Genomic DNA, 68,752 nt, shown 5'->3' on the forward strand with positions numbered 1-68,752 from the left:
GAGCCTCGGGGAAACCTTGCACAGGTGAAGTTAACTTGGAGCAAATATAGAGGAGAGCTCTAAAAGATGGAAGTGAAGCTGATACTGTGGCATAGTGTGTTAAGCCACCATCTGCAGTGCCAGCATTTCCATATGGACGCCAGTTCGTGTCCTGGCTGCTCCATTTCCTCTCCAGCTCCCCATTAATCGCCTGGGAAAGCTGCAGAGGATGACCCCAGTGCTTGGTGCCCTGCACCCATGTGGGAGACCTGGATGGAGTTCCAGGCTCCTGACTTTGGGCTGCCTCCACCTTAGCTGTTGCAGGGAGTAAATGAACACATGGAAGATTTCTCTATATATAACTCCATGTTTCGAACAAAGAAGGCAAGCAAAAGAGAGAAGCAAAGGGAGAAAGAAGAGACAGAAATGCACATATATAGAAAGCAACAGCCATGGGAGGACTGAGCAGCAGGGAGGAGGGGGCCTATAGAGAAGGATGGAGAGAACCGGACAGGAGGGAGGCGGGCCCTGCCCTGACCTGGAGTCCTTGGGCAGGGTGCCGCTGAAGAGATTTAAATCCATTCGTGAGAACCTGAGGGAGAAGGGCCTGCTGAAGGACTTTCTGAAGACCCACAAGCATGACCCCGCTCTCAAGTACCGCTTCGATGACTTCAGTGTCACCTACGAGCCCATGGACTACCTCGACGTGAGTCCTTCCCCTCCTGCGGCCAGCCCCTGCTCTGTCCTCAGAGTCTGAGGCCATGGTGCCCTCTCCTCCCAGCAGCCCCTTCTCACTGCCTGCAGGAGACTGGGCAGAGCATGGGCAGGGGCCTGTGCTGGGGTTGCCCAGCCGGGTGCTCAGCGGAGACTTGGACCCGGCCTCTCTGGAGTTAACAACCTGCTCCCCTCCATTCCTCCCCCAGGCTTCCTATTTTGGCGAGATCAGCATCGGAACTCCACCCCAGGACTTCCTGGTCCTCTTTGATACTGGCTCCTCCAACCTGTGGGTGCCCTCTGTGTACTGCCAGAGCGAGGCGTGCAGTGAGTCGTGGGCAGGGTTGGGCATGAGGGACGGCTGGGGGGAGTGGGGACTTGTGCTGTGGGGAGCAGGGACTGGCCTACAGCAGGTTGCTCCTTCCTTTGCTCTGTTCAGTAAGACTGTCCATTGGTTTATGCCAGCGCTGTCTCGTCCAAGTCCATTGCATGCCACCCAGCACTCTTGTGCTCATACTGGGCAATCTCCACTCAGTTCCATTGCATATAATTCTAGAACTTTCCATCCCTGTGTATACCACATCTTCTAAGCTCTCACTGAGTGTGTCTAAGGGACATGGCTTGACCAGTGGTGGTCTGCGAGATGGTTCACATTCACTTGGGCCTTGGGGTTGGGGTCTGGTATACCTTGGTTCAAGGCACCCCTCACTGGCCAGCCCCCTATGCTAACTCAGGATCCTGGTATGATCAATTTCCTGTGGGGTGGTGGTTGGGGGAACACAGGGTATGTATGCCCTGGACGCCCTGCCAGTCCATCTTCTGAGGAAGAGCCCATTTGTGCCATCTATGTGCCCTGCACTCTGCCAAGGGACAGAGTCTTAGGAGCCCTCAAGGGGGCTAAAAGTCCTAGGAGCCTGGTAGTGGTAGCCAGAGTCCTAGGGGCCTTCGGGGCCAAGGCCAGCCCCAGTCCCAGGGACCTCCCATGCCTGGAATTTCACTTGGCCACCAGGGGATCCCTGCCACCAGGGATGTGAGCCCAGGCTGTGTGTTGGGGGAGATCCTTGCTGGGCAGCCCTTACCACCTGGCTGTTCCCCGCAGCCACCCACAGCCGCTTCAACCCCAGCAAGTCCTCCACCTACTACACGGATGGGCAGACTTTCTCCCTGGAGTATGGCAGTGGCAGCCTCACTGGCTTCTTCGGCTATGATACCTTCACTGTGAGTGGCTCTTGGTGGGCTGGGCTGTGAGCTGGCTGGGCAAGAGCCTGGGAAACAGGGTCCAGGATGCTGGAGAAGGGGATAGGAAGTCAGTCCCACAGGGGCTCAGGAGGGCTAGCGTGTGTTAAGCTCTGGGGTCACCACAATGAGTAGGGTGCCCATGGTCCTTTCCCTCAGGAAACCTATAGGGTGGGGGGTCTGGAAGAGAGGGAGATGAGGGTTGGGGAGTGGGCTGCTACAGGCAGGGAAGGCCTCCAGGGGGAGGAGGAGGTGGTGGAGGTAGCAGCTTTTGCAAGACCTGTCCAAAATTGGGGGCAGGAGCCCAGGTGAAGAGAGCCCAGCGGCAGCCGGCCTCCCCTCCTTTGTGACCCCACCCAGATCCAGAGTATCAAGGTCTCCAACCAGGAGTTTGGCCTGAGTGAGACCGAGCCGGGCACCAACTTCCTCTACGCGGACTTCGACGGCATCCTGGGACTGGCCTACCCCGCACTCTCTGTGGGTGACGCCACCACAGCCATGCAGGGCATGCTGCAGGATGGCGCCATCAGCAGTGACGTCTTCAGCTTTTACCTAGGCAGGTGAGCAGCTGCCACCCCCACTTCCCACTGCACCTGCAGCCAGGGACAGCGAGAGCTCAGTGCCGGCCACTGGGGGGTTCTCTAGCTGCCGTCTGCCCTCCCCACAAGCCACACCTGGACTGTAAGACTTCCCTCCCTGGCTGCTGCGTGCCCCTCCCCTCTCACCTGTACTGTCCCCAGCCCACTGCCACTTTCCTGCGCATTTCTCTCCCTTCCTTCCACTTGAACTTGATTCCACCTTGCTTGTTACACCTGATTCTTAGCTCCTCTTGCCTTCATCCCTCTCACCCAAGACTTGGGCCAGCCCCTTTCCTTCTAAGTGGTTCATGGCCCCTGTCTCTGTACCCACTGTGGCTTCATCTTTGATCTATTGTTCAGGCCTGGTCCTGAAGCCTACAATGGGGTGGTTATCTCTCCCAGCAAGCACACTGGAGCACAGTCACTTGGGGCCTATGGACCTCATTTCTCCACCTCCCCCACCTCTCCATCAGAATTAGCCATGCACCTGTCAAAGATAGAGCTAATCTCTGTGGCGCCATCCCTTGGAGCTGAGGTTGCTCTCCTCCCTGATGGTGCTGATCCACTCTGCCTCTATTGACCAGCCTCTGGGCTTGTACACTGCAGGAGCTTGTGCCAGTGCCACCCCCAGTCCCTCCCTCCTCCCCCCATGGACTGTCTGTCTTTCTCTCTCTTCCCCCCAGGCCCTAGCTCTCTCCCTTCCCTGGGTGAGACTCCTGTGGCACAAAGTAAAAGGCAGATGCCAATAGGGCTGCACAGGAACCTGAGGGCAAAGATGGGGAGCCCCCAGTCAGAGGGAGGCCCTGCCCTTGGGGAGGCCCAGGTCTGGACCCAGGAGAGGAGCTGTTCCCACTCCCTTAGCGGGGACATCCCCTCCCTGACTCACCCGTCCCTGTCTCCTGCAGCCAACAGGGCACGGACGGAGGTGCGCTCATCCTTGGGGGCGTGGACAGCAGCTTGTACACAGGGGACATCTACTGGGCCTCTGTCACCCGGGAGCTGTATTGGCAGATTGGCGTTGAAGAGTAAGTCTGTTGTGGGCTCTAGAGACATGGCACTTTGGCGAGAGAGATTTAGGACACCCCAGATCACACACACACCTGGGCACTGCTAGGGGCACAGTGAGAATGTTCAAGGCTTCCCTTGCAAAGCCCAGCTCAGCCTGGAGACAAGGGCTGGGGTGGGGATAAGGCAGGGCGGGACAGGACACTGGGGACCCTGTAGTCTCACCCCATGGCATACAGATTAGAAATGGGTCCTTACAAGGAAGCAGTGGCCTTGGCTTTCAGAGTTTCTAGAAACTTCCTTGAAAGTTGTTAAGTCCTGTGGCTACTTAGGTTGCCTTAGGTAGAGGTATAGCAGAGAGGAGTGGTGGGGCTCAACTCCACACGGTCAAGTGCACCAAAGATTCTGATGCTGCTGCTGCCTGTCCCTCTACCTGCCACTGCCCTAGCAGGTGCTAAGCCTGGGTTCTTGTGTCTGTTCAGGTTTCTCATTGGCGGTGAGGCCTCTGGTTGGTGTTCTGAGGGCTGCCAAGCCATCGTGGACACAGGCACGTCTCTGCTCACTGTGCCCCAGGCGTACCTGAGTGACCTGGTGGAGGCCACAGGCGCTGAGGAGGACGAGTATGGAGAGGTGAGCCTAGGGGGACTGCCCCCTCCCCTCCCCAGCATCACGGCAACTCCTGGGAAATACACACAGAGCCTTGACCTTGGTCTCTATGTCTCTGATGGTGAGACTTGGGACAGTCAGTCACCTGTGCTGAGGGGTTGGATGAGGCTACTGTCAGGTAAGAGCTACTAGTGAGTTGCAGCCACTCAGGGTGCTGGGCTTTGGGGTCAGGGTAGGTTAAGTGGAGCGTAGGGCTAAGCAAGTAACAAGAGAGCATGCTTGCAGTCATGTTGCTCAAACCTCCACGGAGCCAGGATGCCTTGAGCCCTCTCTGCTTTAAGCCTGGCAGAGGATTTACTCCTGAACCCATTCTCACTGATTTTGGGGAACTACTGTGCTGCGAGCCTACAGGTCTGTGTGCTTTTGGAGGATACCTGCAGAGAAAGGGTGGGGACCGCATTTCTCAGAGGGAGCAGGTGGGTACAGGAACATGTCTGGGGTGGGGAGTGCCTCAGGTCTCCCCAGATTCCCTTTGTGTAACACTGGAGCTCTCTCCATAACACCCCTTCTTGGAGCTGCACTTCAGTCCAAAAGCAGGCTTGGGGCTGAGGTCTGATGTGAGCTAGCTGAGTGGCACGTGGAAGTGGGGGACGGTCCCTGTTGACCTTGTTCCTTCTGCAGTATTTTGTGGACTGTGACAGTGTTGACAGCCTGCCCACCTTGACCTTCATTATCAACGGCGTGGAGTTCCCTCTGCCCCCCTCCACCTACATCCTCAGTGTGAGTCTTGGTCCCCACCACGAGGGCATTGGGGGTGTGTGGCAGGAAGGGGTGGGGCGCCACGGACACTCCTCCTCCTTTCTTTGGGTCATTTCCTGAGCCCCTAAACCCTGATTTATTTTCCCCATGGGGTGACACCAGGCAACAAGGCTGTAGCATCTCTATCTGCTATTGGTGTTTCTAGGGTCAAGGGGCACCAGGCCATAGGGCCATCTCTAGCCCTGGACACTTAACCTGCATTCTCCTACTTATCTGGCAGAGTGTCCCACGTGGGAGACTATTGCTTCTGCCTTATAAATGAGGTCCAGGAACAGACTCCAGGCTGCTCAGGGTGGAGCTAAGGGGCTAATTTTCAGCTGGTTCTTGGTTCTAGATCTGCTCGTGGGAGCAAAGCTTCCCATCTTAGGGAGAAGATACCCTGCAGCCTGAATTTGTCTCCCCCAGCCAGTTCTCCTGCCAGCCCCTGTCCTGGTGACGCAGTTGGCCTGGAAGCTCTTAGGGGTAGATACCGACCATGACTTGACTCATTTACAGTGGGGAAGGGCCCCACGCCCCTGCCAGGAGCTCAGAGCCAAGCTGTGTGCCCAGGTCACACCTGTGCAAATGAACAAATATTCCCTCTCTGTGTTGAGCAGACAGACGGCCAATGCATGCTGGGACTCGAGGCCACCTACGTGTCCTCCCAGGATGGCGAGCCACTGTGGATCCTCGGAGATGTCTTCCTCAGGGCCTACTACTCCGTCTTCGACATGGCCAACAACAGGGTGGGCTTCGCTGCCCTCGCCTAACCCGGCGGCCCTGGGCGTCACTGCTGCTTCCCTTGCTCCCCTCAGCCCCTGCTCTCTTTGAGATTCCTCTGTGGGTTTATAGCCTTCCTTCTTGGGTCTTTCTCTGGACCTCCTACAACAATAAACAGCTCCCCTCCATGTTGTTGTACAGCCTGCTGTTTCTGGAAAGGAGTTGTGGCCCAAGGGTGCAGCTGGGAAGAGTTCTCCCCACCCTGTGTATGTATATGATGGAGCTGCTAAGGGCACCAGAGCCCGAGCCAGGGCTTGGTTGGGGTAGGCGAGGGCTGTGCCTCCCTTGGAGTCTGTTCATGGTGAGGGCATGGGATGGTACCCTGCTTTGCCACCTGAAATGCTGTGCCAGCTCAGCTAGCTAAGCTGCTGCAATTTTGCAGTCTCGGGACTGGGTGCATGTCCACATGGGGTGATTGCAACCCTCCCTGCCCTCCACCAATCCTTCACGGCTCAGATCCGGGTGTCCATCTTGGCTTCTGTAGATCCAGTTTGCACTAGAAACTTCTGGGGCTATGCACACTTGCAGCAGCTATGAGGTCCTTGAGGGAGGGTGCTGCCAGAGGTGGGCTCAGGAAAGTTCCAGAAGCTGGGGCGGCACCAGCCTGCCTGGTTTCCCTATCTTCGGGATGGCTGTGTCCCGGGGGGACTTATGGGTGAAGCAGAGAGGGCTTCTGACCTGAGGACAAGAAGGAGAGCTAGTTACAGGGAAATCACAGTGAGTGTTTGCTTTAGCCAAGCCAGCCAAGTTCTTCGTTTGGACTTCATCCCACTCTCCCCAGGGTCCTAGCCAAGGGTCAGAAACCTGGGATTACAGGCGTGGGGATGGGGGAGGGGAGAAGGGGGAAGCAGAGGAAGATGACTGCAATGAACTTCTAACAGGGGGAGGTGGCACAGCGGTCAGAACCTGCTGGCAACAGGTGGTGGTGGCGGTGGGACCCAGGCCACCTCTGGTCAGTGCAGGAGAACCCCATGAGACAGAGGTCCCCTGGGCTGGTCACCCCAAAACACAGGCCGACCCCAAACTTTCCCCTTACGCTCAAGGGGTAGGGATTAAAAAGGCACGATTCGGATCCTGCACCTGCTCCACTCCAAACCTAGAGGGAAGTAAGTTTGCAAACTCAGTTTTATGGCAATGTTCTGTCAGGGACCCTATGTTTTCTCAAGACTCCTGGAAAGAACTTGCTTTCAAAGTTCAAACAGGCCACTGGACATAAGGTAGCGAGTCCTGGTTCGGAAAGTCACAGACTGAGAGCAGAAAGAAAGCTTGCAAAGGGGCCAGAGTTCTAAATGACACCGTAAATCCCTACCAGACACGGACTGCAAATCCCGGCGTGCCTGGCGGGTCCGAGGCCAGGACTACGTTTCCCAAAGGGCACCGTGGCAGGGCGGCGGGGCGGGGCGGGGCGGGGCGAGCCACGGGGCTGGGGGGCGGGTGCTGCCCTCTGCCGGGCGCGGCGGGAAGTGGGCGCGGAGTGACAGCCGGAGCCCGGGCGCCGGGCGAGGGGGCTCGGTGACAGCGGAGGCCGCGGCGGCGGGCGGGACGCAGGGAGCCGCGGCGGGGCCGACAGCGGCTGCAAGGGTGGCCCGGGGGACCCCCCTGGCGGCGCGGAGCCGGAGGAGCCGGGGAGTGGGCGGCGTGCGCAGCTCGCGGGCCGGGCACCCCAACTTGGGACAAGTTGCCGGAACCGCGGGGCTCGGGCGCCGGACGGACTGACCTTCAGAGTGAGGTGAGCGGGGCTGGGGTGGGGGGGTGGCACGGGGTACGCCGAGGGCTGGGGCCCCAGATCCAGGCGCCGCGGCCCCCTTCTCGCGGGTCCCGGAGGCAGGTGGGAGGTGAGGGTGTGGGTTGGGAAGGGAGCGGGACAGTGCGCGCCGCCACCCACCCCTCCAGCCCGGCCCGCGGCCCGCGGCCCTCCCACCCCTGGCGCCCTGCGCATGGCCCTAGCGTCGCCGCCCGCCGCTTCGGGGGGCCCTTGCACCCCTCCCTCCGACCCGGGCCAGGGGCGGCTGCTCCGCGCCCTTATGTAACCTCACGGGAGGGGCGGGCGAGCGGGCTCGGGCCTTGCCGGCCAGCCGCGAAAATCAGAGCGAGCAGCGTGGGAGTGAACTTGCAAGAAGTTTGAGGGACACCTAGGCCCTGCACCCACCCCTCCTCCGGACGCGGCCGGGCGGCGGGTGCGGGGGAAGGGTCCGAGGCCGGGAGGCGTGCGGGGGCCGAGGCCGGCCGGGCAGGGCCCAGCCCTGATGGTGGGGGGAGTGGGAGGACCGGGACGGCGCCACGCCCCAGGGCCGGGCTGCTGGGGGGGCGGCGGGCGTTTCTCTTGGCGACCCGGTGCGCCAAGGCCCTGGGCAGTGTCTTCCCTCCTGGCATAATTCCACGACCCTCTGCCCTGCCCGCTGAGCCCTGAGAGGCCACCGGCAGCCAGTACCCCAACCTCCTCCCCACCACCACCACTTTCCATACCCTGGAAGGCACATCATCCCCCTGTCCCACCTCCTCCCTTCCCCTGGCTGCCCGGATCCTCGGGATCGGCGTGCCCGCACCGTTCCCCGGACCCCACTGGTCATCCCTGCCCGACGGGAGCGGGCAGTGACGGCCGCGGACCCCTCCCCTCGCTTCCCTCCCGGCGCGGGGCCCCGGGTTTCACGCACGGCTGCCCCGAGCCGCTCTGGGCTGCGCGAGCAGGTTCGCGCCGCAGCCGCCTGGCTCACCCCGGCCTCGCGCCGAGGTGGAAAGGGAGGGCGCCCGGGCGGGGCTCGTCCGCGCCCGCCCTCCCCGCGGCGCCTGCCCGACCCCCGCCGCAGCCCGGCGTCAGCCCCTCGGCTGTGGGTGCTGGGGAGGGCTCGGCTCGGACAGTTCTGCGCAAAACTTGAGCGCTGCTGTTGGGCTTAGCGCTGACTGGCTGTCTGGCCGGGGAAGTGTCGGTTAGTTTCCATTCCCATCGCTAGCAAGTGTGTGCTTCGTGGGAGCAGAGGAGGGGACACCTCAGGTCCAAGGCCCGCCCTGGCTGAGATCCTGCTGGCCCAGACCCGGCGATCCCGGACAGCAGCCGGGGGTGAGATGGGGTCTGGTCTCCGATTTCCTGCAGGGAGCCCAGATGCGGTTGCTTTCAGGCCTGACTTCTGCAGCTCAAGCCCCGCCTGGGAGGAGGGGGTGTGCCAATCTCTGTATCCCCATTCCTGCCCGCGGGGAGCCTCTAGTTATCTTCTTCGGAAGCTACAGGAGAGAAGGATGGGCTACCTCTGGAGCCCAGCTTGGTGTGATGGTGTGGTTTTTACCTTGCCTCAGTTTCCTCTGTCCTGAAGGAAAATCGCAGATCCAGCCAGCCCTTCCTTGGGAACCCAGGGCTGGAGAGTTTGGGGGTGGCTCCAGGCTCATCTCCTCTGGCTGGGAGCCAGGTCTGCTTACCCGTTGTAGCCTGCTGCAGCCACTGTCCTCTTCGTGCCTCAGAATGGAAACCTGTGCCTTGGGGGGCGTGGGTATGTCGTGTCTCATGGAAGGGGTGCAGGGAATGGGGCAGGTGCCAGGGAAAGCCAACTGAGCTTTGGAGGGCCAACGGTCCAGTGACTCAAGAGCCGGAGAGGTTGGCTGCAGGGGCCTGGTGGAGGAGGGTTTCTGGCTAGCTGGGGGTCCAGTGCCCGCAGCCCCTGCCAGTCAGCCCCGCCTCTCAGGAGTGGGGGCAGTAGGCGGGTGGGGCCGTCCTTTCAGGCCCTGGCTCAGGCCCCTAGGCTCTGTTTATGGCTGTAATTGCATCATTAGCCAGAGTTTATAGAGTTACTTAGCACCTGCCCCCACAGGGACCAGCCAGCCACCCCCTGCCGGCTATCTTCCTTTTCAAAACTGCCAGATGGGGCTTCCCCAACTCCAGCAGAGAGGCAGGAAAGCCTTTGTCCTGGGGTTAGAGGGCAGGCCTTCCGTACTGGGGAATGGAGGGGGGCCTTGGGGATGCCCTGGAGATGACCATGGAAGTGGGCTTGACCTCAGGGTCCTCATCCCTGGATGCAGTGAATGTGCATGTGTGTCTGGTGTGTGCATGGCAGGGAGGTGAAAATGCCTGCCCTGTCCAGCCTGTGTGAGTGAGGATGCACACAGTCCTCGGGCGGGGGGTGCAGTTGTGTGTGTGGGTCTGAGCAGTCGGGTCTGGGTCGGCGTGCAAGTTCGACGTATGTCTGAGCATGGCTGGGAGGGTGCACCATTGACTGTGTTACCTCACAGGATTCTCATCTCTTCCTGCTGCCCTAGAAGCCTATCGTAATAATAGCTGCCAGCATTTGTTGTGGTTACTCTTTAGAGTGAGGGACTGTTTTTCCATCAATACAGATTTGGAGAAGCTAAAGCAGGTGGTTTGAAATCACACTGCCTGCAAGTGGCAGGCTTTGGATTCTAACAGAAGCCCTCCTGCCCTCCAAAGGCCCTGTTGTCAATCCCAGAAAACCACTTCTGGGATTTCCAGTATTCCCTGCTTTGAACGAGGCCGGAACTGGCTGAGGCCCAGCTCCGGGCCCACACCTGTGTCCTGGCTTCTCTGCTGAGGTGCTGCCAAGGGTGACCAAATCCTTCCCACCCACCCCGGAGTAGGGCTGGCTGAAGCTGTCCCAGTGGCCAGGGGAGGTAACAAGTTAGGACAAGGTTTCCTTCTGTGTCTCTTTGGAAACTCAGATGCCCCTGGGAGGGCAGCAGGCATCCCCAACTAGCACAAAGCCCAACTTTGTGCGGTGAACTTACATACCTGTTCTGTAGGATATGGAGAGGAGGTTGTGGGATTCCCAGATGACGATGGGACAGCAGCACGAGGCCCAAGGGCATGGCCGGGGTGTTGACTCTGTGCACCTTCAGTCTCTCTCCCTGTGAGTCCCCTCCACTGCAAGCCTTGTACCCATCTCTGCCCAGGGCACCAGCATGGGGGAGGGTGCAGGTCTCAGGGTCTCCTGTGGAAGTTCATGGAGTTTGGAGCTGCGCTTTAGCTAAAGGGTGGACTTGGTGGAACAACCTGGTCCTGGGGAAGAAGGGTTCTCTCGGGGATGTCTACAGAGCTATGTCCTGGGTGTTTGGGACAGTGTGAGCTGGTCCAAGGGTTGAGAAGAGCCTGCGCTCTGGGGCTGGGCCATCTGGCTTGGAGTCCAGCTCTGTACCTGCTATTGTGGGGCCTCAGGGTGGCTCAGTTGCCAAAAGAGACAGTGAGGCCTGTAAGAGCACCTAGCGTATAGTACTGCACTGGGGGCTACTCCTGAAGTGCATGGAAAGTGTGGGTGTGAAGCAATGATGCATGGATTTCAACTTTTTTTGGCACCAAAATAAACCTGTCTTAATACCACTTCTCTGCAGCCTTTCTGAAGTACTGCTGTATGTGGATGTGTGATGCACACACAGTACTGCGATAGCAAATAATTAACTTATAACTCATTTTTCTTGTTAAAAATATATTTATCTGCAAGGCACAGGTAGAAAGAGAGAGAGAGAGATCTTCCACCTGCTGGTTCACTCCACAACAGCCAGGGCTGGATAAGGTCAAAGTCAGGAGCCAAGAATCCCAACTGGATGTCCCATGTGTGTGGCAGGAGTCCAAGCCCTTGAGCCATCATGCACTGTATCCCAGGGTGCATTAGCATTGAGCTGGATCAGAAGTGGAACAGCCAGACTCGAACCAGGCACTGCAGTGTAGTATGGCAAGTGTCCCAAGTGGTGGTTGAACGTGCTGCACAACACGTCCATCTTGCAAGTAGCATCTTAACTGCTAGGCCCAATACCCAGTGCCTGGCTGTTTATTTCTCATTTTCAGATGAGGCAATAGAGGCATGGGGAGTTCCAGAGAAAGGATCAAGATGTGTGGGTTTCAGACAGGCCTTCCCACGTGCCTTGCATGTTCAGATGCTACACCTCATGGGAAGCTTCGCACATGCAGAGCCACAGTCCCTGCCACCCTCTGTTGTACCCTGTCAGCCTAGGCTCTTCATTCAACAGGATACTCAAGGGCATTGGGCAATACCTGAAGCATCTCTCCCCTCCACCTGCCTTGTCCATTGCACTCCCTTGGGTACCCTTTGGCCTGGTCCCATATTGCCCACTCCCGACTATGGCTCACCTGTGTCCTTCTGCTGTCTGCCCCTCCTCTACTCTGCAGCAGTGACACAGAGCCCCTGGGCTGTGATGTCCCTGAGGACAGAGATAAAATCCCAGGGACAGGGTAAGGTCTGAGACTTATGGTACTCGCAGGAATTGCTCTGTGGGGCAGTGGATAAGATCAGAGGGTGGCCAAGTTGGGCAGCAGCAACAGGCCAACACATCAGCAGCTTTCTTGGGGACAGGTTGCCTGGTTGGCTGTGCCACCTACCACAGAGGTCTTGAAGTGCAGTGCAAGGCCTTGGGGAATGATTCAGGGGTCCCCATAGGGTGTCTGGAAACCAACATTGCCCCCTGCCATTCACTGTGGGTACTGGAGCCTTTGCCCAGCATGCCCTCTCCTGCTCCTCCCTGTGGCCACATCTCAGCCCCTGCTGAGGCCCGTGTTCCCAGGAGGCCAGGGTACTGGGTCATCTTGCTGTAGCACTGATTGGGTGTTACCAGCACCTGGGGAGCTCTTACAAAAACTGCTTCAAGAATCTGTGGGCAGGGCAGCATACCTGGGCATCAATGGCTTAAAAAAAAAAAAAAAGATGATTCCAGGGCTTTCTCTAGGGCAGCAGTTCTCACATTTGGCCATGCATCGTCACTCTGGCTCCCTGGACACCTGCTTCAGTCAATGAGATCTAGGCTTTGAATTTCTGGGCTGCTCTTAGGTGACACCCAGACCCTGGGAACGTAGTGGGGAACCTCTGTGCAGTTGCTTCACAGCTCCCCAAGAATGAGCTCTCTTTTTTCTTTTTTGCATTTTGTTTAGAGATTTATTGCTTTGAAAGGCAGAGTACAGAGAGAGGGCTCAATCTTCCGTCCGCTGGTTTACTCCTTAAATGACCGTCATGACCAGAGCTGAACCAGGTGTCAGGAGATTTCTCCAGGTCTCTCCCACATGGGTGCACTTAGGCCATCTTCTACTGTTTTCTCAGGCACATTAATAGGGAGCTGGATGGGAAATGGAGCAGCTGAGACTCGAAGTGCCACTCACATGGATGCCAGCCTCACAGCTGTATGGCTTAAAGTACAACACCACGATACCAGCCCCCAAGGACAACTTCTGAGACCTTTTATGAAGCTTTCAGCCCCACCCCACTCCCCAGCCCTTTGTCCTCCTTCCCCCATTCTGTCCTCACCTCAGGTTAAACCATAGTCATTAAGCTTTGTGGGTTTTGGTTCTGCTCTCTCGGAGCAGGAGTTTAACAAATCTGTATGGTCGGATAAAAGCAGGGTAAGGGGTGGGCAAAGTGTTGGAGCTAGTGGGATCCATTAGAGTGCCAGGTAGGGCTTGGGGCTGCTGCAAAGATGCTGGGAGTTAAAGTAACATTGAAGAGAGTGAAGAGAGCTATGCCTTATGCCCGGTCCTCCTCCCAGCACTGTTTGAATTGTGTTTTCTATAAACAGTAAGCAGTGGACACGCGTGCGCGCACACACGTTGTATTTTCCTGGCCCAAATTAGAGATACTGGAGGTAGTTTGGTATCTTCATCATTAGCTAAGAGGTTCTGGGCCTTGAGGGCAACAGAGTATGGGGAGAGCTTAGGGGCTTGCCCCTGGGGTCATTGTGGGTAGACGTGACTTTGGAAGTGTTGGGATGAAGGCTGGGAGAACACAGGAGAGGCAAGACAGGTTCTCCCGCCTGTGGGGTACAGTAGGGAAGGTCTACGTTTGGAGTCAGCCAGTTGATAGACAAAAGACTGGACCTGCCTAGGCCTGGTACCCTGTTTTGTCCCACGTTGCATCCCCAGCACCTTAAAAAAAAAAAAAAAAAAAAAAAAAAAAGCTCGTGTGTCATGGCTGTGTGGGAAACCCTAGTGCCATGAAGGAGTAGACATGACTTGAGCCCCCATCAAATGTCTACAGGTGTTTTGCCTACAGCCTGTCCCAGGCAGGTGCCTCACCGTCTGATACGCAGGGACTTGGTCCAGAGCTGGCAAGGTCATGTACTCTCTGCCTCCACCCTGCTCCCTCCTTGCCCACCCACCTCCCAACTCTCAGAGTTCCAGGACCAGCACCTCCCTACCCCGGAACTCAAACTTATGCCTCTCCCCCACAGATACCTAGCAGCACTGCCCCCAACCCCCAGTTCTTGCAGTGGGTCTGTGGGGCTGGGCTCCTGTTTGTTTGCCAAGGGAAGTCACAGTCTGTTCTGTGCTTTGTTTATAACCTGTCCAGGCACAGCACCTGTTCAGCCCCTTACAGGCACTGAGAGGTGTGGAGTCGCCAGGAGGGGACACACTACACCCACGTATCCCCCACCAACTCTCCTCTTCCCTCCTGCCTCTAGCCAGGTGCGCTCTCAGCCAGCTGTCCCAGTGATGCTGGCTGGCTTTGTCTTGGGATCCATATTGTCCAGGAGACAACCTGTGGTTTCAGTTTTGTTCACAGCTGCCGGCGGACAGTGAACACCTGGCGGGTACCCCAGTGCTGGCCTGACTGGAACAAGAACATGGCTGCTCCCTAGGCAGGATAGCTGAGGAAGGTGGATGACAGAAGGTAGTGCCCAGGGACACAGCACAGGCCGAGTCAGCAGGCCTGACCCTTGGTTATGCCCAACTTTCTTGCTTGGGCCTTCTGCCAGCTCAGGGACCTTGAAGGAGTGCGGATAAGGTCCTCAGCCCCTCCCACCATCTCCGGGGTTCTGGGAAGGGCAGCTCTGTTCCTCTCCAGTTCCTGTCTCTCTCCTGTGGCTGGAAGCCTTCCTTGGGGAACCTGCAGGAGCCCTTACACACTGTTCATTAGCCCCAAGACTGGGCCTGGAAGCTGGGCCAGTGCATTGGTGCCCCCTGGCTTCTAGAACCTTCTCTTTCCACCTGCTCTTTCCTTTGATGCCTCTGCCTTCCTGAAACCTTCTGACCCCCTGGCCAGTTCCACAGTCTCTGTGACAGGGACCCTGCATGGTAGTGTGTCTCTTCAGCTCTCTGTATTTCCCTCCTCCTTTTGGTTATGTTGAGGGGTGGAGGGATGATGCCTGTCCCCAGAGGGGACCTCTAGGTCCTGTCCTCTGGGGTCCGGAGGAATGGCTCAGGGTGGGAGGAGGCAGGTGCCCAGCCTCATTTTAGCCCTGAGCTTTGGCCAGGAAGGGAAATGTAATAGTTGGGGCACCTGGTGGGTGGGAGATAGAGAAGGCTGTAGTGGCTCCTCTGGGGGGAGGGGTGGCCCTCCACAGTCAGCCCCTGCCACCCCTAATCCTGTAGAGCTGTGACTGACTGGCTTCTCCTCCAGTTTTTGAGCCTAATTAGGATGTTTTACAGAACCAGGTGTAGAGAGAAGGTATTGGGGACTTCTATTGGTACCTATTCTGTTTTACCCTTGTTTCATCGCCAAATATAGCATGCTTGCTGAAAATGAGCAAGCACCCATGTATTAATGTGTGAATGGGCTTTGAAGAGTTTTGGGGAAGACGAAGATCCTAAAAAGAATAGGTGGATTTCAGAATTTTCTGCATCAGCATACCCTCACCTTTAAATTCCATTTTCTGTGAGCTTCTTGGAGCGCTCTCAGAGTAGGTGATTATCAAAGCGAACCCCTAAGGGAACCAGCTCCCAGATGAAGAAACAGAATGCTGTGCCCCTAAAACTATCCAGTCCCGATCTTCTCTGAGAGCTCCATGCTTCTTCTTGGTGTGGGACCCCCTGCTGCTTTGCTGAGCCAGCAGTATAGCTCTGACTTTGAATTTAATACAGATGCAGTGACACCAGATGTGTTCATGTCAGTGACATATTTTTCCCATTCAGCAGCTTACAAGGAACTTCAAAATGTTAATGGGAAATGGAATGAAAAGATAAGCTTAGGGGCTAGCATTTGCCCTAATGGCTGAAACACTGTGTGGAGCACCCACATCCTATATTGGAGTGCCTGGGTTCGAGTCCCTGTTCTGCTTCTGATTCCTGACCTTCCCGCTACCCCCACCCCTGTGTCATTGCACATTCTGCAAGGTAGCAGGCAATGGCCAAAGTGATTGGGTCCCTGCCACCTACATAGAAGACACAGATGGAATTCCTGGCTCCTGGTTGGGCCTTGGCCAACCCCCAGTGCTCTGAGTATCTGGGGAGTGAATCAGCAGGTGGAAGATCTCACTCTCCTCTTTTTTACCTGTCTAGTTGATAAAAAGACAAGGAAATAGCATTTTTAAAAAGAGATCCAAATTTATTGTGGTGCAAAAAATTACAATCCATACAGAAGAGGGACATGGCAATTTTCCATGGAAATAATTTGCATTGTGAAAAAAAAAGTGCATGGATTTAAAAAAAATGCTCCCCCAAACAAAGGTATGTCTTAGTTCTGTTTTCCAACCCCCCCTTCAAAGTCCTTGTGTTGTAGGGTTTTTTTTGACCTTGAATACGGCAGCAACCTCAATTCTTGTCTCGCAGGAAAGAAGAATTTTCATGCGGACACAGTTTAGTTTTTTTTTTTTAAAGATTTTATTATTTTTATTACAAAGTCAGATATACAGAGAGGAAGAGAGACAGAGAGGAAGATCTTCCGTCCAATGAGTCACTCCCCAAGTGAGCTGCAACGGGCCGGTGCGCGCCAATCCAATGCCGGGAACTAGGAACCTCTTCCAGGTCTTCCATGCGGGTGCAGGGTCCCAAGGCTTTGGGCCGTCCTCAACTGCTTTCCCAGGCCACAAGCAGGGAGCTGGATGGGAAGTGGAGCTGCCGGGATTAGAACCGGCGCCCATATGGGATCCCGGGGCGTTCAAGGTGAGGACTTTAGCCGCTAGGCCACGCCACTGGGCCCGACACAGTTTAGTTTTAAAGCAAGATTTATTAGAAAAGTTTAGAAAGGAGACTCCCATCCTAGTGACGGGAGGGGACTCTGAGATAGAAAGGACCCTTACCCCCTGCCATATGGCAGGAGGAAAAACAAAAAGACCCGTTTCAATGGTGGAGAAAGCATCTTTTAAACGTTCCCCTCAAAGATGTTTCTCCATAAACAAAGAAAATTTCTGGTTTCCATGGTATCTGGCCTTGGGACAAAAGGCCAGAAAGGTGTCACTGGCCAACTTCTTTGGTCCCTTTCTAATGATGAAGAGGCCAGTCTGAAGCCCTCCCCCTTGACAATGGCTGGCGACAGAATCGGGCTGAGGCTTCAGGTGGGGAATAGATATGTTTATGTTGCCCTTGTCTCTTGGGGAAGTATGTTCCTGAGAAGTTAAGATATGCACTTGTCTTGGGAGAGACATGCTCTGGTGAATCCAAGACATGGTGGGGAAAATACCCCTTTATATTTGAGAAAAAAATGACCCAGAATACCCTAACTGCCTACTACCCAGTCTAACTCCTCTCGCACTGGTACTTGCAGCATTTATGTGTATTGAATGTGGTGGCATGTTTGTGTTCAGTGTCACTTGGGGACATTGGCATTGCTTTCCTCTGCTGGCTGCACACACTGCTGTAAGAGTATCTGTGTGTGTACTTCCTGCGGCGTTGTGGCACATGCTTCTCCAGAATATGCAGAAGCTGGCATGAGCTTGCCAGCGTACAGAGTGTGCAGTGCTTCCTTCAGCTTCAGTTAACAAGGTGCATGCCCATGCTCACGTAGTCTGTCCTAATGGCGCATGCTGCTCCACTTCTGGGCCAAAGTTGGGTGATGTTGGACTGTCTGTTCATGTCAGCCATGTTGGGTGTGAGTGAAGCTTTCCTCATGGGTGTCATTCACATTTTCTTTCTCCTCTGTTTTAGAAATCTGTTTTTGTATGTTTGCCGACATGCATAATACAGTTATGTGTGGGTATATATGAACCGTTTGTTGAAAAGATTTATTTATTTAAAATTTCTAATTTGAAAATCAAAGTTACTCACAGAGAAGAGGAGAGAGCACGCAGTAACATCTGCTGGTTCACTCTCCAAATGACCACAATGGCCAGAGCTGAGCCAATTCAAAGCCCAGCCAGAAGTTTCTTTCTGGATTTCCCACATGGGTGCAGGGGCCCAAGGTGCTGAACCATCTTCCACTCCTTTCTCAAGCTATAAGCAGAGAGCTGGATTGGAAATGGAGTAGTTGAGACTGGAACCAGAAGTCACTACAATTGAGGCTTAACTTATTACATCATGGCGCCAGCCCCTACGTGAGCAACTCCTGAGGGTGCTCAGAATTTGGAGCTGACAGCTGCGTATGAGAGATTATGCTCAGTTAGAATGCTAGAGAGGATGCTGGTGTGTGACTGTGGGTGGGAGGGGTCTTACTTGGTCTTGAGGGGAGACCACGGGTGGCAGTGCCTACCAAAGGGCAAGTCTTCCCGGAGGGTACTGAGCCCACAAAGTACTCAGCAGCCTTCAGCTCTCCCGCCCACACATCTGGCAGGACAGGAAGGAAGTCTCCAGGCCTGAGCCTTAGTCGGAGACACCCTTCACCCAGAGCTCTAGATTCTGGGCAGTAGTTCTCAAGGAAGGAGGGGAGATCCAGGGCACGTTGACCAGAGGTGTGCATCTTCAGGTGCACAGGGGAGCTCCCCTCTGCCCCAGGCCCTGCTCCACCCCCCCCACTAGTCAGTTGGCCCTGAGGGTCTATGGTGAGGAGGTCACAGCTTTGATTTAGGGAGGAAATGAGGACACAGATTTGAAGTCAGCTTGCTGCCCAGCCCCGCGGAGGTGATGTGAGTGCTTTCAGCTGCTGTCTTCTCATCTGGACAGTGAGGGTGGCACAGGTGCCTGGCCCTTCCCTTCGCGGAGCTGTATTCGGGATGGGGAGCTGCTGGATGCACAGGCGTTTGAGGGAGCAGTTCTTCAAGAGACTCGTGGTTGCTCTGTTCTGGGGGAGGCAGGGCTTGTGGGTGGCGGCCCTGCCCTGGCCTGACAGTGCTCCCTGCACCCCAAACTGGAAGCATCAGATGACTAGTGACTCCTGCTGTCCTCCAGGGAGCTGGGGGGGGAACTTTCCTAGGCTCCAGCATTTTGATGAGGGCTGCAGAAATGTGGTGCTCTCTGGAAACCTTGGGGCCCAGGCAAGAAAAAAAAAAAAGCAAAACCAGCCATTTCTGACTTTGAGCTTAACTGGACAGGAGTCCAAGGTTGTGGAGGATGATAAAAAGTGTTTATCTGAGGCCCCTTTGTAGGTTTCAGGCAGAGAGGGCAGAGGCCATCATAGAAGGCTCTGTTTGCCCGGGCCAGCCCCCTTCTCCCTCTTGGTTCCTAGGGCTCATAGTTGGGCCTGAGTCTGGGAGGATCCCCTCAGGCCTCACTGACCTCCCTGTTTAAGGCCCTTCTTACCCAGCAGCCAGGCGTCCCTTGGCTGCCTAAGGGAAGGCTGCCATGAGCTCTGGTGTGGGCTCTGCGACACTGGCTGCACAGCTTCCCTCAAGTAGAAAGTGTGGTGGCCCAGCCCTCCTCCGAGCCTTGTGGGATGATGTTGGGTCTCAGGGTCTCTTTCAAGGGGTGGGGGCTAAAGTAGGCCTGCAAATTGGGGGACCTGTAGGCCTTGGAAGATCCAAAGCTGTGGTGACAGGCGAGCGGCTGACCAGGACAGTGGGGACCAGGACCTTCTCTGGGAGGAGGCGTGGGCTAGGGTCCATGCTGGTCCTCCCTGGTGGGCTTCATGCCTTGCTGTCCCCTGCCCCCCTCGTTCCCACCCCACCCCCTGCTATGCTGCCAGGGACCCTAAGAGGCCAGACTGTGCTGGGTGAGCCCACCCACCCCTCTGGGAGAGGTGAGATTGGAGCTAGGGGGATGGAGACAGGCTTGTGGGTGGGAGCAGGGCCTCTGGGGAGCATGGTTCCCTCTGTGCTGTGAGTAATCTGGCCCCACATTCGTAGCTCCCTGGGGATTGCACAACTTCCTCTCGGGGCCACCAGAGGTGCAGGGGGCTGGGTGAGAAGCGACACAGGGGAAATGAGGAAACTGGGGCTGGCGCTGGGGTGGAGGCACAGCACTTGGGTGCCGGCGCCTGGAGGAGCTGATCAATTCAGGGGGCCTCCTACTAGGGGTCTGCCGCTGTCAGGGATGTGCGGCCCTGTGTACAAGCGCTGATGTGTGTGCTGTCTTCGGGGAGTGGGTGAGTGGTCCAGCTTCTGGGAAGGGGACACATGAAGCAGAACAGGGCCAGAGCCGGGGTGGGTTGGGAGGGAGTTGGGGGCATGGGAGAAGCAGGGACCCTGTCCAGATTCCAGGAGGAGTGTGAGATGTTGGGAAGTCAAAAGTTGGCCAGACTGTTTTGAGATTCTGATGGGAGGGCCATGGGTGTAAAGTGCTTATCATGGGCAAATTCCCGGACACTCTGTGTCTGCCTGGTTTGAATGCCAGCTCTGTCACTTTGCAGTTCCTTGAATTCCAGGTGACTTGGTTGCTTTATCTGTAAAATGAGGTTATAGTGCCCACCTCTGGGATTCATTCTGACGTGTCACAGATAGCTGTGAGTGAAACCTGGTACCTGCTTGAAGAAGCACCCTGGACAGGCCACCACTCCCCCCGATGTGCAGTGGCTCTGTGCGCAGATGGCTTGTGAGGGTTATGCTTCATGGTGGGGACTGAGGGGACACTGGGACTGTGTACAAACACTGCAGTTACTACACCTTGCTCCACGGCAGGTGCAGCTCCAACTCCTTAGCCCGCATATGCCCCTGGGACCCTCACGGTCATACTGTGAGCCGGCTAGTGTCCCCATTCTATGGAGGGGAAACATGGAGGCTTGAATGGCTCATCTTAGGACAGTGATGTTGGTGAGGAAGGATAGATGTTTCACTCAGCCCTCTGGCGACCCCTGCATCCCTGACCCTGCCCTTTTCTGGGTTAAGTGGGAGGTGAGTAGATTGAAGGAGGCGGTAAAGCTTGCCATGATGGATAGGAAGGGCCACCTGGCCGGCTGTGGAGCTGTCTCTTCAAGTCAGTCTTCAAACAAGCATCAACAGGTAAGAGTGAATTTAATATGGAGAGTGACTTTTAGTTTTCATATTACTGATTTTTCACTTTGAAAGGTGCGTGCACACACACACAAAAAGTAGAAAGATAACACGTCTGTTCAGTGAGTCAGTCCCCAAGTGCTGCCAACAGCCAGGGCTGAGCCCAGCTGAAGCCAGGAGCTAAGAACTCCATCCAGGTCTGGCATGTAGGAGGCAGGGACCCAAGTGCTCGGGCCATCACCTGCTGTCCCCCAGGGTGTGCATTCATAGGAAGCTGGACTGGAAGTAGAGCTGGAGTTTAAACCTAGGTGATGATGCAGGTGTCTCATATGACTTTTTAGTCACTTTGCCAAATGCACTCTTCCCTCCCATACCACCCAGAATGACATTTTAGGAGCTATAGGGTCAACTTTGGGAAGTGCTGTTCAGTGGTTATGGACATGCCCCTCGGTTCAGACAGACCTGACCCTGAGTTCCCTCCAGGCCATTTATGACACCTCTCTGGACCTGTTTCTGCATATTTAAAATGGAGTAATAACAGTTTCTTCCTTCCACAGTGATGGTAAGAATGAAATAAGGTGTCAGGTGCAGTGCACAGACCACCCCTGGAAGCAGTGTTCAATCAACAGACACTATTGTTAGGTACCTGCTACAGGGAGGGTTGAGTGGTACACGGGAAATTGAACTCACACACTCCCTGGCAGGGATGTCTTCCTTTTCTTTCTTTCTTTTTTTTTTTTTTAAAGATTTATTTATTTTTATTACAAAGTCAGATATACAGAGAGGAGGAGAGACAGAGAGGAAGATCTTCGTCCGATGATTCACTCCCCAAGTGAGCGCAATGGCCGGTGCTGTGCCGATCCGGAGCCAGGAACCTCTTCCAAGTCTCCCACGCGGGTGCAGGGTCCCAAAGCTTTGGGCCGTCCTCGACTGCTTTCCCAGGCCACAAGCAGGGAGCTGGATGGGAAGTGGAGCTGCCGGGATTAGAACTGGCGTCCATATGGGATCCTGGGGTGTTCAAGGTGAGGACTTTAGCCGCTAGGCCATGCCGCAGGGCCCCTTTTCTTTCTTTTAAAATTGTTTATTTATTTATTGGAGAGGCAGAGTTAGAAAGAGGGAGATCTTTCTACTGCTTCACTCTCCAAAGGGCCACAAGGACCAGAACTGAGTTGATCCAAAGCCAGGAGCCAGGGGTTTCTTCTGAATCTCACACGTGGATGCAAGGTTCCAAGGACTTGGTTCATCCTCTGCTGCTTTCCCAGGCCACAAGCAGGGACCTGGATCAAAAGTGGAACAGCCAGGACTCAAACTGGACACCCACATGGGGATGCCAGTGCCACAGAGGCTGGCTTTATCTGCTGTAACACAGCCCCAGCCCCAGGGGTGTTTTTGTGGAACTGTGGATCTAAGCCCCAGCTGGACCCTCATGAGACCAGCAAGTAGTGGGTTTCTAGGAACATTTTTTCCACAGTCAGACAGACTAGAATAGAAAATATCCAAGTATGTTGCACAAGATGGCCAAGTGTTATTTGTAGGACACTTTGCTATGTGTGTGTCTGTCTAGGGTCAAATCAAATCCATTTCCCTGGGAGTCACTTCTGGGAATTAGGAGGCCCTTCCTCAGAGACCCTTCTCCCTGAGCTGTGTTCATGGAGTACCTCCTAGGGACAGCATGCAGTCCCTGCCAGGGTGTCTGCCCTGGGTAAGCCCGGTGGGCTGGCTGGCGAGTTAGGACCTGATTCTTACCAAGGTGGCTACCACGAGTGTGGGTCGGCAGAGCAGAGGGTGCAGGTGGTCAGGGAGGGCTTCTTGGGGTGCTGATGGATTGGATGGGATAGCATTGGGTTGAGAAGGAGTCTGACCTGCTGATGCCCCCAAACTTGGTACATGTGCAATGACTCTGAGTCAGGAATCATAGCAGCTGTTAGCACTCCCTTCTCCCCCTGCAGCCCCATCTGGCTCTGAGGGGCTATGCAGAGGAACCCTGCCTACAGGCGTGCATCAGGAGCCACACTTAGCTCTCTGGCAAGTGTGTGGCCTAGTCAGGCTCTCAGTTTCTTCATCTGTAAAGAGGACCTAGAAAGCCCTGGGCAACTGGCCTCCAGGGCGGGGATGCCCGTCTTGTGATCTATTGTGGATGAAGTGGCTGTGGGAAGTGTGGTGAGCGTGGGGCAAGTAATTACTGTCACTCGCCAGGCAGGGAGGACTGAGGAGGTCATGAGGCCGTCAGCTGCCTAGCTGGAGAGCCCCCCGCTACGCCACCCCATGACCTGAACAAATGGTGGGAGAGACCTGTGGCCCAAGGCAGGCCGGGGATATCCCCAGCTCTGAGTGGAGGTGGCCTGATGGGGACCTCAAAGGGGTCTGGCCTGAGTCTGGGAACCCCCAGCTTCAGAGCCCTTCCCCATGCTGAGTGCCCTGGGAACCCCAGCTTGGGGGGCTGTGTGGCCAGCTGCAGGGGCAGTACCCTAGTCCTGACTGGCAGAGGCCAGTTTCCAGGAAGCTGTGGGAGGCTTCCTGGAAACCTTCAGCGGCCCAGGCGAGAACTACCGTGGTCCAGGGTGCTGTTCAGTGGCAAGGTGCGTACATTGAACATCCACTGTATGTTTGCAGTTTAGTCTTCCCATTCAGTTAATGTATAGGTCTTTTCTATTACAAATGGGAAAACTGAGTTCCAGGGAGAGGGTGAGCCTTTTTCTCAGTGTTGCCTAGCTGGTGAGTGGCAGAGCTGTGGGTATTCAATCAGGGGTTAGGTGGCCAGTCTGGGCAGTGTCACAGCTAGCTGCGAGTCCATGGGCGGAGACTCTCTGATGGTCAATTTCTTATTTGAAAGGCAGTTATAGAGCCAGAGAGACAGGGTTAGAGATGCTGCTTTGCTCCCCAGATGGCTGCAATGGCCAGGGCTAGGTCTGGCCAGAGCCTGGAGCCAAGAGCTTCTTCCAGGTCTCTGACATGAGTGCAGGGCCCCCAAGCATTTGGGTTATCTACAGTCACCTTTTCTGCTTTCCTAAGTGCATTAGCAGGAGCTGGATAGGAAGTGGAACAGCTGGGGCTCAAATGGACACTCACAGGGTATGCTGGCATTCCAGCGTTGCAGGTGGCAGCTTCACTCACTATGCTCCTGTGCTGGCCCTAGTACCTGCTTAAACAACCCCCGCACCTTGCTTAAATCATTATGGTGAGGATGGCTAAGAAGTGATCCCTGCGCAGCCTCTGCTGCCGTGTGGCCCTGGCTAGGTTTGCTGGCTCCCCAGGCTCCTGGGGTGTGTGGCCCAGGGACTGGCCCCTGTCTTGCCCTTCTCAGCAGACCAGCTGATAATCAGGTGGATCAGAAGCCTCTGGGAGAACATGAGCCCTGGACTACCTGGTCACACCCCGCAATCCCACCCTAAGGCAGCTGGGGACTGTGAGAGCCCAGGCAGGGTCTGCTGCTTCATGCCCTGCAGGCATCTCATCCAGTGACCCCAAATCTGCTCCAGAGCTTCCCCACAGGCGTTCTGTAGGCAGCCACTGTGCGAATGTTGCCTGGCTGTTATGATGTAGGTGTCCACATCTGAGTGCCAGGGCCTGGTTTCCTGTTCATGCACACCCTGGGAATCAGCAGTGCTCGTGCAGGTAATAGAGTTCCAGCAGGTGGGGTTCTTTAGCCACTAGGCTACCGCGCTGGGCCCTAGTGTATCTATCCTGCTGTCTCTCAAATAAATAAAAAAAAAACTGGGGGGAAGGGGAAAGTAAAATAGGAGTAGAGGAATGAGGAAATGGTGGTGAAAGCCTTAACTGGAAATAATATTTTTATTCTTTGAGACACATTACACAGCCTAGCAAACATACTAAGTAGTAATGATACCCAGTCAGGGAGGGGCCTGCATGGTAGCCTAGCGGATAAAGTCCTCATCTTGCACGCACTGGGATCCCATATAGGTGCCAGTTCTAATGCTAGCAGCCCCACTTCCTTCCAGTTTCCTGTTTGTGGTCTGGGAAGGCAGTGGAGGATGACTCAGGGCCTTGCGACCCTGCACCCACATAGGAGACCTGGAAGAAGCCCCTGGCCCCTGGCTTTGGATCGGCTCAGCTTTGGCCATTGCAGTCACTTGGGGAGTGAATCATTCGATGGAGGCTCTTCCTCTCTGTCTGTCCTCCTGTTTTATTTATTTGTTTTAGATGGAGAAACTGAACCCTAAAGTGAAACCTTGGAAAGCATTTTCCTGGGCCACGCTGTTGCCTGTAACAGAGCTGGGGCTAGACCCAAGTGCATCTGCCTCCACAGCCACCTGCTCTGCCTGGGCCCTTACCTGCTGTCTGTTCTCAAAGTGTGTGGCTGCTCCCTTCTTGAGTATTCCTTCCCTCTTCCTGCTCCTCCTTCAGCTTCTAGCAATAGAAGGTGTCCTTATTCCCCGGGGTGGGGGGGATATCTATGGGAGCCGAGCTGTGCTTGGCCCCCAGCTCCGGGAAGATGTGTGCTGACCGAAGGAGGCAACATGCACATGTCAGGCCCTCAGACCAGAACTCAGCAGCCGGTTCAGGAGAAGCCTGACTGTGTTCCACCAAGCACAGATGTCTGTGACTCTGGCAGTTCTTAGATTTTTGGGGGCCATGGGAACAGGGAAGCAGAGCCTTGGCCAGGGAAGCCACGTGGCAAGGACTCCTAAGATCGGATTCATTCCACAAGTTTGCAGCCTGAACTTGTACACACACATTCCTGCACTAGGCAGGCTGGCTGGTGGTAGGGGACCCTTTACACAGAGGCTACACGAGGCAAGGCCCGGTTTCCTAGCTGGAGGCCTAGTTTGCCTGGTTGCTAAATTTGGAGGGAGAGAGAGGGAGGGTCTTGCTGGTGCCAATTAGGCTGAAATTCCCTGGGCTCCCACCTCTGCTGGCTGTGGTGGCTCCCCTGGGAAGGCGGGAGGAACTGAACCTCCCTGGCAGAGGGTGTTTTGTCCTGGAGGGCCATTTGCCCATGGTATTCTTAGCACTGAATCACCCGAGAGACTATTTTTAGCCTGAGTTCTAAGTGGTGCCTACATCTGGCACGGCCAGGACCAAAGCGGGTGAGGGTAGCAGGAGCGACCCCTTTTGGTGCCTCTGGCTCCTGAGGTCTTGGCGCCAGCTCTGGCCAGAAGCTGGACACCTGGTAGTTGCCTGCTCCCTTGGGTGCCTTGCCTGCCCTACCATAGCTCAGCTCCTGTGGAGAGGTGAATGTGGAGGTGCAGTGGGTGCCCTGTTCCTGTTGGCAAAGCAAGGGCTGAAGGTACTGTCCAGCTGGCCCTTTGCCTAGCCATCCATTCAGGGTGCTGGCCAGCGTCTGACCCCTCAAACAGGGGCCTCCAAGGTGGGAGGGGCCCTGCCTAGCCCCAGGTGAGGACAGAGGGGCTAGAGCAGCCGTGGCTAGTCCCAGGCAGGCTCTGCATTAGACCACTCTGGGGCTGAGTCCTGGGCCTTGACTGTGTGACCACGTACTATTCGTCAAACTCTCCGTGCCTATACTTTCTCATCTATGAGCTGGGGACGGGATGCAGTGTCGGGAGGATCAGGTAGCAGTGAGTGCCACAGCACATTGGAAGGTGCCACATCACAGGGAGGTGGCGATGTGGTCCTTGTGCTGCCCTATTGAGTGAGTGGGCAGGAGGCATCCCAGCTTTCCCCTGAGGGAGGGGATCCTTGGGGCATGGGGCACAGAGGGCATAACAGGGATGATTTCTGCAGGGCTGCAGCCCAAGGTTGAGGGCTCACAGGTAGACTGGAGGTGGGGCATGGCCCCATGTAGGTTGGGAACATGCGATCTTCCCACACATTGCTTTCTGTCCACTCAGGACGGAAGTGGTATCCTGGGCCGTGGAGTGTGGTGCACCTGGCAATCGGGAGCATGTGGGTCCATGAGACATTCACTGGCAGTGGATGTTGCGGTGTCATTCCCTTGAGGGAGGGCTGGAGTTTCATTGCCTTGAGAGAGCTGGGGGAACAGCTTGCCTTAGAAGTTTTGGGGGGCAAGGCTCCCCCTGAACCATGCAGTCCATACCCCCTGACCTGCTTCTCAGGGGCTTCTGGGATATGAAGAGGCTGAGAGATGTGGGGTTCTAAACTCTCCCTCAAAACCCCAGAGGTGCCTTGAGATGCCCTGGGAGCATGGGAGAGGTCCCCACAAGGGCAGCTGGGTGGTCTGGCCCTGCCAGTTTTCCATTGAGCTGCTGCATCTTGGACTGCACAGACCAAGGTCCCAGAAAATGGGGTATTCTGCTGCTAGCCTCAGCCAGGAGCCCCGTGGGCACACAACTTCCCAGGCTCCTGCTACCTGGCTGGCTGTGCCCTCTGACTGGGCATTGACTTGGGAGGCGATGTGTGCTAGGGACCCTGATACCTGGGGTGTGATGACATGGAGGGGGCTGCTTCTCAGAGGGAAAGCCAAGCTGCTGTCCTCAGGAGGGGAGGTGCTCTGTTAGTGGTGAGATCTGGGTCACATGAGAGGCAGCACCATGATGGATATTAAAGCATCTGTCCAGGCGCTGGTGTGAGGCAGGTGCTCAGGGAATAGTTAAAAGAAGAGAATAGCATGGTAACAGCGCACCAGCTAGACAAGCAGCACCTCTGATGTAGGGACAAAATCCCCTCTTTCCTTCTCACCTCTGCCTTCTCCTTCCCTGTCCCCTGCTTTGGGGGACTAGTCTGAGGTTACCTCAGCACTGGGTTCCAGACTTGGCCTCGGTCATAACCTTGAACCTCTTCACTTCCCCAATTGGATTCTCAGTTCTTTCATCTATAAAGTGAAAGCCGATGGGCTCAACCTAGAAGGCCCCTTCTGGCCCTCACAACCTTCGTTCTCAGGGGCAGTCTCTCCCAGTTTTGGGGGAGGGGAACATTCTCTCCCTGGTCCCCCTCCACATGAGGCCTTGGCCCAGGGCGGGGGACCCTGACTGAGGAAGGATCTGTGCTCTGAGTGGTGGCAGGTGGACTTTAAGGATACTGTGCTGCCTGCTGCTCCTCAGCTGTAGAGAGAGCCCGTGGGTGTTGGGGTGGGTGGCCATCCAACTGTGTCCACTGGGCAAGAGGGGGTTACCACTGTGACTTTGGTGTGTGACCTTCAGGGAGTGTGGGCGGCCCTCGGAGGGAGTACATGTTTGTGTCTTTGGGCCTGGGTGTGAGGGAAAGTGTGTGTGACCTGTGCTTGGGCCAGGAGGAGGCAAGTGCAGGTGGATCTCAGAAGGGAAAATGATTGGTTGCAGCCTGAGGTTCCAGAAGGCCTGGCCTCTTCCCAGCAGGCTTTCTCCCCTCCTCCCCTGCTCTGCCCTTGGAGTGGAAGTGGAGTAAGGGACTGCTCCCTGACTGAAACCCTTCCTGGGGAAGTTTCAGACCCATGGGCTGCCCATGCTGCCATTGTGGAGAGTCAGTGGTGACATTGTGACATACAGACCCCCAAGTCCTGGAGTCATGTAAGGCCCTTGCCAAAATATGTGTTCTCACCCCCATCCCCAAGGCCCTGACTGGGGGCACTCATGGTGGTCAGCAGCCGAACAGCTTCTCAGCTTGAGAAGACTCCAGACAGCTGGGGCAGGGGGCAGGCAGAGGACAAGCCTCACCTGCTCCCCCCACCTGACCCTCTGGCCGCCACCACCAGCGGGTGACTCACTCCTCCAGGGAGTAGGCCAGCTCCCACTTGGGAAGCCCCAGGGCCTGGTGCAGACCCAGCAGTCACCCAGCCTGGGTGTCTCAGGGCCTTGGCCAGCTGGGGAGTGAGGAGGCAGGCCCTGTGTTTTGGGCAGGGACAGGTAGAGCCAGACTTCTCTTGCCCCTTCTCCTTCCATATGGCCACAGCCAAGGCTGCAACCTCGGGTTATGTAATGGACCCAAAATGCCTTGCTAGGGAACAGCCCAGCTGGGGCCAGGACCCAGGAATGCCTGGCCAGCAAATGCTGCCACAGGGCCTGCTCTAGCTTCCCTTCCTCCCTGCCCCCTCGCCCCCCTTTCCCCAGGGGGCGGTAGACACGGGGCTGTGCTATCTGGGAGGGGGAGGGGAGGCCCTCTCCTGGGACATGAATTCTTGGCCTCACCCCAGCTGCTGGCCCGCCCAGCTCTGCTCCAGGGTAACGCTGGGTGCACACACAGCCCCATTGTGTGCCTGGGGCCCTGCGCCCGCCATGGGCCTGGCACCAGCTCTGTCAGCAGCAGTGGCTTCATTAGTTTCTCGGCACCCCCGCTGGGACCTGAGTCTTGTCCAACCCCATCCCACCTCAGCCGTGAGGAGGAAACAGGGGGGCTGGTGGCAGGGATGAAAGTCCTGGGTGAGGAGGGACCATGACCAGGTCGGACACTTGAGAGGCCATCAGCCGTGAGAGACACAAGTGAGACTTAGCTCATTCACCAATGAGGCAGCTGAGGCAGCAGGCCTCAGGCCTCCACTCTTTGGGGAGCTATGGGAAGCCTGGGAGAGGGGTGCAAAGCCTGGTGGGGTCTGGTACCCCTGTGTGCTCTTACAAAGCCTGCTGGTACATTTGTCAGGCTGGTGCTCTGGCTGAACAGGCAGGACAGGCCTGCAAAGCAAGAGGGCAGGTTCTGGGTCTTAGTTGCTCTGTTCCACCTGCCCTGTGGCTGTTGGAAGGGACAGTAGAGGTGATGCTTAGTCAGGGTCTGGTCAGCTCCTTCTTCTTCTGTAGGTTTATTTATTTGAAAGTCAGAGTTCCACAGAGAGAGGGACACACACACACACACACACACACACACACACATCTTTCATCTGCTGACTCAACCTCAAAGTGGCCACAGGAGCTCTGGCTGGACCAGGCTGAAGCAGGAGCCAGTACCTTCTTCTGGGTCTCCCAAGTGAGTGTAGGAGCCCAAGGACTCATTCTCTGCTGCATTCCCAGGCTCATAAGCAGGGAGCTGGATCAGAAGTGGAATAGCCAGGACTTGAACCAGATGAGGGTGCTGCCAGGACCCTTGTGGGACTGGTTCTTCACCTTGCAGGCTGAGCTGACTTGCAGCCCTGACTCCCAGGGCTGTGGAGCTGCAAGCTCCCCTTCCCCATCCTGCTGCTCCCTAGCTCCCTATCCATGCTAAGCCCTGGGCCTGGCTCCCTGCTTCAGCACGGCCTCAGCCTCTGCAAAGGGGCAGTGACCTACAAGGTGGTGAAATGCTGGGCTGGGCCCAGAGTACAGGAGGGAAGGAAAACAGGGAAGTCACTCCTTCATTCCTTGCCCAGGGACTCCATCTCTCCCTCCATGCAGCCCGGACTCATCATCCTCTGTGATCACCTTTCTCAGCAACCAGCCCATGCATCTTCATCTCGGGTCACAGAGCAGGCATGTCCAGCCTTACCTGTCTTAACATGGCAGGGTCCAGAGCATCCTGTGTGGGTGCCCTCTCTGTGAAGGCCACATTGGAGATGTCAAGAAAGCGCAAAGCCTGGGCCAGCCCTCAGGGTGCTCACACTCAAAGTTTTGGGGGAAATTGACAGAATGGCCTCAGTTTCTCATCTGCAAAATTGACACACTAGTACCTCTTACTTCCCACACGGAGTGGGAAAGTCAAATGAGTCCATGCGTGAAAAACTCCTGGACACTATTCCCGCCAGGTGGCTAATGAATCATCTGATTCAGTTTTTTTTTTAATATTTTTATTGCATTTTTTGAATTAATTTATACCTTAATTACATTGTATTACGTGACAGTTTCATAGGTACTGGGATTTTCCCCACCCCTCCATCTTATTCAGTTTTATGTGCAGGTGTAATAGAGGCAGAAGCAGAGCTCTCTATACTGGGCAGAGCTGCTTTACTCCAAACTAGATTGGAAATACCACAGGGACTATCTTGGTCAATCTCGTGTTCCTGTGTCAGACCAGAGTCAGACTTAGGGTAGATGAGGTGGCTGTTTTCAAGCAACGATCAGAGGAAGGTAAAGACAGGGTGGGCTCCCCCAGAGGAGGCCCTAAAGTATGGCTTCAGGGGATGAGGAGCTGGACAACCCATGGAGGGGAAAGAACTAGAAGGAGCATATGGAAGCCAGGCCCAGGTTAGAGTGAGGGAGTCAGTAGGTCCCCTGGCTGCCCCTAGGGCTTATTCATGGGGAGGGAAGACCCCCCTGATGCCTTGGGGTCCCTGGCAGGGCATTTGAACTTTAACTGGAGGGGCAGGGAGCCCCAGGGGTGGTGGAGCAGGAGCATGGTTGGTTCTGTCTCTGTGTCTTATTCCCTCGGGACCACCTTCTTCCTCCATTTCTCCAGTGATGAGTTCTATCCACTCTTTAGCCTCTTCTCTACCATCCTTACTCACCCCACCCTGAGGACCCCCAGCCCTGCCTTGGCTTCCTCTCTGGCCATTCTGGCCTGTTCCCTCTGCCCTGCTGTTATCTGTTTTCCCTTCCTCTTCTAGTCTCTGGGATAGCAGTTGGGTAGAGTTGGACTTGGGAGGTGGTGTGGTGCATAGTGGGAGCTGGCATGATGGTGCCTGGGCCTGCGATGTGATGTGGCCCTCTGTAGCCTTCATGGAGTGACCTCCCCACCTCAGTAGTGTGGCTGAAGCTCAGGAAAAAGATCAAAGTTTACATCGTCATCCAGATGCAAGGAAACAGGATTTCCAACCAGATAAATTAGGGAGGGAAAGGATCTTGTCTTTTTGTTTGTAAGGTTAATGAAGAGGGATATTGAAACAGATGGGAAACCAACTACAGAAAACCACAGTTTCTCTTCTCCCTACAAACATCCATTTGTCTACCCATGTGTGTGTTACATCCATTCATCCATCTATGCACAATCCTATTACATCCATCATGCAGGAATCCATGCATCCGTGCACACATCCAGCCATTCATTCATCTATGAATCTATCCATTCACCCATGCATGCATCTCTCCATCCATCTATTCATGCATCCACCTGTCCATTGTATTCATGCACCTATGCATTCACCAAATACTTGCTCAGCACCTCTCTGGTACTAGGCATTACATGAAATACTTTTCGTTTAACTGTAACAGTCACTCTCCAGAATGGACATCATTCTCATTTACACACAAGGAAGCTGAGACCCTGTGAAGTCAAGTAGGTTGATGAACACTGCACATCCAGCTGAGATGCAACTCTCTCTGCTGTTAGTGTGCGATCAGAAGGCAGCATTTGGTTTCAGCAGCGCCAGGATCTGAGTGTGGAACATTGACCACTGTGTCATCAGATGCATGGACATGCAAAGGTTCCAGAACACTGAGGTTCTACAGTTCTATCTTTGGAGCATCATCCTGGAGCCAGAGAGCATTGCCAGACCTCACGTCCTATAGGGATTTGTCACAGCAGCCAAATGTTGCTGACATCACCTCCACCATGGAGCTTTCTTCTCCATGCAGCTTGTCACACAGCCAGTCCTGGTTCCTTTGTCTGTGCCTTATCAACTCTGATTCTGAGGGCACAGAGAAGTAAACTGTCAGGGACCCAGCCATATTCTCTTGGGCACCTACAGTCTGAAACTGGCCCTCCAGAAATAGGGACCATTTCCACAGGTCCACATTTGGCTGCTCTCCCCCAGCTCAACCAGTCCCCTCCAAGGCCTGAATCTTACCAGTCTGCTGTCAGCCTTCCTGCAGGGTAGCTCAGCTTATTAGTGTTATGGTTGTTTGTTTGTTTAACAGATTTGGAAATAGACAGAGGTCTTCCATGCTCTGGTTCACTCCCCAGATGGCCAGGTCAGCCTAAAGCCCAGGGACAAGGGCTTATTCTGGTCTCCCATATGGATGCAGGGGACGGGGACTTGGGCCATCTTCTGCTATTTTCCCTGGAGCATTAGCAGGAAGCCAGATTAGAAGTAGAGCAGGGCCCTTCGCAGTAGCCTAGCAGCTGAAGTCCTCACCTTGCACTGGGATCCCATATCGGCACTGGTTCTAATCCCAGCAGCTCTGCTTCTCATCCCGGCAGTCCTGATTCCCATCCAGCTCCCTCCTTGTGGCCTGGGAAAGCAGTAGAGGATGGCCCAAAGCCTTGGGACCATATACCCGTGTGGGAGATCCGAAAGAAGCTCTTGGCTCCTGGCTTCAGATCAGCTCAACTCCGGCCATTGCGGCTGCTTGGGGAGTGAATCAATGGACGTAAGATCTTCCTCTCTGTCTCTTCTCCTCTTTGTATATCTGACTTTACAATAAAGTGAGTAAAAATCTTTTTTTTTAAAACAGTAGAGCAGGGCCTGGCACAGTAGCCTAGGAAGCCAAGCAAGTCGTTGCCTTGCACACACCAGGATCCCATATGAGCTCCTATTCTAATCCCAGCAGCCCTGCTTTCCCATCCAGCTCCCTGCTTGTGGCCTGGGAAAGCAGTCGAGGACAGCCCAAAGCCTTGGGACGCTGCACCTGCTGGGAGACCAGGAAGAGACTCCTGGCTCCTGGCTTCAGATTGGTGCGGCTTCTGCTATTGTGGCCACTTGGGGAGTGAATCAACAGATGGATGATCTTCCTCTCTGTCTCTCCCCCTCTCTGTATATCTGCCTTTCCCATAATAAATAAATAAATAAATCTTTTAAAAAAGAAGTAGAGTAGCTGGGGCTTGAGCTGGTGACCATATGGGATGCTGGCATTGAAGGAGGTGGCTTCACCCACTGGCTGCACCACAGCGCCAGCCCCTGGCTTTTTTCCCCTAAGCTCTGGAGTTAGTTGTTCATTTTCAGACCTCCTTGGCAGAGGCAAGGATATGGGTTCAAAGACTGGGGGGAGGGTTCCACAGCAGTAGTGTAGGACTTGTGGGATGGAGAAGGGAAGGAAGCTGACAGTGTGGGCCTCTTTGGTTCCATCTCTCTGGGAACCATGGTTACCCAGTGGGGCTGGGGTCTTTGGTTAGGGGTCCTGGGGAAGGAAGGGTGTGGACTCCCTGGCTCTGGTGTAGGTACAGGTGGCGCTCAGGAGGGCTGGTTCCAGACTGTGGGTGCCCAGGGGAATATGCCTGGGGCCTTGACAGCTTTGGCCCCATTAGCCAAGGCCTGACCTGGTGGTGTGCCAGGCAGGTCCCCTTGCCATAGTCTGCTTCCTGTCTTTGTCCAGTGACTTGTCCAGGAAGACCCTTCCCACAGGGGCCTGTCCTCATTGTCCCCTTCAGTGGGTCCAGCAAATACTCAAGGAGCACTGAAGAGGTGCTATGCATAGAGAGCAGAAGCTGGGCTGGGGTGGGAGAGGGGTGTTTTCTGGGGCATGAATGAAGCTCTTCTCAAGCCAGAAGTTGGCTAGCCCTTGGCAGCTAGCATGGCTAGTCCCTGCAGGCAGCACCTCCATGACTCCACACTCTCCCAGGCAAGCTGGGTGCTGGTGGCACAGGGTCTGGCACTGTCACCCAGTCCCCTCCCACCTCGAGCATCCTGAGACAGTGATTGCCGTGGTTTTCTGACTTCCTTTTTCTTTCTCTCACTGCCCTGCCCATGGCTGCCATGTGGCTGCCTTTAGTCAGCTGGGAACTAGGCCTTCTAGTGCTTTCCTTCTGTGTCTCCAGCAGAAGATGATGTAATTCTTGGGGCCCGAGAGGAGAGGACACCTTGGCCCTCCACTAAAGCCTGGATTGCGCTTGTTTCCATCCCCACACCTGTCGGCTTCATCCCACTGCAACTCTCAGCCCTAAGGGGACAAGGGGATAAGATGAGGTAAATGAAGGAAGTGGTGTAGGTAAGACCTCTGGGGTAGGGACAGGTGTAGTCCCACTGGGAAGTGTATGGGGCTGTGGGCAGGTGTATGGAATCCGCTGTCCCTGAGATTCTGCACCCACAGCCCCTCCCCAGCGCAGCTTTGGTCATGATGAACTTCATGGTGGAGGCAGGAGTGTGTCCACCTGAGCCGGCCACACTCATTACCTCTGACATTCTCCCATTTCCTGGAGTGGTGGGGGGTGGCGGTGAAGGCATCAATTCCCGCCAATGGGCAGAGCTGGGGTATCAGAGAGAACATTTCTGCTGTCTCTCCTGACCCCACATGGGCAGGTGTATGGGTCTGTGGCTGGGGGTGTGGCAAGGGAGAACAGAGAGGGTTTGGCAGGAGTTGAGATGTGGGGAAAATGGTGGGACTTTCAATTCAGATCTCAGGTTTGGCCTTAAGCGTCTTTGATCCAGTCCTGCAGCTGCTGGCCAAACCTGACCCTGCGGGAGAAGGTGGAGCAGCTCCAAGCCAGGCAGATAAGAGGGGTGGGAGATAAGCAAGGGGGAGCAGGGTTTACTGACCTCCGTCCCCACCTGACGCACAGTCCTGAGCAGTCTGTCCTGCTGAGGCAAGAGGCTTCTTGGGGGTGTTGGAGGCCCTGGGGGGAGAGAAAAAAAGGTGGCTGTGTCTGTGTGAGTTTTGCAATAAAGCCTTCATGTTGCTCCAATACCTGTGTGTGGCCTGGAGAGGTGGGGCAGGTGGGAGGTTGGAATGTGGCTGTAGGCGGTCATTTCTCCTCTTTGGGCCAAGGGAGGGTGGCGTGCTGGGCAGGTTTCTTCTGGCTTCTCAGGAGGAGAGGTGGAGCTGCTTCAGTTGAAACCTGGGCCTAGGGCAGCACCCTTCACTGAGGAGCCCTGGGGCCGTTAGGGGCAGGCTAGGCTCTGGGAGAAGGAGCCCAGGATTTTCTGTTTTGACTTCCCCAGGCCCAACTCCTGCACTGGACAGAGGAGGAGGCCCGTTGGGACAGGTGCGTGGAGTGAGGGGACAGCAGTCCCTGGGCCACTGCCCGCACTGGCTACCCGGCCTACCCCGCCAGGCGTGAGTCAGATCGAAAGCAGAAGCTGCCAGACACCGCGGAGAGTGAAGCGAGGCAGAACCAACTGTGCTATTTTGGAAGCCGGTTAATTCCCCCTCGCGCCGCCCCGCCTCCCTCTCTCTCTGGGCTCTCATCCTCCTCCTGGCACTTTGGCCTCCTCAGGGGGCAGTTAGGACAGGGCTGGATTTCCCTGGTGTGTGTCTGTGTGTGTAGGGGGTTGATGGGAGAGGGCAGAAAGCCGGTTACCAGCTCCTCCCTTTGCCAATCCCCCACCCCCCAGTTCTGGTGGGGAGAGGGGAGGAGCTGGCTTCTCCCAGCGCCCGTGGGTGTTGGAGGCCAGAGCGCCCCCTCTCGGCGGCGCCCGTGGGCAGGGCGGCCCAGTTGAGCGGCCAGGTCACCGGCTCTCAACCCTGCCCTGTGGCCCTGGCGCCGCCCTCCCCGCCTGTCTTTCGCCACCATCAGGGCCAGCTGTCAGCTGCCTCTCCCAGGGTCTTGAGTGATGAGCACCTCAGGTGGGAGCCTCTCCCGGCAGTGAACCTCAGCGGCCTGGGAGGGATTTCCGGGCCCTGGGGAGAGATATTTTGGGGCTGTGGGCCTTTGCAGAACCTGTGAAATCGCTCACTCCGCAGCAGACCTGACCAATCCTCTTAAGCCATCAGCTCGCTCATTGGACATCCTAGGCCTGCTTGGAGTTTTGCTCCTCCTGTCCACCCTTTTGGGTTTCTTTGGAGCCCAGGCGAGCCTGGGGGTCCCTGCCGTCCAGCCTGCAGTGGAAAAAGAGGTCAGTGGGGTGTGTGTCGTCTGAGCTGAAGAGGAGGGCATGGGGGCGGAAGGGATTCCTTGTCTTTTTTGGAACCGTGGGCCAGGGGCAGGTGGGCTTGGCCGTTGTAGTGAGCACATGCAGTGGCAATGGGAAAACCTCTGCTTCGTGTGGCTGCCTCTTGGGTGGGGTGCCTAGGGTCAGAGCTGTACTGTTCACCACCCCTAGCGTATGTGCGATGTTGCTCACCCAGGTTGGCGGGGGGTGGGGGCGGAGAAATGGTCAGTAGGCAGGGGACCAAATGACATCTCGATCCTTGCAGGTCTCAGGTGAGCAGGACTTGGGTTTCTGGCTGCTCAGATGGTATTGGGGGTTCAGGCAGGTGGGGGGAGGAGCAAGGAAGCCTGTTGCAAGGGGCTTCCGTACCCCGAGTTTGGCTGTAGAACCCACAGGCGGGCACATGCCAGGTGTACTGTGTCCTCAGGTCATCCGCTCTGCCAGCCCTATGGCGGGGTGTGTGTGTGTGTATGTGTGTATGTGTGTGTGTACAAGAGATGGAAGTGTAGCTGTGTGTCTCACAGGGCCCGTCTGGGTTGGGTTTCCACTGGTAACCACATCAACTTCTCGGCTGTTTTCCCACAGACCATGACTATTTCCTGCAGAGCCCAAACACACGGTGAGTCCACCGAGTGGGCACCGAGCTGGCTCACAGCCCTGTGTACTGGCACCTGCTTGGGGTCCTGGGCTTGGGAGTCAGGGCTGTTGCCTCAAGTTCATTGTGGGACTCAGACGCCCCTGCTTGTCCTTTAAAGTGTCTCTCTAGACTGCCCAAGACCTGCACCTGTCTGCTTTCTCCTCCCCCACACCTCTCATCGCCAGTTTTCATACTTGGAACCCACCTGGCAAGGTCCCCAGGAGGAACGAGTCAAGTTTCTTTAAAGTGACCACAAATCTTGCAGGGTAACTTGCTAAGAGGTGCAGATTGTTAGTTTCAGAGTTATTTATTTGAAAGGGAGAGTGTGTGTGTGTGAGAGAGAGAGAAGAGATCTGCTATCTACTGGTTCATTCCCCAAATGACAGCAAAGGCTAGGGCAGGACCAGGCTGAAGCCAGGAGGCAGCAGCTTCATCCAGGTCTGTCACATGGGTGCCCAAGCACTTGGGCCATCTTCTGCTGCCTTCCCAGGCTCATTAGCAGGGAGCTGGATTTGATGCGAGGCAGTGCTGGGACACAGACTGGCATCCCTATGGGATGTTTATATCATCATACAGCAACTTAACCCACTGTATCACCACAGTGGCCCCAAGGTGCTGATTCTGACTCAGTGGTCTGGGCAGGGGCCACAGAGGCTGATTTTTCAACCAGCAGCTAGGGGGTATGATGCCCTCTCAAGTCCCATCAGGTAGATGGGGTTGTGTGGGCATGGATCTGACACTCTCAGACCACTCCTTGGGGGCCAGGCACACTTCAGCTCCTTGCCAGCCTGTTTTACAGTTGGGGAAATGGCCCGGCGGCGTGGCCTAGCGGCTAAAGTCCTCACCTTGAAAGCCCAGGGATCCCATATGGGCGCCGGTTCTTATCCCGGCAGCTCCACTTCCCATCCAGCTCCCTGCTTGTGGCCTGGGAAAGCAGTCAAGGACGTCCCAAAGCTTTGGGACCCTGCACCCGCGTGGGAGACCTGGAAGAGGTTCCTGGTCCCAGCATCGGATTGGCGCGTACCGGCCCGTTGCAGCTCACTTGGGGAGTGAAACATCGGATGGAAGATCTTCCTCTCTCTCTTCCTCTCTGTATATCCGGCTTTCCAATAGCAATAAAATCTTTAAAAAAAAAAAAAAAACAATTGGGGAAACTGAGGCTGCATGCTCAGTGGGTGGCAAAGGCAGATTGGAACTCTGTTCTGTGGGGGTGACAGGCATGTTTCTGGTCTTCTAAACCCAGCTGTTTTCTTGAGGAAGGCATCAGGAAGCTGGCTGCAAGGAGTGGCCCTGGGTGGAGGGGCAGCTTAAGGCAGCAGCATAGCTCCGGAGGAGGTAGTTCCAAAAGGGCTTGTATCCTGCTCCGGCCAGCTTAGCCAAGCCTTCCCCCTCTCCCCCTGGCCACCACCATATATACAAGCACCGGGTTCAAGATCCCCTCTTATTCCTCAGTCCTTTCTGCAAATGCTGAACTCACTGGGATATCCACCAGGTCCTGAGTATATCCAGGCGGTGGCTGGGTCTGGGGACCAGGTGCCCCTGCTCGCTGTCTTCCGGCTGTGCAGCTGTTGGCAGGTGTTTGGTCTCTCTGCCTCAGTTGCTCCTTTGTGAAATGGAGATGATCAGTGGCTCCGTCGGTGGGTGGGGCTGCTTCAAAGAGTAAGTTGGTGATGGACCGAATGGGCTGGGCAAACTGCCTGGGGCACGGTGCATGCTCAGTGTGTGCAGTCCTTGACAGCTGTTGGGAGGTACCCCGAGACCATAGCCCACCCCTCGCCAAGCTTGTGGCGTCCCTTCCCTCCTGCTTATTCCTCCTCCTTAGTAAGGCCTGGCAGTCAGACCCAAAGCCAAGTAGCTGTGCTTGGCAGTGGATCAGATCCCAGGGAGAGCAGAGGCCAAGTGGGCATGAGGGCTACAGTGATGAAGGTAAAAAAGACCCCGGAACAGGGCCAGGCACCAGGCACACGTGGGGACCGGAGTGCTCAGTAGGCACCAGGCCTGGGGGCAGGTGGCTTGGGGGCCAGCACAGAAGTACGAATCAGGAGTCCAGACCTGCAGCAGGGTTTGAAGCAAGGCACTAGGACAGGATGCCAGAAGGGGCTCCAGGTGGCTGGCTGTGTGCTGCTCTGTGCACCTGTGTACCTGCCTCGTTTCTCACTGGGACAAGGAGCCTTCCTCACCCCATGCAGGGGCAGAAGAGGCTGGGATACAGGCTCCTCCTCCCGGGAAGATGAAAGGCAAAGGCTAGATCCTACCAGTGGCTAGTTTTTCTTCAGGGGACCTCTCTCAATTGTCCTTTCCTGGCCCTGCAGACTGAGCGCCTAAGGACTAGACCACACACATGCCTCTGTGCCAGCAGGGCTCTTGGCACATAAGTGTATATGGAAGAGTGAGAAAACCTTCAAGATGTGCCGTCCAGGCCTGCATGTGAGCAACCATGGACCCAACGCCCAGTGAAGGGCAAGAGAGCTGCTGGGTGCAGGTGTGGCGTGACCTGATCAGGCTCTTGTGCTGAGCCTGTGGGGCCATGGCACCCTTGCAGGAGGATTTATTGCAGAGTCTAAGCTATTGGACCCTCCCCACACACACAATCTCTGGTGACACCAGGCTGCCTTGTCCTCCCTGGGGAGGGCTTTAGGGATAAGGTGGACTGACTAACACTCAGGACAAGTGGGCTGGGCTTCCCCTCCCCTGCTGGGTGCAGACGTACTGTGAGGCTCTGTGCAGGAGCCCTGAGTGTGCTGGGCTCCCTGACTCCTCCCTGTACCACCCGCATGCACAGCACGCTGGTCCCGTGCCAGGGATCTGATCCATTTTATCGCATTTCTGTCTGGTAGGCTTGATCTAACTGTCCCCTGAGCCCTCTTGTGGTCCATGTGCACCACCTCACTGAAACCCAGATATACAAGTGTCGTTCCTGCAGCTTGTGGTTGTGGATATCTTGGTGGAGGCTAAACGACCTATGCAAGGAGCCTGCTGACACCCTGGAGGTGTCAGGGAGTGCTGAGGGCTGCACAGGCTTCACGAACAAGGGCATGGGTGGGAGTGAATAGGGCTGGGAGGGTAGAGAACATTGGCTTTCCTTGAGGGGCCCTGATTTTCTCACTTTTGCCAAAGCTGCAGGTCACACAGCCGAGTGCTTAGGCCAAGTCCCTGCTTCCACATGTTCTTGCAGTGTGACCCTTTTAAGTCTTGGTTTCCCCATCTGCTGGTGTTGCTATTTTCGTGGGTGCAACTTGCGGAGGCTGGGTTAGGGAAGATGCCTGGTGTGCAGTGGGACTAGTGGGTATTTGCTGCACACGAGAAGCCATGCTGGGCCAGAATATGTTGCAGCACTGGACAGGCAGGCCCTGGGGGCCCTGCGTATCTGTGTTCTGAATCTGTATCTGTGTTCTGAATGGGGGTTCTGAGAGAAGAAAGGTGACATCTCTAGATGCTTCCTGGTTGCTAGGAGACCGGGAGCTGACTAGGAAACAATTAGGGAAGAAGAGTGGACACAGGCAGGGTGCCTAGTGGGTGGAGTGGCCATGGTGAAGTGTAAGGGGAAAGAGGAGGGGGATTTCACATTCTCGCCCTGGTACAGCCCAACAGTGAGGTGGCTGCCTTCTGGGATGAGAGTCAGTTGTGTGTGTATGTGTGTGTGTGTGTGCGCACAAGTGTGCTCACATGTGCTCTTGCATGTGTGTGAGACACTCACACACACACACACAGAAGCAGAGACACGCACAGAGGCTGGGCTGCGTCTGCGTGTTGCCGTGCTAGGCCGCCTCAGGGACTTTCTGGTTTCTCTTCATGCTGCTCTCAGTTCTGCGTGCCCTTCTCCTCATCCTGCCACTCCCAGGGCCAGTCCTCCTGGAGCAGCCCATGCCAGGGTTCAGCCTGTCCCGTGGGAAGCACAGGGCGCCTCTGCTGGCTTGGGGCTGCCTTTGAAGCGGCTCTGCGTGCTGCCCTGGGCCAGTAGGCTGCCGGCTGGGAGGCGCCGCGCCTGCCCTTTCCTGTGGGATGTGAGCCTGGACTTGGCCACTGGGCCTGGGATGTGGGAACTGGACGTTGATCCACTGGCCAGGAGCTGGGGGCAGGTGTCCTCCCTTCCTCCCTCTTTTTCCGCTCCCTCCTCCCCCTCCCACTCAGAGACTTCAGAGTAAGCCTCCTGAGTCTCTTCCCTGCAGGCCCCTGCAGGGGCCCCTTCCGGTGTTTCTGGGAGAGGTGTGGACTCTGGGAAGCCAGCTCTGGGTTTGAGTCTTGCCCTGGTGTCACGCAGGTACTTTGTACAGGTGCCTTAGCGGAACCTTGGCTTCCTCATGGGAGTCCCTGTTTGCTTTCCAATCCACTTTCAACACATACAGAGGGTCTGGCCTGCGCTGGGGTCATGCGATCCCACTAGACAGCGGTTATGTCACATGACAGATGCAGATGGCCACACCCTCCCTGTGGGGCAGGGTCCCGGGCTCTTGCCTTTGAAGTTGGCTATGATGACACGTGGGCGTACACCTGTGCACACTCACTGGGCTCCACACCTCAAAGCTATGAGGTTTTCTGGAATAATTAACATCCTTACACACAGTGAGGAGAGCAGAGCAATGAATTAAACATGTTCAAAGCAGGTGCTTCTGACCTTACATCCGTTTCTGGGACCCAGAGCTTCCCAGTCAAACAGCACACACTTCCTGAAGCATGGAGTTTGCTCTCAGCATGGGGAGTAGCTGGAGGGTCCCAGTGCCCTCATGGCCTCCTGGTTGCCCCCTGCAGGTATGGGAATGCTAACTTGCATTGCCCAGTGGTCCCAGGCGCAGGATGCTTGGTGCTTTGCTCAGTACTCTGCCTATTCATCATCACTTAAAGACCCTAAAGGAGTACTTACTCGTCTGTCTCCACCTGCCTCTCCAAGACCTACTCCTGCCAATTATGTGCTAGACAAGCACTAGGAAAAAGCATCTTTCAAAACCCCAGGCTTTGGGAGGGGGAACCCAGAGGGTGCTTGGTAATGGGAAAAGCCGGTGCGAGGTCTCCCTGCCCTATCCAGTAAGGAGAGGCAGGCTGGCGTTTGTGTGTGTGTGTTGAATGGTTGAGACTCTTACCAAAAGGACCTGGAGAGGAACAGACAGAGGATGTCCTTGGCTGGGGTGACGGGATGGTGGCCCACTGCTTCTGTCCACACTCCCAGCAGGCATGCCCATGTGGGGCATGGCAGCTCAGATGGAGATGGGGTAAGCTGATCGCTGGTAGGCACCACTTGACATGGGGATTCCAAGACAAGGCCCAAGCTTGGGACTGGAGCCCAAATTCTCTGAGGCCCAGGCCTGTGCCCTTTCCACGACCTCCTATGGGCAGGACTACTGGCCGCTGGGAGCTGTGTCTCACCTGCATTGCCCAGCCCCCGTGAGAAGCTGTGACCACCTCGGCATTAGGGAGCGGCCACCTTCACTCAGCCAGCCACCCCACACACAGGAAGCTTTTCCTGTCTTCCTGTCCCAAGGCTGAACAGCTCCTGGGGTAGAGGGGAGGGATGTCAGGGGGTGCTCCCACCCCAGCTCCCCCTCCCCTCATTGGCACCTGTGCCAGGGAGGGGGTGGGCTTTCGTTCAGTGGAGGCTTCATGCCCCATGCCGAGTGGGCTGCACCAGCACAATGGCTTGTCTGTGTCTGCCTGACTCAGGAGAAAGCTGCTTCCGACCACAGAGGCACAGAGGGTGACGGGGCTCAGTCCAGCCGCTGGACTCGCGTGCTTTGTTGTTTCAGCTGCCTGACGTGTGTCTTCCTGGGAATGCAGGAAATTGCCCCCTGAGCCCTTTGAGGCAGGCTCTCCCGTGTCTGGGGCGTCCGGAGCACGTGGCCCCAGGTCCTCTCTGCCTGTGGGGCTGCTGCAGCCTTGAATCATGGGGGCTTCTTCAGTGAGAATAGCTCCTTCCATTAAAAAAAAATTATTATTATTATTATTATTATTATTATTTATTTGTTTACTTGAAAGGCAGAGTTACAGAGAGAGAGAATCTTCCATTTGCTGGTTCACTTTACCAAATGGCCATAATGGCTGGGATTGGGCCCAAGCGGAAGTTAGGAACCTGGAATTCCATCCAGGTCTCAACATGGGTGCAGAGACCCAAGCAGCTTGGACCATCCTCTGCTGCTTTCCCAGATCATAAACAGGGAGCTAGATAGTGGAGCAGCTGGGACACAAACTGGAGCCTATATGGATTGCTGGCCCTGCAAGGGGCAGCTTTACCTACTAGGCCACGGCGCTAGACCCCTCCCCCATTCTTTTCTTGTGTGATTCCCCTCACCCAGCCTGAGCCTGGTTCCTGTTTGGCTTGCCTTACTGGAGGGGTGCAGTGTGTCAGGTGCAGTGTGTTTTCTAGTGAGGCATCAGAATAGGGTCCTACTGAGACCTCCTGTAAAACTGCAGGGCATTGAAATACCCTAACTGGGGACAAAGTCACAGCTCAACTGCCGGATCTTCTATCTTCAATCGCTGGCCTTCCATATGAGAACCAGCTTGTGTCCAGGCTGCTCCACTTCCCATCCAGTTCCCTGCTAGTGGTCTGGGAAAGCAGCAGAGGATGGTCCAAAACTTTTGGTCCTTGCACCCATATGGGGGAGCCCAGAAGAAGCTCCTGGCTTCTGATTGGCTCAACTCTGGCTGTTGCTGTGGCCATTTGGAGTGGAGCCAGTGAATGGACGATCCTTCTCTTGTCTCTTTGCCATAAATCTACCTTGCCAATAAAAATAAATATTAAAAATAAATAAATAAATAAATACCCCACGTTGTACGTGACAACTGACTCGACACAGACCCAAGATGAGAGCCCTGGAGCCAGCCCCGAGGGCCCAGCACAGCAACCTTTAGTGAGTGACAGTATCTCTGTGCCTGTGGTGCTTCAGCCGTGAAGTGGGGACGATGATGAAGTAACCAAGGGTTACACAAGGTGCTTTGAACAGTGCTGGACCCACGCGAAGCAGGCTTTGCATCAGATAACTCTTCCTGATTGGGAAGATCCACATGTTCGTTATGGAAGCAGGGCAACATTCCAGAAGATCAAGGTGAGGGCTGGGTGCAACAGTTGGGACATCGCTGGGGAACCTGCATCCCACACTGGGGTTCCTGGGTACAAGTCCCAACTCTCCTGCCAATTTCAACCTCCGGCTGATGTGCACCCTGGGAGGAAACAGATGACAGCTCAAGTCTTTGGGTCCCTCCCACCCATGAGGGAGACCTGAATGGGGTTCCAGGCTCCTGGCTTGTGTTCTGGTTCCTACAAGCATTTAAGGGAGTGAGCCAGGGCTTAGAATATTTCTGTTTCTCTCTACCTCTATCTCTCTACCCTTCAAATAAATAGAAATTAAATTTAAAATGGAAAACACGGGTCCGACACAATGGCACAATTTCGCTAATCTTCCACCCTTCAAGTACCAGGATCCCAGATGGGCACCAGTTCATGTCCTGGCTGGTTCACTTCCCTTCCAGCTCTCTGCTTGTTGGAAAGCAGTAGAGGATGGTCCAAAGCATCAGGACCCTGTACCCACGTGGGACAACTGGAAGAGGCTCTTGGGTCCTGGCTTTGGATCAGTTCAGCTCCAACCATTGAGGTCATTTGGGGAGTGAATCAGCAGATGGAAGATCTAGGCCCTTGTTTTTTTTTTTTTTTTTTAAGATTTATTTATTTTGGGGGCCCGGCGTGGTAGCCTAGCGGCTAAAGTCCTCGCTTTGCACACACCAGGATCCCATATGGACACTGGTTCATGTTTTGGCAGCCCCTCTTCCTATCCAGCTCCCTGCTTGTGGCCTGGGAAAGCAGTTGAGGATGGCCCAAAGCCTTGGGACCTGCACCCACGTGGGAGACCCGGAAAAAGCTCCTGGCTCCTGGCTTTGGATTGGCTTAGCTCCAGCTGTTGTGGTCACTTGGGAAATGAATCAGTGGACAGAAGATCATCCTCTCTGTCTCTCCTCTTCTCTCTGCATATCTGATTTTGCAATGAAAATAAATAAATCTTTTTTTTTTTAAAAAAAAAAGGTTTATTTATTTGGGGCTTGGCATGATAACCTAGTGGCTAAGTCCTTGCCTTGCATACTCTGGGGTTCCATATGGGTGCCGGTTCATGTCCCTGCTGCTCCACTTCCCATCCAGCTCCCTGCTACTTGGGGAGTGAACCAGTGGATGGAAAATCTTTCCCTACATCTCTCCTTTTTTTCTGTTAAGTCTGATTTGCTTTTAGAAAGTCAGATTTACAGAGAAGAGGAGAAACAAAGATTTTTCCATCCACTGGTTCACTCCCCAAGTGGCCGCAATGGCCAGAGCTGAGCCAATCTGAAGCCAGGAGCCAGGTGGTTCTTCTAGAATGGGTGCAGGGTCCCAAGGCTTTGGACCATGCTCCACTGCTTTCCCAAGCCACAAGCAGGGAGCTGGATGGGAAGTGGGGCTGCCGGGGTATGAACTGGTGCCCTTGTGGGATGCTGGTGCATGCAAGGTGAAGATTTAGCCACTGAGCCATTGTGCCAGGCCCCTGCATTGTACATGGTGGCAATCAGATTGTGCAGTTTGGTACCCTACTTTTTATCACTTGACACGAGCCCCATGTTGTGTTGTAAATAGAGCCCTTCATCAGAAGGAGTACACTTTAATTTATCTATTCTAGTTTACTCTTTAAAATTCTATTGATGTAATCTTGCTTTTTGTCCACATAATGTGAAGGGTATCTTTATGCATTAATACCTCTGCATTTAAGATTCCTTTTATGCATTTAGGAATGCATTTAATATTCCATTTATGTATTAATACCTCTACATTTAAGATTCCTTTTTTGGGCTACTTTTTTTTTAAGGCTTTGACACATTTTGCCAAATTACTTTTACAAAGAGGTTGTACCAAGGTATGTGCTGGCAGTTATATTAAGGTTCTTGGTACCAAACATGTTTTAAAATCATGGAGACATTTTTGAGGGAGAGGTGGAATTGTTAAAGATGATTTACTTACCTCCATCTGTTTTGATTTGTTTTTAAGATTTATTTTAAAGGTAGTGACAGGGAGACAGAGAAATCTTCCACCCACTGATTCCTTCCCCAGTTATCCCCCAAGAGCAGAGGCTAAGTCAGGCCAAAGCCAGGAGCCAGGAGCTTTATCTGGGTCCTCCACATGGGTGTCGGGGCCCAGGCACTTGGGCAAGGTGCCTGCTGCCTCACAATGCCTGCCCTAGTAGGTTCTTCAGCTATATAAGATGTTGTCACTTTTTTATCTGGCCTTTTTGATGAAAGGATAAGACCCCTATGATGATTATCGTAAACTCTATGTGACTAACCCTTAGCTCAGGTTACAAACAGTCCCTCAGTCCTCTTCCCACCAAGTCACCTGCTCCCCTCCCAAGCACTGCCCTGAGGGCAGTCAGGACCCTGGCCTCTGGTGCAGTAGGATCATCTTGCCCATTTGTGAGCTGTATATCCACACACGGTGTGATCTGTGCGTTTTGGTGTCTGGCTTTTGCTGTTGGCCACGGGACTGCGAGAGCCGCAGCAGTAGCTTGCTGTCTTTGTGTTCTGCTGTGCGGACGAACCACAGTCTCTTCTCCCCCAGTCCTTGTCTTTAATGCACAGGAGCTGTGTCCAGGCTGGGCGGCTGTGAGCCCTCCAGGCCATGGCCTTTGCTGAACACTCACGTGCTTTGCTGTGGGACAGAGAAGCAGGAATAGAGTGGATGGGCTTGGGTGCTGTGTGTTTTCAACCGCTTACTCCAGTTCTAAAATTTTTTTTACTTCACTTATTTGAAAGGCAGCATAACAGAGTGTTCACTCTTCCAATGGCTGCAATCCATCTGGGTCTCTCACATGGGTGTAGGGGCCCAAGCACTTGGGCCATCCTCTGCTGCTGCTCCAAGGAGCATTAACAGGGAGCTAGATGGGAAGTGGAGCAGCCAGGACTTGAACTGGTGTGCATATGGGGGTGGCTTAACCCACTCTACCACAGCTTTGGCCCCATTTTTGTGTTTTAAAAACTACTTACTTAGAAAGACAGAGAGTGAGCTACCTTCCATCTGCTGATTCACCCCCTAAATGCCTGTAATGGCAGGACTGGGCTAGGCTGAAGCCAGGCTCGCCCTAGTTTTTAAAAGGTCTGACAGAAGGCAGAAAAGTCTGCAGGACAACACAGAATCCCTGTGGACTGGAGCCGTCTCAGCCAAGAGCAACTGGAGGGGCACTGCAGGAAGGGCCGCCCCTCCAGAGGCTTGTGTCCGGGGCTGGCCTTGGGCTGGGGTAGGGGGCTGGCCTCGGGCTGGGGTAGGGGCTGGGCCTCTGTTTCCGACTGGCCCATGGCAGACAGGCTTGGACTGCACGTTTCATTTTGCAGTTTCTTTTCCTGCTCTATCTTTGAAACCTCTTGTCCTCCTCCCAAGGCTTTCTGCTCTGGGGTCCTGGTGAGGTCCAGCAAGTCTCATCCCCCTGCTTTTCCTCTCTCTCTGTCCACCTCTTCCCTAGTTTATACTAAGCCATATATGACTGATGGAGAGGCGACTGCCTGGATGCAGCTCTGACTGGAGAACAGCATCCCCCTGTCCTTGGCGGCCTAAGGGTCTCCACACACTCCCCAGGCCTCCTTGGGTCTTCGCAGTGGCCCTGTTGGGCAGGAGCATGACTGGTTCCATTTTAGAGCAAGCACAGTGAGGCGAGGCACAGAGAGGATGAGTGGCTTTCGAAGGACATGTAGCCAACAGGGGCAGAGTCTTGGCCTAGAAAGCTCAGTTTGCTGCAGTAAAGCTGGAGCTGAGACTCAGGCTGGGCAGAGGCATGGGCAGCTGGCAGGTTTCAGGGCAGCAGTGATGGGAAGCAGCCATGCTCCTAAGCCTGGGGGAGGGCATTCCCCAGGGTCTCAGACCCCAGCAAGACCAATATGTCCTGGGGAGGTGGGCAGGGAACTACCCCAGCCCAGTTCTGGCCTCCTGGTATGGTGACTCTTGCTGGCTGGATATGGAAGGGGGAGCGGCCAGGGGCACTTTGCCTTTCCCCTGTCCCTCCTGTTGGTTCTTCCTGGTAAATCACAGTGCCAGGAGAGCTGAAAGTGGTCCCTGGGCTTGTGTGTGAGCAGGTGCATGGGGAGCTGAGGCTGCTGGGGGTGAACATGCCCAGTGTATCTGCCCTCACATTCCCACAAGTCCCTCCCCTTGTACCCACCCAGACCATATGCAAAGCCACCAGGCTGGCTTACCAGGGCCTGGATGTCCTCCAAACAGCCACCCTCCACCCTGCCACCCAGCTGCTGGGGCAGGAATCCCACGTCCATTTTACAGATACGAGAACTGAGGCCAGCAGAGCCAATGAGAAGCCAAGCAGGGCCCAGCACAGGTCCTCTCACGGCAAAGCTCAAGCCTGGGTCAGGCCCTGCGCCCAGGCCTTTGTCAGAGAGACAAGGGGCTCCTTCTCCCCCAGCCCGCCCTGTGCTGGCACTGCCATGCCCCATCCCACCCCTCCTCCACCAGGGCCAACTGAAGCCAGATTGTCTCTGGGGGTACAGTGCGTGTGTAGGGTGCAGCTGCCAGGGAGTGGGGTGGGTGCCTGCAGGTCTGTGGGGCCAGTGTGTGTGGTGGCCATGAGGGTGGCAGACAGGCCCACCTCTCTGTGGTGGCCCTGGAAGAGGTCAGTGTGGGCTGCAGCTGCATATGGAGGAGGGGGAGAGGCACCTGCTCCTTGCCCCCTGAGGGACTGCCTGGCTGAGAGCTTGGCAGAGAGACCACTGGGACCGAGGCAGTCCCTTCAGCATGACCCAGGGACAGAGAAGGAAGGACGGTGAGGTGAGGCTGCCCATCCTCATGTCCTGCATGCTTTCCTACTGGTCCCCATTCCTGGCCACGATCCACTGACCCCATAGCCTGGAAGTAGCCTTGTCCCAGCTCTATGGAGTCCTGACTCTTCCCTAGCCTGGGCTTGGAGGCCACTGCTAAGGATGGGCTCTCAACTGTGTCCCTTCCACCACAGGACACCTAGCCCCATAATCTTGGGCCTGAGTGTCACAGTACCCCCCAAAGACCCTACAGGGGCCCTGGAAGGCTAAAGCACTTGGGCTGGTTCATCAGCAGTCCCCACCCCTTCACTCACTCACTTCTTGTGGGCCAGTCCCTGGCCCTTGGCCAGAGCCGGAGGTGAGGCACTGAACTACATAGGCAAAGAGCCTGCCTTCAGGGCAGCCTGCATTCCAGTGGGTGAGAGGCAACTGAGTAGAAATGTGGATGATAAGTGACATGGAGAAAAATAAGGGGCAAGTGGCATGAGTCGGGGCAGAGGGGCAGGAATAGAAGGTTCACAGTTTTCATACGGTGGTGGGGATGGCCACTTTGATGTTGGCGTCTTGGGAGGGGGAGTGAAGAGGTGAGCCGTGAGGGTCTCTGGGTAAGAGCTGCCAGGCAGAGGGAGCAGCCCAGACAAGGTCCTGAGGCCTGGGGCATGGAGAGATTGCAAGGAGGCGGGCAGGTGTGGCCAGAGCAGGTGGGATGAGGGAGACAGCTGGGGAAAGGGGCTGAAGGGGAACATGCAGTGCGGGCAGGTCACCGGGGCCTTTCAGGCCTCTTGACAACTTGAGCTTTTACTGGGAAGCTGGAGCCATGGAGAGTTTTGAGCAGAGGTGGGGAGTAGGATCTGACCAAAGTTTTAGCAGAATGTGTGCGATGACCACAAGTCAGATGCCACGTGGCAAGACAGGAGGAGGGAGGCTGAGTATCCAGAGGTCCTCCCAACCCAACCAGGGCAGAAACTGGGCACAGGCCTGACTGCACCAGGATGCAACCATGGCACCAAAAAAGGTGGGCCAACCGCTTGTGGCCGATCGCCAGCAATGAGAGAGGAAGAGAGAGGCCAGCCACCAGGGAGCTGGACTCCGTGCCTTGCTCCATGACCTGGAGCTGGTCCCTACCCTCACCCCCTACCCTCAGTCCTACCCTGCTCTGCCAGGACCCCGTGTGTTTACCTGACTAGTCCTGGTCCCTTCCAGGGATCTCACACCTGTCCACCTCCTCTGCAGGGAGCCAGCTCCAGCAGCCGCCATGGCGTCTCGCATTGGGCTGCGCATGCAGCTCATGCGGGAGCAGGCGCAGCAGGAGGAGCAGCGGGAGCGCATGCAGCAGCAGGCTGTGATGCACTACATGCAGCAGCAGCAGCAGCAACAGCAGCTGGGAGCGCCGCCCACCCCCGCCATCAACACCCCTGTCCACTTCCAGTCACCACCGCCTGTGCCAGGCGAGGTGCTGAAGGTAGGGCCTGCTCCCTGCCTCCCCAGCTGCTTGGGTGCCAGGCTCCCTCTAGAGCCACTGCCTTCTCCGCCCCCACCAGGTGCAGTCCTACCTGGAGAACCCCACTTCCTACCACCTGCAGCAGTCGCAGCACCAGAAGGTGCGCGAGTACCTGTCCGAGACCTACGGGAACAAGTTTGCCGCCCACCTCAGCCCTGCTCAAGGCTCCCCGAAGCCCCCTCCGGCTGCCTCCCCTGGGGTGCGGGCAGGACATGTGCTGTCCACTTCTGCTGGCAACAGTGCCCCCAACAGCCCCATGGCCATGCTGCACATCAGCTCCAACCCTGACAAAGAGGTAAGTGAGGGGCACCATGGCTCATGCTCTTGACATTCCCATTCTAGCTGGGGAGGGACACTGCTTTTGGGAATCTAGTCTAAGCAGGGGAAACAAAGCCCTGTCCTCAGGGAACCCCTGTCTGAGGGGGGAGACACAGCCTGGTCCAACAAGGCCTTATGTGGGAGGGAAGGAGCACCCCTCCAGGACAGCTCAGCAATGGGCAAAGCTGCAGTCAGCAGGTATAGCAGGGGAGTTCCCCTGGCAGGTGGGCCCCTTGGGAATAGCCCTGACTTTCCTGAGGTCTACGGGTGGTGGACAGCTTGTCAGCTTGTCCCCAAAAGGAGCAGGCTGCACATGGTGGCTCTGAGATCCCTGTGGCTGGCTCATCTTCAGGTGGACCTCTCTGTCTTGCAGTTTGATGATGTCATCGACAACATTATGCGCCTGGATGATGTCCTGGGCTACATCAATCCTGAGATGCAGATGCCCAACACGGTACTCCTGCTGAGGGCGGTGCCTATGACCCACTTAGGGGAGAGCTGAGGACGGGCTCCTCACCAGCCAGGGCCTGGGGTCTCTTTGTAGAAATGGTTCCTGAGGCCCAGGGCTCAGCAGAGTCAGAGACCAAGAAAGGCCTCAGGCTGCGTGTACCGTGCGAAGCAGGAAGCTGTGTCGGGGAGTACAGATGGGGAGCACTGTGTCCATAACAAGTCCTGGAGCTGATGGACTCCTCCAGGAAGCTCTCCCAAGCCCAGGGGCCTAGCAGGCAAAGACTCATGTCCCTCACTCAGCCCAGCAAGCAACCAGAGGCTGCCTTACCCCGGGGTACACAACCCCTTTCTGGTAGCCTCCTGGCAGCATCATTGCTGTTTGGGTTTTCGGGGGCAGAGGCCAGAGGGCAGGTGGGGACAGGACTGCCCAGGGAATCCAGAGGCCTTTGGCTTTCACCCTGGCCTTGAGGAGTCGCCCAGCCATTGTGCACCCGTCTGCTTGGCTGCAGACTCAGGAGATGCCAGCTGCGTCCAGGATGGGAGAGATGAGACAAGAAAGAGGGTGCAGTTTGCTGTGAGTGGGCAGACCCGCTGGTGCCTACCCCACTCCTGGGGAGCATCTTGCACCTGGGCTGCTTACTCCTGCTCTTTGTACCTGATCTCATGCTGACTCCAAGCCCACACCTCCAAGGAGCCAGTCTCTCCTTAGCCCCTGGGGCCCCTGGGTGACAGCACCTGCTGGCTTAGCAGGAAGCCAGTGGGGACCCGTTGGATGCAAATCTGCATCTCACAGGGTCGGCAAAGGAGGGCATAATGGTCATATCCTTGGCTGGTGCCCAGGGGTTGGGGTGACAGGTGGGGGACAGAGCATCTGTTGTTGGCTACAGTGGAAGCTGGGCAGGAGTTTGCAGAGCTCCAGGTGGTCCCGGGTGGACTTCTGCTTATGCCTCCACTGCCTAACCCCAAGGCCCAGCAGTGGTGTCACTTGAGCTGTGGTTCCCTTCCCTTCTTGTCCTGCACCAGGCCTGTGGCCAGCTGTCCTCTTCCTCCAGGCTTCTCCCTCTGGACTCAGTCCCACATCCTCCTGGACAGCAGGGAGATAGGTGCCCCAGCCTATGGATCCCGGCCCACCTCAACCTCCTCCCCTAGCCACAGTGTGGCCATCATGCTCCTTGAGGGCAGGGCTCAAGGTTCCACAGACCTGGCTTGCTCAGTACCCAGGACCATGGATCCTGTCAGGAGCTGCTGGCTCACCAGCCACTCCTGCCTCCCTACGCTTCCCCATGTAGCTCCCCCTGTCCAGCAGCCATCTGAACGTGTACAGCAGCGACCCCCAGGTCACGGCCTCCCTGGTCGGCGTCACTAGCAGCTCGTGTCCCGCAGACCTGACCCAGAAGCGAGAGCTCACAGGTACCAACGGCCTCTCCCCAGCCCGTGCCCATTGCCCCCTGCGCCTTGCCCGCTCCCCCTCACCTGCACCTATCTCCCCCTCCCCCCGTATAGATGCTGAGAGCCGGGCCCTGGCCAAGGAGCGGCAGAAGAAAGACAATCACAACCTAAGTGAGTCCCACCTCGTTCTTTCTCCCCATGGAGCTCCGTGCATCCCCTGGGCTGGCTCCGGAACCCCTCCTGGCCTGCTCCCCAGCCCAGAGTCGGAGCCCTCCCACGGGTGCCACTTGGAGGGTGGGTGGGTACTTTAGGTGGCGGGGGGGGGTGAGGCTAGGGGTTCCTAGGAAGGCCTCTATCAGAACCCTTCTCTGAAGGGTGTGGAGTCCAGACAGTGGGAGGGGTTTTGCCCTGGGATAGTGTGGTGGAGGTGGGGCTTTGCTGTGCTAACAGCCTGGGGAAAGGGGTCTTCTTATACCTGGCCCACCCTTCTAACTACAGTGCTATCCTGGAGGCACCCCCTATCCAACCCTCCAGGTGGGGTCCCCACACCTCTAACTGCCCCCACCCCTTTAGTTGAAAGGAGGCGCAGGTTCAACATCAATGACCGCATCAAGGAGTTGGGAATGCTGATCCCCAAGGCCAACGACCTGTGAGCAGGCTGGGGGGGAAGGGGAGGGAATACGGGCGGGGGGCCCTGGAGCCCCCTGGGTGCTCAGGAGCTCCTGCGTGGGGGATGAGGCTGGGAGGCGAGGTGGGGTTGTGTGTGATGCCTCCTGGAGGAGCAGGCCGCCTCCACTCCCTGGGGGCCACAGAAAGCAGGGTGGGGCCGAGTGGTCGCGAGCCTGCATGTGTGACACTACCACAGGGACGTGCGCTGGAACAAGGGCACCATCCTCAAGGCGTCCGTGGACTACATCCGGAGGATGCAGAAGGACCTGCAGAAGTCCAGGGAGCTGGAGAGCCACTCGCGGCGCCTCGAGATGACCAACAAGCAGCTGTGGCTCCGCATCCAGGTCAGGCCCCCAACCTGTCCCCTGACCCCTGGGTTCACCCTGCTTGAGCGGGAGAATGGTGACACCATGAGGGAGAAGTCGGGATAGTTCAGGGTGTTCCAGCGCCTGGGAGTGGCGGGTGTAAGGGGCGGGGCACTGCTGGGGCTGCCCCTAAAAGCTGCAGGTCCCTCTGAAGGTGCCACGTGCCACTTCCTGTCACTCATGCTTACGTAATGTGGGATACATCCTACACCTAATCATAAGGGGCAGGAATGTGAAAGCCTGCTATGTGCTGAGGTGGACTGGACTGGCTTTTCAGGGATGGAGGACAGGCCACAGTGGGGTGAGCTGTGGGGCTCCCCTCCCAGTAGCAGCCTAGCTCGTGTGCAGGGCTTCTGGTCTGTGCTTTCTAGGCAGGCCCTCCAGACAAGGGTGCAGTTGGCCCACGGCTTTTCAAGGTCCTCGGGTTTCCCAGCAGTCTGTAGAACAGCTGGTAGGCAGATGCAGGGCAGCTAGGCAGGCCCAGTGAAAAGATGGAGTCCCACAGAAGAACACTCAGTCCTCATGCAGGCAGCATATTCTGATCCTTTCTCTCCCAGCTCTAGTCTAGACAAGTCTATTTCAATTAGAAAAGGAGCAAGCTGCTGGAGACTAAAGGCCGGGTGGTTTCACAACCTGCTAATAAGTTGCGACTTGTACAACCACTACTCTCCCTCCTGCAGCAGCACCACAGGGCCTTCCTGGTTCTGTGGTCTCGGGTGCCCCAGGGCAGGGGGCAGGCCAACAGTCTGGCCCCTGGCAAGCCGGGCCCCAGCCCTCTGTCTTGTGACCCCTGTTCCCCACCTGCAGGAGCTGGAGATGCAGGCACGTGTACACGGCCTCCCCACCACCTCCCCGTCTGGCATGAACATGGCTGAGCTAGCCCAGCAGGTGGTGAAGCAGGAGCTGCCCAGTGAAGAGGGCCCAGCTGAAGCCCTGATGCTGGGCGCCGAGGTCCCTGACCCTGAGACGCTGCCCGCTCTGCCCCCGCAGGCCCCACCGCCCCCACCCGCCCAGCCACAGTCCCCCTTCCATCAACTGGACTTCAGCCACAGCCTGAGCTTTGGGGGTGGGGCTGACGAGGGGCCCCAGGGCTACACTGAGCCCCTGGGGCCAGAACACGGCCCCCCATTCCCCAGCCTGTCCAGGAAGGATCTGGACTTCATGCTTCTGGAAGACTCCCTGCTGCCCCTGGCCTCCGACCCCCTCTTCTCCACCATGTCGCCCGAGGCTTCCAAGGCTAGCAGCCGGAGGAGCAGCTTCAGCATGGAGGAAGGGGAGGTGCTGTGACACCGCTGCCGGCCCCTGTGCTGGGGGGCATGGGGGAGCGGGCCGGGCCGGGCCCCCTCCCCCTTCAGGGTGCACCTGTGTGTGAAGTAGCCACCTGCCCCGCCTCATGCCTCCCTGCTGGCTCCTTGTTTGGACTTAGTGCCTGCCTGGCAGCCTGTGGGGTCAGGAGCAGACCCCCCACCCAGCCTCCACATCCCCATGGAGCTGGGTGGGAACAGGAGGGGGCACAAGGAGGGGACAGTGGGCCGTCCTCCTATCCCAGGGAAGGACAACAGGCTCGGTGGGTTCTGGAAGCTGTTCTCTGAGGCCAACGGGGGGCCTTTCCGGGGACCCAGCCTGCGGCCAAACCCACCCCTGCCCACTGCCCTCCTCCCCGCAGGGCTCCCACCCCCCCCTTTGGTGCTAACAGCTCTCCACCTGGTGGTGTGAGGGTGGGGGTGGCTGGAGGAGAGGCCGGGCGGGGCTCAGGGGAGAGTGAGAGAGCAGTCCCCTCTCACCCTCCCACTTTGTGCCTTTAGTAAACACTGTGCTTTGTACCCGGCCTCATGTCTCTTTGGAGGAGGGTTAGGGGTTGACAACTGGGTGGGAGTGGGGTGGGGCATGGAGGATTTCGCCCAGCGGCTCCTGTACGGATAAGCAGTTCCCACACCTCTCACCTGGGCCCCATCCAGGGGAGCCTGGAGTGCCCGTGCGGACGGGGCGCTGTCCCTGCATATGGCCACGAGGTGGCGCTGCGGCCTCGCCGTCCCGTCCCTCCGCCTGGGCCGGAGGAGGCGGGTGACGGAGTGACCAGCTCCCATGGTGCCTCTCCACTCTGGCCCCGCGCAATTCTTGTCCTCTTTCTGGGCTGCAGCCCCCCAGGGGTCTCTGCCCAAGCTTCTGGGACCCAGAACCTCACCTGTGATGGGCAAGTGGGGTTGAACTGTGAGAAGGGTAACTGCGGGCTCGTCTGGCTTTGCCTGGCTCCCCTTGCAGTGTCCACAGCCTCTGCGGCCAGAGACCAAGGCAGCTTTCTCCTCGCTGGCCGAGAGGCTGAAGGAGGCTAATTAAAAGAAAATTCTTTTGAAGATGGCTAAGAGGACAATTTCCTCTTTGCAAAAGGAGATCAAATTAAGAGGGGACTTCACGCGCCTGGACTGGCTGGGGCTGCAGGATTAAGCTCAAGGTCAGATGGAGGCTGGATGACCTTACGGAGCCCGAGACAGCCCTGACGCTGCAGCCTCCCCGCTAGTTCACCCCAGGTCCACCTCACCGCCCTAGACACGCCCCTCTGGGGGCAAGCACCTGGATTCTGGCTGCGGACACCAGATGATGACCCAGGTTTGGGCTGCCTTTACAGGCAAAGCCAGTCCTCTTTGCCCACGTCGGCTTGCCCTTCTCCCCGGGGGTTCACTCAGAGGCTGACAAGACCGCTGCTGGCCCCCCGCCCAGCGCTGCCCATTGGCTTTCTGGCCTCGGGTTCCTTCAGCCGGGTCACCTGCGGCGTTCGCGCCCTGGGCGCAATGGACTCGCCCGCGGATGCGGGTAGAGGGTCTGCCCACCAGAGGGCGCTCGCTGCTTGCCGCGGGGTTGGGGACTCAGCGGCCTTCTGCCCTGCTTGGGGGCGCCCGGCAGAGCTGTGGGTTAGGAGAGGCGCCCGCGTGCTACCTCCAGCATATCGACAGGCCCCGGGAAGCGCTCGCGCCTGTGGCAGCAGGACGCAGGCGGCCTTGAACGTCTCCCGTTCCTTATTTGCTGAGGAGTCCTAAGCAGCTTGCCACATCCGTGGGAGAGTGGACGGGCCTGGAAGCCCCTCAGAGGCATAACCGAAGTGTCACGTGGGAGAGGGGTCCGGATTTGGGGTCACAGCTATGTAGCAGGTCCCATGGGAGCCCGCAATCAGCAGCCACCATGGATGCCGGGAGACAGGGCAGGAAGCAGAGGGTCCCGTGCCCCTAGCCACTGTCCTCAGCTCCAGCTCCTGTCCCTGCCTGCCCGCGGCCAACGAGGGCCCGCGCCTTGGCTCCGGGAAGCACCCGCTCTCCTGCATCAGGGAGCAGGACCCAAGAGCACCCCCACGTGGACTTGCCCCTCATCCACAGGTCTGCAAAGTCAAGGAAGGATTCTTCCCTTGGGTGACGGGCCAATGAGACAGACAAGAACCTGCATTCTACTGCTGATCTCTCCCCCTAGACACGCGGCCTCCTGGGAGCCTGCGCCCCTGCTGTGCACCTGCCTTCCACCACCCACCCTGGCCCACTGCTCAGCTACAGCTGCCCGCCCCTCTGCCCACCCCCGCTCAGGGTCCAGCCCCATCCCCCTCCGCCAGGCTCCTCCGGCCTCATCTTTTTTCTTTGCTTTCCCTTTTCCGAGGGGGGCAGTGGAATTTATACAATATTTAAGCAGCCAGCACCGAGTCCGGGAAGATATTATTAATGTAAAAGAGACGGGCTGCAAATGCTTTTGGACCTGGTTACAATTAGAGGGTGATTTTTCTAAAGGTCAATGAATTCAGATAATATCCACAGGGGGGAGAGAAATTTAATACCTTTTTAGTGAATTAATTAATTATAATATTATATCGGCTTGGGGTTCTTTTCCTGAGTGATTAAGGGAGTGATCCATCTTCTGCGAGGCCAGGAAGCAGCACCAGCCGCTGGGTGGCAAGGCTTGGGTCGGGGGGTCTTTCCTCTCTCACCCTGGCAGAGGGCCAGGGAGCTAGAGGGTCCTTCCCCTCCTCCCAGGCCACGCCCTTCCTCCTGCTGCTGGGTCACCATGTGTTAGACCACAGGGGTCTGCAGAGCTGGCACAGGAACTATGGCCTCACCCAGGCAGGCAGGACAGTCTCCAGGGTGGCAGGGCTGGCTGGATCTAGGAGTGCGGCTGCATACGGAGACAGAACCCCCCCCCCCCCCGTCTTTGTACTTCCTTGTTCATTCCTTTGGTGGTGTATGAGGGGACTTCGGAAAGTTTATGCAAGAACAGATTAAATGATGCCTTTCTTGGGCCCAGCACAATGACTCAGTGGCTAAATCCTCAAGCATCAGAATCCCAGAAGGGCGCCAGTTCTAATCCCGGCTGCGCCACTTCCCATCCAGCTCCCTGCTTGTGGCCTGGGAAAGCAGTCGAGGATGGCCCAAAGCCTTGGGACCCTGACCCGCGTGGGAGACCTGGAGGAGGGTCCTGGCTCCTGGCTTCGGATCAGCTCAGCTCCAGCCATTGCGTCCACTTGGGGAGTGAAGGAGCAGATAGATTTTTCTGTCATTATCCTCTCCGTAAATCTGATTTTCCCTTTCCATATAAATAAAATAAATGGTTTTAAAATATATCTTTCTTTCGTTACAAAAAAACGCAGCCTATGGTTTCTTTATACTATGCATGTTCCATGAACTTTCTGGAAGACCCCCCATATGCATTGATTTCAATTTTTTTCTGCACCAAAATAAATATACCTTTCCCAGTCCATTTTTTGTGTGAATTTTGAAGTCATCTCATATTCAGTCAAATATTCATTCAACAGTCATTTGCGGTATACTCGCTCTTGTGAGGTAGCCTGTGGGGGGCCACACTGCCAGGCGGAGGGGTGGTCTGTCCCAGACATGAAAGCCTGAAGGCAGCACCTGCAGACACGAGGGCACCCTGGACAGGGCAGTGAGCAGGTGCGGCCTGGTGGGAGGGGCCGGCCCCCTCTGCTCCTGCCTGCAGGCCTGGGCCTGCTCACTGGAACAGGGTTCCAGGAGACCCCCGGGTTCTGGGCCAGCAGAGTCAAACAGGCTGGCACTTAATTATTGAAAACACTTCGATGTCATTTTTATTTATTGAGTAACAGAGACACAGAGCGAAAGGAGAGATGTTGTTGTGCTGGTTCACCCCCAGAAGGGCAGGCCAGAGTCATGAGCTCAAAATTCCATCCAGGTTTCCCATGTGGGTGGCAGGGATCAAGTACTTGAACCCCCAGGGTCCACATCAGCAGGAAGCTGGAATTGGCAGTGGAGATCAGATTCGAATCCACATCCTCTGAGACAGGTCATGGGCCCCAAGCAGGATCTTACTGCTGTGCCAAGTGTCCACCTTAAGATCTGAGCTTAATCGTGGCTCAACCGTGGTTCACAGTATGGTGGAGTTGCCTCCTGCCTCAGTTTCCCCACCTGTAGGGAGAGCCCGCTTCCCAAGATTGCTGTGGAAATTGAAGGAGTCGCTCAGGGAAAACCCAGGCCCTGCCACGTGACTCCTTCCTGGCAGCTCAGATCTTACCGGTCCTGGAGCAGGTGACTGGGGGCCCTGTTCCCAGCTGTGCAATCAGTTCTTCTTCCCATCCCAGAGCGGTGCCTAGGGAGGCCCCATCTCTATCGAAGAGATCAGCATTTCCCTCCCTGCCTGGCATGGCCCTACTTGCTGGTTCCCGCTGCCCAGGCCTCTCTTTTGCCTCGGTGCCTGCCTCTCCACCCTGCCTGCTGCCGGGCCCTGACTCCCCACCCCCCAGTCTCTCCTCTCTGTGTGCGGCAGGCCTGGGAGGGCCTTCCCATTGTACTATCTTTGGGCCCTAAATTAAAATTGATGACATCTTGAAATGAGCAGTGAGGGTAATTTTGCTTCTGAGCCGGGATGCTAATGAGGCCCCTTAATGGTTGGAGCGCCGCGCTGACGGGTCGTGTGTCACATGCAGCGGCAACCGGGGTAATGGCCGCGGTAAGTGCCCGTAATTACACCCTGTCTTGCTGTATTTTGGCAGGCCTGGTAGGGGAGCAGGGGCACCCCCACCCACTGGCAGGACTGAGAGCCACAATGCCCCTTTCGGCCCAGCTGGGCCCCTTGGCTCCAGCCCCATCCTGCTCATGCACATGTAGTCACACCAGGGCATGCTCTTCACCCCTCCATAGTGGGGACACATGCAAAAACACATGTGTGTGACAGTGTCCCCCACAGAGGTCTCCCATGCACCTCCACCCCTGTAAACACTCCCACTCACAGTACATACACTCATACACACACTCAGATTGCACCCTGGCCAGCAGGGCCTCCTGTGCCCACCCTGCCTGTGAGCTCTAACCCCCCTGCCTGGCTGCTGACAGCCACCTCATTAGTCTCATTTGATGAAGCAGACACTTGCCAGTGTGTCCCCAGGTCACGCGGCTAGGCCGCCACCCAGGCTGCCTGGGACTCAGGTTGAGTGTAATGTTGGCTGCCTACTTGCACACGCACCGCAAGCTGCAGGAGCCCCTTATGTCTCCCCCTCCCCTGGGACTCATGTCTGCCCCACACAGGCACAGTGAATACACAGGCACAGTGCCCTGTGCTGCTGCTACACCTGAAAGTGGGACCTTACCTGCACACACAGACTTGCTAGGTTGGGTCCCATGTGGTGCTCCCCTGACCCAACACATAGACGAGGAGGAAACCGTGACACTCTGAGGAACTAGGCATGTGGTTTCTCTTGGATTTTTATAAAAGATTTATTCATTTTTATTTAAGATTCATTTTATTTTATTGAGGCAGATTTACAAGGAGAAAAGCAAAGACATAGAAAAAGATCTTCCATCTGCTGGTTCACTCCCCAAATGGTGGCAATGGCCAGAGCTGAGCTGATCTGAAGCCAGGAGAATGGAGCTTCTTCTAGGTCTCCCACGCAGAATCCCAAGGCTTTGGGCCGTCCTTGACTGCTTTCCCAGGCTGCAAGCAGGGAGCTGGATGGGAAGAGGAGCAGCCGGGACATGAATTAGTGCCTATACTGGTATGTAAGGATTTAGCTACTGAGCCATTGTGCTAGGCCTCAGCTTTGTTTGTTTTAAATTGTTTTTAAGATTTATTAATTTTTATTACAAAGTCAGATATACAGAGAGGAGGAGAGACAGCGAGGAAGACCTTCCATCCGATGATTCACTCCCCAAGTGAGCCGCAACGGGCCGGTGGTGCGCCAATCCGAAGCCTGGAACCAGGAACCTCTTCTGGGTCTCCCACACAGGTGAAGGGTCCCAAGGCTTTGGGCCGTCCTCGACTGCTTTCCCAGGACACAAGCAGGGAGCTGGATGGGAAGTGGAGCTGCCGGAATTAGAACCGGCGCCCATATGGGATCCTGGGGCTTTCAAGGTGAGGACTTTAGCTGCTAGGCCATGCCGTCGGGCCCTGTTTTTAATTTTTAAAAAGATTTATTTGATTGGAAAGTCAGATTTATGGAAAGGAGAGACAAAGATTGATTCATTCCCCAAGTGCTGCAGCTGGAGCTGAGGTGATGCAATGCCAGAAGCCAGGAACCTCTTCTGGGTCTCCCATATGCGTGCAGGGTCCCAAGGCTTTTGGCCTATCCTTGACTGTTTTTCCAGGCCACAAGCAGGGAGCTGGATGGGAAGTGGAGCAGCTGGGACATGAACCAGCAACCTTATGGGATCCTGGTGCATGCAATGCAAGGACTTTAGTTATTCTTCTATCACACTGGCACTCAGTTCTTTTTTTTTTTTTTTTTGAAGAATTATTTATTTTTGTTGGAAAGGCAGATATACAGAGAAGAGGAGAGACAGAGAGGAAGATCTTCTGTCTGATGGATTCACTCCCAAAGTGGCTGCAATGGCTGGAGCTGAGCCAATCCGAAGCCAGGAACCCGGAACTTCTTCTGGATCTCCCACGTGAGTGCAGAGTCCAAAGGTTTTGGGCCGTCCTCGACTGCTTTTCCAGGGCACAAGCAGGGAGCTGGATGGGAAGTGGTGCTGCCAGGATTAGAACCAGCATGCACATGAGATCTGGCGTATGCAAGGTGAAGGCTTTAACCACTATGCTATTGCACCGGGCCCCCCAGCTTTATTTTTTAAAATAAAGATTTGATTTGTTTGACAGAGTGAGAGAGAGAGGGAGAGGGACAGAGAGAGACAGAGAGAGATTGCTCTTCTGTCTACTGGGTCACTCCTTAAATAGCCACAATAACCAGGGCTTGGGTCAGGAGCCTGGAACTCCATCTGGGTCTCACCACAGATGGCAGGGACCCAAGCACTTGGAGCATCACCTGCTCTCTTCCCTAGCGCCTGACCAGGGACTCGAACCTGTGTTCCTATGCGGGATGTGGCGTTGCAGGCAGCAGCCTAACTTGCTGTGCGCTCATGTAGTCCTGTCTCCATTTCCAGAAAAGAATCCCAGTCCACTTTCCCCACAGTACGTCACTTTTGCTGAGACAGCATGACAGCCAAACAGGTTTGCTGTGGCCGCAAACCCTGCCCAGTCAGCACTCGCTGTCCACGGGCCCCGGACAGACTGCACGCAGCCCGCACTCACCCCTGCACATGCCAGGGATGCCCCCACGGCCCTGGGCCAGAGGTCCATGTGTGGCTGCTGGAGAAATGCAAGGCTCTGCAAGGTCCCTGGATACTTGCATCTTTCCACGCCCGTCAGTGGTCATCCACCCTCCGGTCACAGCAGTGGGCTGACCCTCAACTTTGGAGTTTTATGGCCTGGGTTCTCAGCCCAGCAGTATGATTTACTGGCTGTGTGACCTTGGATGCATTAGTTCATCTCTTCGGACCGCCCTTGTAACAGAGGGATAAAGGTGGTGCACCTGTGGCTTGGGGGTGTGCTGAGGCTGAAATGAACTAGCAGATGTAAAGGGCTGGATGCTTGGCACACAGAAAGCCCCAGGGAAAATGGGGGCTGCGGAGTACAGACTTAAAATGTTTGATGAAAAGGGTGACTTAAATGAAATGGGCTGATACTGTGGAGTAGTGAGTGAAGCTGCTGCCTGCAATGCTGGCATCCTATATGGGCACCAGTTCGAGTCCTGGTTGCTCCACTTTCAGTCCAGCTCCCTTCAAAGCACCTGGGAAAGCAGTGGAAAATGGCCCAAGTGCTGGGCCTCCTGTACCCACATGGGAGACCCAGACGGAGCTCCTGGATTCTGCTTAGCTCAGCCTCAGCTGCTGGGGCCACTAGGAGAGTGAACCAGTGGATGGAAGAACTCTCCTTGCCTCTCCCCTTCTCTTTCATTGTAACTCTGTTTTTCAAATATGTACATCATAAAACAAGAAGATAAGCTTATTTTGCAGCATTTTTGGAATCCATGTAGTTTTCTCATAAGACAATTTCTGTAAACTTTTCAAAACCCTTCGTGTATGTGATGTGAAAAATACATGTTAGGGTATGAGGGGCTTTGAGGAGGGATGGGGAGCCATTGGGGTGGTCAAGAGGGGCTTCTTGGAGGAAGACGACTTTGGGCTAGGCCTGTAGCCTCTGCCACTGAGCACTTGTGTGTGCCGGGCCCTGTGCTCAGGGCTTCTCAAGGACTTTCCCAGCAAGTCCCTGAGGAGTCCCTGGAAGTGGCCACTGTCACACCCACAGACCTGTGGCTCATCCCAGCACCGGAAGGACCTGGGGAGTAGGAGGGTGGGTGAGTAGCGTATGACCCCATTAGGGATCTCTGGGCTCGCCTCACAGCACTGCTACCATCTCCAGGTCACAGTGGAGCAGCTTCTAGCCAGGGTTCTGGCAGCTACCTGGGCGGGGTGGGGGTGGCTGGCACTGGTTGGGGCATGCTTGGGCAGGGGCTGGAGCCAGGCCTCTTCCTCTCCCGGTACCCCCTGGCCTGGCCCAGGCAGGACACATGCGAATCCCATGTGCAGCCCACTCTGGATCGCTGAAGACAGAGCCGCAGGAAGGGGGCGGCTGGGGGGCAGGCACTTTCTGCTGCCCCAGTCCCAGGGGACAGGAGCACAGGCAATGCCTCTGGTGGCCTCGCCAGCTGCTGGCTGGGGGATTCACCGATCCCCGCACTTCCATCCCCCGTGTCTCCCATGAGATGCAGTTTCCAACATTCCACAAGCAGCCACGTCCTGTCACCCCCACCACAGTGGCCCCAGGTCCCTGGAGGGGCAGGATGGGCAGGAGGTGGTCACGTTGCTTCTGCTCCTTTCCCAGGGTGGAACTCAAAGGATGCTCCACCCATACCTTGTTTGTCCCCGGTTCAGGCAAGGGTGACAGCCCCAATCCCCTGCCGCACCCCCACCTCCCAGCTGTGGGTTCTCCAGCACTGCACACACGCGGCACCTGGTTCATGGCAGGGTAAGTGTGTGAGTGGGAACAAGTGTTTGTGAAGCTATGACTGTATGAGTGAGTATATTAGGGCGTGTGTATGCATGAGTGTATGAGTAGATGAGTATAATTACACAGGAGAATATGAGTGTGTGTAAGAGTGTGACTATGTGTGGGAGTGAGTGTGTTACTGTGACAAGTGTGCATGATGAGTGTGAGTTTATTTAATGTTGACAGTGAGTGTGAGTGGGTGTATGAAAGTGTGGGTGTAACCCCCCGAGGGAGCCCATCACCTACAGTTCGATCAGGAGAGGCTGTGAGGCTGAGGGGACAGGCACTTTTTTTTTTATTGATTACATTGCATTATGTGACAGTTTTATAGGCACTGGGATTCCCCCCTAACCCTCCCCCCCATGGTGGATTCCTCCACCTTGTTGCATTACCACAGTTCAAATTCAGTTGAGATTCTTTCATTGCAAGCATCTACCAAGCATAAAATCCAGCATCTTATTGTCCAGATAAGTTCAATGGTTTCTTGGGGAGACCATCTCTGGTCTGAAGGTAGAGCCGGCAGAGTATCATCCCGATCAATTAAAAGCCGCGACATTACATCAGTAACAATTTATAACATTATGGAATTAGTTGACATGGTATTGAGTAACCAATATGTTAAAAGAGAAAAAAAAAATGCAAGTTCTGAACCACATCCTGTGACTTCTACATTGGCATTTCAATTATTAGTTTATATACAACCGGGTTCTATGCACCTTAAAATGGCTATAGATTACTATTCAGCTGTCTCATGTCTATTTTAATTTTAGTATTTAGCAGTTTATAGTGTTGAAGCATGATTTTGCTGAACCTGGCTGTTTTTCGGGTGGTCCAACTCCATAACTCTAACAAGACATATGTCAACAGTTTAGGTGAGCATGCTTAGGAGGGGTGTGCAGAGAAATCTTCAATACCCCAGTGAGGAGTAACTAATCTTTGTGTCCCACCCAGTGAGTTATAAGTGCATCCCCGCTGACCGTATCCTGTCTGTTTCTAAGCTTTCTTTATTGTTCTCGATCTATTCTAGTTTTGGTTTGTTTGTTTGTTTGCTTGTTTGTTTGTTTTGAGGGGTTTCTGGAGCGATCCTGATGGTCATTATGAGAGAGGGTGCAGGGAACAGGCACTTCTAACAATGACATCAGAGCATCAGATGACAGCCGGGTTGGTCTGGGAGAAGCACAATTTGCCGTCACCCCACAGACTACAGCATCAAGTCCCTGCCTGCCCACACCTTCTGTAGGGTGTGTAGGGCTCCTGGGGTGCACACAGGCCTGGCTGAGGGGGTGCAGGGGAGGGTGACCTCTGGGAGCACTATCTCAGGAAGAGGGTGGGATGAGGAGTGGCCCCAGGGATGGGAGAGGAGTTGCAGGATGCAGAACCTGAGCTGCCCCTTGTGTGGATGGCGACATGCCGAGGACCCCTCCTCCCCTTGGGAAAGCCCACTGTGTTGGGTGCTGAGGGAGCCCGTGGGTGCCAGGGGTGGGGGCGTTGGGTAGAGGCTGCCCCGGGGCCTTCGCCCCAGGAGCGGGGCGGAATACAAAATCTGGTGGGTCCTTATCTGGCCCAGGGGTTGAAAGCAGGAAGGCTCAAGTGCTCAAGGTGGTAAGAAGGTTTCTGTACTATTACTTCCCCAGGCCAGCGGGGACTGTCTCTGGGGATTTTCTTGGGCCTGCTCTGAGTGCCCCCCTACCCTGCCTCAGGTGCTGTGGCTAGGAGTGCCTGGAAGAGGGAGGTGGGAAGGGAGGCTGCGTCCTAATGAACAATTAGTGTCTGCTGCGTGGGTAATCATGTGGTTCCATGTAATTAAGAAGTTAATTAAGGTTTAATTGGCCTCCTGTTCTTCAGAGGAACCTGCAAGACTCTTGCTGGAAGCTTCTGGAACGGAAGGTTGGGGGGACAAATGCAAGGTAAGGCAAGAGGGAGGGGGGCCCCTCTTCCTCACCTGACTCCTCCAGATCTGGGATTGTTACTGAACAACAACCCAAACCAGCAGGAGACGCAGGACCCAAACCTGGCATGACTTGCTGGGTGTTCACTGACTTTGGGGTGGTGGAAGAAAAGTGGGTGCTGATTGTAAAGAGTGGAGCCAGGGGCCAGACAGCCAAGGTTACATCCCCAGGGAGAAGGTGGTTCTTAAAGACTGGAACTGGAGCTGAAGAGGTGCGCATGGTCAGCTCGTGTCCAAGCTCCTGGTTGGTCAGTGGCGCTCGTGACTGTCCTTTGATCGCTCGGTGATGATACTCTTTGGGGAGTTTATGATGGCTAGGTGGACTCAGCTGGTCTGGCAGTTACGTGCAAGGTGGCAGTTACGTTCTGCCTGGACCTGGAATTCCCCTCCACAACCCCCACCCCCTGAGGCGGACACTGGCCACCAGCAAGGTTCTTATCTACCAGGAAAGCAAATGACTCCTTGAGTCTGGTGATCAGAACTCCCGTGGGGCTCCCAGGGCTCAGGGAGACCTCTCCCACGGAGGCTGTGTTGTGATTGCATGGTGGGGTCTTGTGTAAGAGCTCACTCCCTGCTCCCCAGCCTGTCCTCCTCACAGCTGACCCTGGATATGGCGGAGTGGGCTGGCTCTGCTTCTCCTCCAGGGTTTGCTCACCCAGAGTGGTGAGTCACTGCCTGGAACACAGCACCGCATTCCCTACACCTGCTCCGGGGGCAAGCTTCTAGCTGCTCCTCCCCAGGAAGATGAGGCAGCTGGGAGTAGAGAGGTCACTGGCAGAGCTGAGCTTCCAGCTCAGGACAGTTGGACCCCAAGGACAAGCCTAAGTTGGGGAAGCAGCTATTCCTCACGCAGGGAGCCACGTGTGACCCCCAGGGCCTGCCATGCTGGTCCCTGTCATCTCTGAGGCCCGCTCCCTCGTCCACCCTCCCCTCTGTCCAGATATCCCTGTGTCAGACATGTCTTCTGCCAGTCCCATGCATGAAATGGCACACTGCCCTCCCCATCACAGGTGCCCTGGGGGTGAATACCACATGGGGCGCCCCATGCTATCGACTTACAGCCTGTTTACCGCTAGGGAATGGCAGCTCCATGCAGGCAGGGACGTGGTGGCTCTGTCCCCAATGCTCTGACAGCATTTATTGGACAAATGAATGAACATGGCTGTCACAAGATGGGGTCCTGTCATGGCGGGCCTGCTTCCACTGGGGCTCACTGGCTCCCGGCCCTGGATGTGAAGGGACGAAGACCGCAAGGATCTGGGTATAAAGCTCAAGTTTATGTTCAGAACCAGAAATCCACACAGCATAAAGTTCAGCTTAAAGCAAGCTTTAATGGGAGGTTCTCTGGTCTGGTACAGCCAACAGGCCAGAGAAATCATGCCCGGGGAACCTGAGGTGTCATTTTTATCAGGGGCTTGTAAAGGTGGGGTTTGGGGGACAAAGGAATATGCCTTCTACAGTGCTATAGGGTGCTATAGGTTCCTTTTGACCTTGGTGAATCCATATGTCGCTGCTTGGCTGAGGAGGGGTCTGACCTTACCAGCCACCTCTCTCAGCCTTCTCCTGGGCTGCCCCTCACCCGCCCTGGCCAGGCCTTACTGTGGGTCCTGGCCGAGCCCCAACCTTAGCAAAGCCTCCCTTGTCACCGCTTCCCACTTCTTTCTCTCTCCTCTGCCCCCTATCCAGGCTCCTCGCCTCCCAGCCAAGCTCTAGCCAGGGACCTGGGGGCCTAAACAAGGCTGCTTCCCCTCCTGCAGTCAGGTGGGCTGCGGGCAGAGGGGCCTCCGGGCCATGGTGGGTGGGTGTGGGTGTGCACTTGCTTGGATGCCCGCGAAGATGACAGGGGTAGGGGTGGGGTGGGAGGTCAGCTCCCAACCAGCCAGTTCCTTCTGGTCTCCTAGCACTCTAGCTCTCCTTCACCTCTCCATGGTGAGGGGGTTACCCCCAATCTGAGGATGGCATTACTTCCTGTTAGGGCAGAAGCCACTATTCCAGGGCGCATGGACAGCCCCCGCCAGCTTGGCAGTTTTATTGGGGGTGCCGTTTATAAGCCATAAGCACACTCAGTGTACCTGTGTGAGACAATGGTTTGGGGCCCTATTACAGAGCCGTGTGACACCCTGCCATTGAACTGTAAGTATTTTCTCACCCTAGAAGGGAGGCCTCTACCTACTAGCAACTACTCCCTATCCCACTGCCACCCTGGCCCCGGCCCCCTGTTTTACATACATGGGCTCACACACGTGGGGTCACATGCAGGTGGTCTTTGGTGCCTGTCTTCTTCCACAGTGAATATCGCTGAGTGTCAGATGTGGAGTAAATGCATGGTAGGTAATTTCTTTTTTTATTGGAAAGGAAGATTTACAGAGAGAAGGAGAGACAGAGAAAGATCTCTCATCTGATGGTTCATTCCCCAAGTAGCCACAATGGCCTGATCGGAACCAATCCAGAGCCAGAAGCTTCTTCCAGATCTCTGATGCAGATACAGGGTCCCAAGACTTTGGACCATCTTGTACTGCTTTTCCAGGCCACCAGCAGGGAGCTGGATGGGAAATGGAGCAGCTGGGACATGAATCAGCACCCATATGGGATCCCAACACTTGCAAGGTGAGGACTTAGCCATTGGGTATCACACTGATTCCATGAGTAATTTCTTAGAAATACATACATACATACATATATATATATGCATACATACATACATACATACATACATACATAATTTATTGGAAAGGTATAGTCGCAAGCCAGCACTGGGGCATATCAGGCCAACCCTCCTCCTGTGGCACCGGCATCCCATATAGGTGCTGGTTCTAGTCCTGGGTGCTTCCTGCTAATGCACTTGGGAAAGCAGTAGAGGGTGTCTCAAGTCCCTGGGACCCTGCACCCTTGTGGGGGACCTAGAAGAAACTACTGGCTCCTGGCTTTGGATCAGCTCAGGTCTGGCCATTGGGGCCATTTGAAGAGTGAACCAGTGTATGGAAAATCTTTGTTTCCTCTCTCTGTAACTGTACCTTTCAAACAAAAATAAAATAAATCTTAAAAAAAAAGAAAGGCAGAGTCACACACACAGACACACACACACCACATGCTTCTATCCTTTGGGTCACTTCCCAACAACCGGTGCTGGGCCATTGGGTCTCTCACATGAAGCCCAGCTTTTGGGCCCTCTCCTGCTGTCTCCCTGTGCCTTAGAAGGAAGCTGGACTAGGATTGGAGCAGCTGGACCTCGAACCAGCACTCTGACA

General features: G+C 55.8%; 2 protein-coding genes across 4 annotated transcripts; both read left to right on the forward strand.

Moving 5' to 3' along the window:
• Positions 1-475: 475 nt before the first annotated feature.
• PGC (progastricsin) lies at positions 476-5,725 on the forward strand. The gene is made up of 8 exons (XM_058669749.1): positions 476-685; positions 903-1,020; positions 1,793-1,911; positions 2,290-2,489; positions 3,413-3,532; positions 3,995-4,142; positions 4,800-4,898; positions 5,534-5,725. Exons 1-8 carry the CDS (start codon positions 476-478, stop codon positions 5,684-5,686), a joined length of 1,167 nt encoding a protein of 388 aa, XP_058525732.1. The 3' UTR covers positions 5,687-5,725.
• Positions 5,726-7,159: 1,434 nt separating this feature from the next.
• TFEB (transcription factor EB) lies at positions 7,160-54,706 on the forward strand. 3 transcript variants are annotated; one of them, XM_004590353.4, is made up of 9 exons: positions 7,160-7,425; positions 49,775-50,003; positions 50,083-50,337; positions 50,734-50,814; positions 52,100-52,220; positions 52,314-52,370; positions 52,773-52,848; positions 53,065-53,212; positions 54,041-54,706. In XM_004590353.4, exons 2-9 carry the CDS (start codon positions 49,797-49,799, stop codon positions 54,518-54,520), a joined length of 1,425 nt encoding a protein of 474 aa, XP_004590410.1. In that variant the 5' UTR covers positions 7,160-7,425; positions 49,775-49,796; the 3' UTR covers positions 54,521-54,706. The 3 variants fall into 3 exon arrangements, with proteins under 3 accessions (XP_004590410.1, XP_058519232.1, XP_058519243.1); XM_058663249.1 differs by lacking the exon at positions 7,160-7,425 and adding an exon at positions 19,648-19,804; XM_058663260.1 differs by lacking the exon at positions 7,160-7,425 and adding an exon at positions 34,923-36,108.
• Positions 54,707-68,752: the final 14,046 nt, after the last annotated feature.

The sequence above is a fragment of the Ochotona princeps genome, chromosome 1 (genome assembly GCF_030435755.1).
Source record: "Ochotona princeps isolate mOchPri1 chromosome 1, mOchPri1.hap1, whole genome shotgun sequence".
In the NCBI taxonomy this organism is placed as follows: domain Eukaryota; kingdom Metazoa; phylum Chordata; class Mammalia; order Lagomorpha; family Ochotonidae; genus Ochotona; species Ochotona princeps.

What these genes read in the sequence shown, in the direction of transcription:
- PGC (XM_058669749.1), top strand. Translation starts at nt 476, where the DNA reads ATGGAGAGAACCGGACAGGAGGGAGGCGGGCCCTGCCCTGACCTGGAG. An exon ending in TCGGCTATGATACCTTCACT is followed by an intron (nt 1,912 to 2,289) that starts GTGAGTGGCTCT and finishes GACCCCACCCAG; the next exon opens with ATCCAGAGTATCAAGGTCTC. An exon ending in AGGAGGACGAGTATGGAGAG is followed by an intron (nt 4,143 to 4,799) that starts GTGAGCCTAGGG and finishes TTCCTTCTGCAG; the next exon opens with TATTTTGTGGACTGTGACAG.
- TFEB (XM_058663249.1), top strand. Translation starts at nt 19,779, where the DNA reads ATGTGTGTGCTGTCTTCGGGGAGTGG. An exon ending in GTGCTGTCTTCGGGGAGTGG is followed by an intron (nt 19,805 to 49,774) that starts GTGAGTGGTCCA and finishes CCTCCTCTGCAG; the next exon opens with GGAGCCAGCTCCAGCAGCCG. An exon ending in CCAGAAGCGAGAGCTCACAG is followed by an intron (nt 52,221 to 52,313) that starts GTACCAACGGCC and finishes CCCCCCGTATAG; the next exon opens with ATGCTGAGAGCCGGGCCCTG.